Below are 68,807 nucleotides of genomic sequence, written 5' to 3' on the forward strand. Positions count from 1 at the left end.
AGGAGGAGGCAATGTGCCCAAGGCTACTCAGCCAGGAAGGGGCAGGGCCACAAACTGGCCCAGAGGTGGCAGGAACAAGAGCCCAGGATCACACAGAAGAGGGGGGGACAGGAACCAGGATCACACAGAAGGTTTCAGACTGAAGGCTGAGACTGGGGTTCTCCTCTGCCCCACCTCCCCCAACAAAGCCAAAAAGCCGGGATGGTGCCGGTTGGGGCTTGGGTCCCTGGATTCCACTAGCTGTGGGTGACGGACAGACTCTGCCCTGTCTCTGCCCCCATGCCTCCCCCCTCACCTAAGAAGCCTTTTCTCAAGTAACCTTCTGCAGTGGGGAGGGGAGGGCGGGGCAGGGGCAGGAATGACCCTGAGGCCAGAGCACACAATGGCCCAGTGGCTGGCTGGAGCCCCGCCAGGGAGAGGAAGGAAATCTGCCCCATTTTTCTCCCCTGGGCTGGAATGTTGATTCAGGATGGAGAGAGGGGAGGGTGAGCAGAGAGAAGAGGAGGGAGGAGGAAGGAGAAAGAGAAGCAATAGGGAAGGGAGGAGAGATGAAGAAAGAGAGGGATGAAAAGGAAGAGGAGAAGGGGCGGGGCAGAGGGGTCCTGGCACCAGGGTGCCGAGGCCAGACTTTGGGAACCAATCAGGGAGGCTGCTCAGCTCCAGCCCAGCCTGACACACAACGCAGAGCCCAGAGAGGACATCCCAGCACCCTAAGGTTGCACAGGACCAGGGCACCCAAAAGGGTTCACCTTTGCTGCTAACCACAGGCAGGAGCTCCCTGAGTTCCCACAGTGACCTTCAGAAGCAGGTGTCAACCCTTCCATTCCTCAGAGGAGGAAACAGAGGCCCCCAGACATAAGGTCACATTTCTGGAATCATCTCCCGTTTGGATCACAGTCCATACCCTTCTCCTCTTATCTCACTCCAATCTGGCCACACTGGCCTCCTGGCTATTGTTTGAACAAACCACACAACTCCTGCCCCAGGGCCTTTGCACTGGCCTTGCCTTCTGCCGGTAATGTTCTTGGCCTAGATACCCAAATCACTCTATTCAGGTCTCTGCTCAAACGTCACCTCCTCACAGGGGCCCCCTAAACACCCAGTGTTGTCTAGCTTTGTCCTTCACAGACTTTATGACACACACCCCCAACTTTATATTCGATACCCCTTTCTTCACTTGTACACTGTCTTCCCCACTGGACTGCGAGCTCCACAAGGCAGGGATTTTATTGCTTTTTGTTCACCGCAGTGTGTTTATCACCTAAACTAGTGTCAAGAGAGCCTGTAGGCATTATTCAGCCTCCCACAAGGTGGGACCTGAAAGCTCAGAGGAGCCGGGCAGAAAGTAGGCAGGGAAAAGCATTTCAGACAGAGGGCACAGAATGTGCAAAGCCCAGGAGGCAGGGAACCAGGTTCAAGGCCAATATGGCTAGAGTGGTCATGGGCCACCATGAGGACTTTGGCTGTCCCCTTGAGTGGAAGCCACAGGGTGGGAGGGGTGGGCAGTGCTGGACAGGCTCTGTCTCAGGTTCTAACACGATCCCTCTGGCCATACGTCTGAAGAGACATAAGAGCAGGGAGCCAGGGGCACCTGGGTGGCTCAGTGGGTTAAAGCCTCTGCCTTCTGCTCAGGTCATGATCTCAGGGTCCTGGGATCAAGCCCCGCATTGGGCTCTCTACTCAGTGGGGAGCCTGCTTCCCTTCGCTTCTCTCTGCCTTCCTCTCTGCCTACTTGTGATCTCTCTCTGTCAAATAAATAAATAAAATTAAAAAAAAAAAAAAAAAGAGCAGGGAGCCCAGTGAGAAGGCCACAGCAGTGGAGACAGGAGGTGATGGCAGCTGGGCAGGGGAAGCGGGGAGGCCATGGAGATGGGGATAGAATTGATTTTTAAAGGTGGAACCAACAACATTTGTGGATAGACAGGATGCCATAGAGGGAAGAAAGGAGTCAAGGGGTCTCAAAGCTTTGGGCCTGAGCCGGCACAGGATGGAGCCTGGAAGGAAGGCTTGGGGTGTTTGAGAGGCCAGGGAACCGGGAAACGGCCCTGACCCCAAGGCGCCCAGGCTCCAGGAGGGAAATTGGCACTGGCTGTGGACTGTGGTTTTCACCCACCTCGAGGGGCCCCTTATCCTCTCCCCCAACTTCCCCTCTGGCCGCCGGGTGGAGCTGGCCTTGTTTGTTTCCCTCTCCGTCATCCGTTTTATGATGGGGAAGGCTGGTTTTCCCCTAACCCAGCAGACACCTCTTCCCTCTGTGGCCCCGGCCCTCCCGCCTCGGGAAGCCCCGTGCCGGCCTCCTGAAATGTCCCTGCAGGATAGGACCCCTGCCACCCGTTCATCCAGCCAGATGGGACCCGAAAGGGGAAGTGGGTCACCCCTAGTCACCCGGCATGTGGTAACTCCAGACTTTGGGGTTGCACCTCCTCAGTGCCCAAGCACAGCCCTGGGAGGCGGCGGGGAGGAACCAGCAATTCTTTCCACATTTCACATGGGAAAACTGGGGCTCCCAGGGGGGGCCTGAGCTCACCCAAGACACTCTGCGAGCAGGGGAGTCAGAATTGAAACCCAGCTCCCGACAGCAGAACAGCTGTGTTCTGAGCTCTGAGGAGAAGGCAAGGGTAAACAGAACCCAGCCCTGTACTGCCAAGATGCAGCTGGGGTACAGACGATGACAAAGAAGCACTGGTCAGTGCTGAGGTGGGGGAGACCCAGGAGATTAGGTGGGGGAACACCTGACCCAGCCAGGGGTCATGGAGGGCTTCCAGGAGGAGGTGACCTAGAGAGTTCAGCAGAAGTTAACAATGTTCCAAGGAGACGGAATAGCACAGGCAAAGGCCCAGCACTGAGAAGGAATCTTGGGGGCTTCTCAGTGACCATGTCCCTTAACTCTCCTCTGCCCATGCAGGCAAACTGTGCAGCCTGGCCTGCGTTCATTCATTAAAACAAACATTCCCTGGGAGGAGTAGTTAGTGTCATGCCCCATGGGAACACAGCAGTGACTCCAACGGCCCCTCCAGACTGCAATCCTGACCTGGGGTATCAGGGAGGGGCTCCTGCAGGAGGAGGCATCTACTTCACGACCTGAAGAGGTAACAGGAGCGAGGCTGGGAAAGAGGCAGGGAAGGGTGTTGCAGGCAGAGGGAACAGCCTGTGCAAAGGCCTGACGGCAAGTTCCGAGTAGAACAGCGGCTGGTGGTTCAGCTGAAGCACAGGGTGGTTTGGGAGAGGCTAGAGAGGCCAACCCCGTGGCCTGTGGGGAGGGGGCGGGGAGGGGCTTCCTTCCAAGCCTCTGGGGAGCCCTGGAAACCCTGTGAGCAGAGGGACGGGCAGAAAAGTAGACTGGTAAGTCAGAAAGATCTCCCCATCGTCCACGCGGAAGGTGAACAGAGAAAAGCCACAGAATCACAGGTGGGGTTTTGCCGCAAGGAGGCAAAGGAGGAGATTTGCACCGGGGTCTGAGGGAGGGGATCCAGGACTTGGGGGCACAGTCGTCCCGCAACTGGGGATAGGAAGCCTGGCCCGTAGCCACCACTAGGTGGCGCCAGCAAACCACTACGCCAGGTCTGAGCCCGCAGACGGCCCTCCCGCCCGGAGTCCGGCACCACCGCCCCGGGTCAGAGGAGCAAATTTCACACACCCCCGGCCTCTCCGTGCGGGGGTCATGGCTCCCTCCTGAGCCGGAACTTGCAAACAGTGAGATTGCAAGCACCCCGAGGCTGCTCGGACCCCGGGGCTCCAGAGTTGAGGTAGCTGAGCCGCAAACGCGTTCGATCATCCCCCGGGAAGCCGAGACCCGAGCACCTTGCCTCCCCTTCCGAACGGGAGGATTTTGACCTCTTCCCATAAGACTGTGTTGACGGGTCTCCTCCTGATTAGAAACTCGTCATCTCACACATCAGAATGGGGCCTCCTTACTTCCCCTCAACGGACTAGAACTGGGATTTATCTTCTCTATACGATTTGGGAAATTCTGCCTCCCTCATCGGACTTGCTGAGGGCTCCTTATGCCCCCAGCCAGTTGGGTCTCCTTGTTTCCCCAATCCCGACAGAGGAAACTTTTGTCTCCTGGTTAGACCGAAGGGGAAGATTCCTCCGCCCTTGCAAAGCTTTGGGGGTCCTTCCTCTGTCCATGGAAGGAACCGTGTGGGATTTAGGGAGAGGTTTGAAATTGAGGCACAAAGTGCAAAGCAGCTCGGACCCACGGAGCTGCAGATGCTCTCGTTCTCCCTTTCCCCCCTTCCCCACACCTGCCCTCTGCCCTCCCTGCGCCCTGGGTAACTCCCCTGGCACTGGGACTAGGGGAATTTTGCGCTGGCCTCTGTGCTTACCTCGCCTTTATTGGTGGCGCCCAGTGGCCCCGGGGTTAAAGTCCCCGGGAGCTAGGCTTGGGGCTCAGAGCAGGGAGGAAGGGAGGGGCAGTGGCCTAACTGGCAGTGGGGACTCCCCAGAAAGACAAGCCTTCGCACCTGGGAAGGGTAGGGGATGGGCTGAGAGGGTAGGGGTAGGGCGAGGCAGCACCTAAGTTCCTGCAGGAGTGGGTGGGGTTTGAATCTCCCCACCCAGGTTGCTGACTGTGTGGGCTTGGACCAGGACCTTTGCAGCTCTCCCAGCCTCAGTTTCCCCCGCTGTTTAAAGGGTGTGATACTTCTCTGGGTGGTTGTGAAGACTCTGAGTTTATGGGAAGGAAATCCTAGAAACAGTGGCCGATTGTGGCCTCTCTGTCCCCCCCCCCCCTTCTCTACATGATTTCCTCCTAAACCTCTGGAATTGACCTTCTTTACCCCCAACCCAAGCCACCTGCATAGCTGGTTTCCCTACACAGCCAGAGAGGTCTTCCCAAAATTCAACCCCATTCCAGTTCAAGACCTGCTGTGGCTCCCCAGTGCCCTCAGAATACTGATGCTGTACCAAGGCCACAGGCCAAGTAGGCACTGTGTGACCTGACCACTGTTCCCCTCCACCCTCCTTGCTGTCTTTCTAAGCTCCCTCCTCTTTCCAACATTTCCGCACTCACTTCAGGTCCCTGCTAAAACATCACGGCTCCAGGAATGCCTTCCCTCATCTCCACAAACCAGGCCTGCTTCCCGCCCCCTACCCCACCCTCCTTCTCTGTGCCCCTCCACACAGCTCCCACCACGGTAGCCAGAACATGTATTGGAATGCCACCTTCAAACTAGCCTCTGAGTCTTGCCACTTCTCTCCATCTCAGCTGCCCCACACACCCACCCCCCACCCTGTCCTGGCCCAGCCTACCCTCACCTATAGTCTGGACCGTTACAATCCCCTCACTGGGCTCCTGCCTCCGTCCTTGCCCCCCACAGGCAGTCAGAAGGACCCTGTTAAAGCCGAGGTCACACCACATCCCTCCCCTGCTCAGAACCCTCCATGGCTCCCATCTCCCTCTGAGCAAAAGCTCAAGTCCTCAAAGTGGCCCTCCCAATCTGCTCAACACCCCCCACTCCCCCACCCCACCCCCGCGCATCTCCCCAAGCTCACTTCCACTCCCCCACGGCTCACCCTGCTCCAGCCACACTGTTCTCAAACAGTCAGTGGGAACTGCCTCAAGGCCTCCACACTTGCTGTTCCCTTAGTCTGGACACTCTTCCCCCAGATGCCCAAGGCTCCTCTCACCTCCTTCGCATTTATGCCCAAACATCACTCCTTATAGGGGCCTCCTTTAAACACTCAATTTAGGGGTGCCTGGGTGGCTCAGTGTGTTAAAGCCTCTGCCTTCAGCTCAGGTCATGATCCCAGAGTCCTGGGATCAAGCTCCGCATGGGGCTCTCTGCTCAGCAGGGAGCCTGCTTCCTCCTCTCTCTGCCTGCCTCTCTGTCTACTTGTGATCTCCGTCTGTGAATAAATAAAATCTTAAAAAAATAAATAAAATAAACACTCAATTTAAAAATCACTTTTTTTAAGGGGGGGCAGGGTCAAACAGAAAGGGAGAGAGAATCTCAGGCAGACTCCCCGCTGAGCCCAGAACCCCTTGTTGGGCTCTGGGCTCGAACTCACGACCCTGAGGTCGTGACCTGAGCCAAAATCAAGAGTCACAGGTTTAACCTACTGAGTCGCCAGGGTGCCCCCAAAACACAAAACATGCTCTAAACCACTCCTCACCCCAGCCCCCCACCAGCTCTATCTTCCTGCACAGCAACTAGCTGACATTGGTCATACTCTATTGTCTTATAGACAGTCTGTTTGGGGGACTGGACTGGGACTCCCCAAGGGCTGGAAGGCAACTTGTTCACTACCAGAATGGGGCCTAAACTACTTGTTGGCACAGCCAGTGGATCATATGTGTTTATTTTGGAGAGGTAAGACGCTCATGAGTTTCAAAATCCAAAAAGTACAAAATGGAAGTGAGAAGTCACCCCTTCACCATGTTCTGGGGACCCGTCCCACCCCAGCCCTGCTCCCCCTCCAGGTCTGCACCTTTTCCAGTCTCCTGTGTTTCTTTCCAAAGATTGTGCACCAACAAGAACATAGAGGCTTACATATCGTCGTCCCCTGTGTATGCCAATGGCACATACTTGGAGCCTGCACCACATTTTTTTTTTCCTCCAGCTTCTGGAAGATCTCGCTGCTCAGCCCAGGAAGCACCTTTTTTTTCTTCCCAATTTATTTATTTTATCTTATTTTTTGGCTAGCAGCTGCATGGATGGCGACCACAGTGGACGCAGCTTTTGTCACAATTATTATTTATCGAAGCAGTGTGCCTGGGTGGTTAAGTGTCTGCCTCCTGCTGGGGTGATGATCCCAGGGTCCTAGGGGAGCCTGCTTCTCCCTCTGCTGCTCCCCCTGCTTGTGCTCTTACGCGCATTCTCTCTCAAATAAATAATAAATAAAGTCTTAGAGACTGGTGCAGCTCGGCGGTCAGGAGCTCAGATCCATCTCACAGACCCCGACTCTGGTTACAGCCCGCAGCCCGCAGCCCCGCCACCGGTGCCCTTGCACGCTGCTGGCAGGAGGTCCCACCAGAGGAGCCGCCTTGGAAAACGGTTTGCCAATTTCCCCGGAGGTTCAACATATACTTCCCGTGAGACCCAGCAATTTCATTCCCCGGGTATTTACACAAGAGAAATAAAAACCTATGGTCATACAAAAACCTGTCTGCACATGTCTCCAGCAGCTCTATTCATAATCACCAATAACTAGAAACAACCCAGGTGTCCTTCAACTGGCGGGTAAGTAAGCAAACTGCGGTCCGCCCACGCAGCGGAACACTGCGGGACCCGAGACTGGACAAGTTACCCACGCACACAACTACGTGCGTGATCTCGGGTTCAGGAAGCAGAGTGGAAGAAGCCAGGCTCTGAAGGCAACGTTATTCCCTGTTATCAGACATTCGGAAAAAGGCCAGAGGATAGGGACGGAGAGCAGATCGCTGGGTGGTTGCCAGAGGTGGGACAGGGAAAAGGTGCCACCATAGATGACCAGCATGCGGGGATTTGGGGTGGGGGGTGATGGAAATCATCTGTAAAGCGGTTCTGGTGGTGGCTATGCAAAGGCATGCAGAGAGCAAGGCTGACAGAACAATCCACCAGAAAGAGTGAATTTTACTGCACTCCAATTTTTAAATATTTTTTTATTTGTCAGAGCAAAAGCGAGAGCGAGAGAGAGCACAAGCAGGGGGAGCAGCCAGCAGAGGTAGAGGAAGAAGCAGGCTTCCTGCTGACCAAGGACCCCAAGGCATGACTCAATCCTGGGACCCTGAGATCATGACCTGAGCCAAAGACAGACGTTTAACCCACTGAGCCACCCAGGCATCCCCAATTTTTTAAAATAATTTTTTAAAGACCACATACCGTATGATCACATTCCTGTGACATTCTAGAAAAGCAAAACTATAGAGATAAAACAAACAAAACAAACAAAAAACCAGATCAGTGGCTGCCAGAGACTGGAGATCTGGGGGGTGGGTGACTGCAAAGGAGCACAGGGAAGGTTTTGGGGTGATGGAAATGTTCTATATCTGGCTTGGGATATGATGAGAGGGCTATCAACTTTTATCAGAACTCATCCAACGTACACATTTAAAATGGGTGCGTTTTATTGTCTGTAAATGATACTTCAATAAAGTTGGTTTTCTTTAAGTTGATTTTTTTTTAAATTTTATTTATTTGAGAGAGAGACAGTGAGAGAGAGCATGAGAGGGGAGAAGGTCAGAGGGAGCAGACTCCCCATGGAGCAGGGAGCCTGATGCAGGACTCAATCCCAGGACTCTGGGATCATGATCTGAGCTGAAGGCAGTCGCTTAACCAACTGAGCCACCCAGGCGCCCTTAAAGTTGATTTTTGAAAGCTTATCTCCCTTGCCCTTCCCTGGCTGTGTGAGCTTAGGCAAAGCCCCTAACCTCTCTGTGCCTCAAGTGAAGGAGTAGGGAGGTGGAAGTGGGGAAGGGATCGAATTCAGGGTGGGTGTTGAGGTCTCAGATCTCACCTATGGGTATACAGGTACACACGAGAAATATTTGTAAACGAAACAGAAGGTCTTTGTGAGCCTTTAGGGCAGAACTCAGACCTGAGCCGGTGACCAGGACCGGTTCCTGTGTCTCAGGAGGGCGGGTCCTGGACTGAGATCTGTCAGGTTTTGCCTGGGTCCCTTTGAACCACTGGGCACTCCTTGGTTGACCTAGAAAAGCCAGTGGAGCCATCCGTGTGTCCCAGAGGGACGGGATCAAGAGGTACAATTCAGAGCATTGTGAGAAAGCCTTTTTCAATAGGCAGATGGGACTGACACACGGGTTCCCTGAGGTCTCAGCTGCTTGGAGCCGTGTTTGTGGGTATACAAACCTAGTCTCACAAGGGATATGGGGAGACATAGGGGAGACTGCGTTGCCCCCCAGACAGTTAGGGCTCCAGTGGGAGAACCCAGGAAAGGCACCCCACCCAGCCTAGGGAGAGAAATCAGGGAGAGCTTCCTGGAGGAGAGGCTATTGGAGTTGAGGCCCCACTATGGAACCCCTACCATGTGCCCTGGTTCGGATCTCAGAGGAAGAGGCGTATTTTTGAGGCTGCCGTGGAAAGGGTGTGTGTGTGGGCAGGAGGGTGGTGGGGAGAGGCTGCTATCGAAAGCAGGGGTATAGGTAGGGACAGAGGGGGAGATCAGGCTAGGGGAGTGGGGGAAGGTGATGCCTGGTGCAGAGGGGCCCTCCGTGGCCAGAGCCTGAGGCCCAGGAGGGAGCAGCTTGGTCAGGAGCCATCCACAGGTGCAGGGAGGACCAGCTAGGGGAGGCAGTGGGAATGAGAAGTGGTGGGAACCGCCCCTATAGAGAATGAGAGCAAGTAAGGCCTCATCCTCAGGCCTCCCCCAGACCCTCCCCACCCTGAGTCAGGGGGCCTTTGACCCTGGAGCGTCCTTGTTTCTGAGATTTTAAGACAGCGCCCTGAGATTTGCCAAGAATGCATTTCTATCATTCCTTAGTTCCTACGCCTCTCTGATGTGACCCTTCTCCCTTCTGAATCTCCATCGGTCTTTGCTCTTCGAGGTCCACAACGGTAAGTTTCTCAGAGCCTTTGACCGTTTGAGTCTAGGATTCATTCATTCTCTTCTCAGCTGTTTACTGAGCCTCTCTTCTGTTGTAGGGACTGAGGATACAGAAAAGAACGAAATGGGTAAGATTCCTGCCTTAAGGGAAACCACACTTACTGAACTTGCCATGCGCCAGGCCCCATTCTAGCCAACCCTGTGGCTGAAGTAATCCTTCAGCCAACCGTGTGAGTGAGAGACCCTGATCACCCCCATGATGTGAATGAGGAAACCAGCCACAGCACTCTGGAATGCCTTGTTCCAGAAAGCCCGGGACTCCAGAATTCTTTACCCTTAAGATTTTAGGGTTCTAGATTTTTTTTTAAAGACCTCGTCTATTTATTTGAAAGAGAGAGAGAGATCACGAGCATGGGGGGAAGGGTAGAGGAAGAAGCAGGCTCCCCACGGAGTAGGGAGTTTGGTACGGGGCTCGATCCCAGGACCCCACGCCATGACCTGAGCCAAAGGCAGACACTTAACCGACTGAGCCACCCGGGTGCCCGGGGTTCTAGAATTTTTTGTCGTGAAGATTCTGTTGCGCTTGGATTCAAGTAGACAATGGACACAGGAAGAGGTACTCAACCTTGTTATTGAGCCAGGAATTACAAATTTGAACCACCCTGAGATTCTTATACACACGCGCGCGCACACACACACACACACACACACTCTCTCTCACAGGCATGCAGGGTGACTCATACTTTAAAAGTCTGGCCAGAGCTAGTGCTGGCAAGGAGAGAAGCCAAGTAGAACCCACAGTAGACATTGGAGATGGGAGTCAAAATTGGTGCAGTCAGGATGCCTGGGTGGTTTAGTTGGTTAAGCTTCTGCCTTTGGCTCAGGTCATGGTCCCAGGGTCCTGGGATCAAGTCCCCTGTGGGGGTTCCTTGCTTAGCAGGGAGTCTGCTTCTGTCTCTGCCCCTCCCCCTGCTTGTGCACTCTCTCTCTCTCTGACAAATAAATAAAATCTTTTTTTTTTTAAATGGTGCAATCACAGGGAAAAACTGTCTGGCCATATCTTGCACCCCTGGACCTAGACCCATCATCGGCCCCATCCTACGACAACCCCGCTCTTGGGGAATGCAGAAAAAGTGGTGCTCACGGGCACCAAGAGAGGCACACAGCTTTGTCAAAAGAGCCACTCACATGTCAAAATCATGCACGTGCCTGTCAACAGGAGACTGCATTGACAAACTGGTATATCGTGCAAAAAAATAGTACACAGCCATGCCCACAAAGGCACTCCCACGGACACGAGCGTATGCCCACAGCGCACAGAGATACAGCTGAGCACAAGAAGCCACCTGCACTATAAGATCCCCTTATTAAAAACGCAAGACTGTAGTGGTCACGGGAGTATTCATAGGCAGCAAACGTTATCAAAGAAAGCCATAAAACCATAAAAGAATTTATGGGTTGCTTTGAGGGGAGGGCAAGTGCTGTGATTTGGAAGAGGCATGAAGGGGCTTCTAAGGAAAGGGCAAAACCATTTCTGACCGCAGCGAACGGTTTGCTTTATAACGGGTCGTGAAATGGAACATTCTTATTTTATGCAAAGCCCCCCCTTATATTTCATCATTTGAAAATACATATTTTTTTTGAAAATACATATTTTTTTTTAATCCCGCAATTGCGCATCTCTCTGGTCCTCAGAGGACTTTGTTCTCCAGGCAGCAGGGACACAAAATTCCTGAGCCGGGAGGCAGGAGGGGGCAGTGAGAAGCCACAAGAGGAGAACTGGGATGTGAAACACACAATACGATTTGATTTTCCCAGAAGTGAGCAAATGTACTGTGACAATGTGTTACCGCAGGAGGCCAAAGTGACAAGTTCCGCGGTGGGTGATATCCAAAGTAGATGCCACAAACCAAGCGCCACCTCCCCTCCAACCCCGGCAGTTCATGGCTGTAGGGGCCCCCGTTTATCCCATCCCTCGCCAGCCAGCCCAGAGCTAGGTGCCCTGCGGGTACAGCTGCACCAGCGGCTGGTGCCAGCCCCACGCTTCTCAGACGAGCAAACAGCCTGCCCTGGGGTGCGGGGCTGGGAGGTAGGGTGTGAAGGTTTCTTCCAGCTGGCGACGCCATCCCACTAAGTGGGGTGCTGGAGACCCACACCCCTGGTCCTCACGCTCCCGGGAAGGTGTTGGAGGGTTGGGGGGGGTGCCCCACTGGGACAGACGATGGTTGGCGGGGACAGGGGAGGTGAGTCTTTCGTGTCCCTGGCTCAAATGAGGAAGAGGCTGGCGTGACCTTGGCTTTCCCAGGAGCCCAGGGAACTTTTGCATCTGTATTTTTAGGCCCTGGTGGCCACAGGGGCGGTTGTGGCCTCACACCAGGGAGATGCCAACTTCCAGGAAAAAGTCTGGCTTTTCAGGGAGGGTGCTGTCCCTTCCTCCGGGATGGGCTCCATGCTCTGCCCTGGGGAGTGGGATTGGAAAGGGGTGGGGGCTCCAAGTTCATTGGGGAAGGCTTGCCCCATCTCAGGGAGCGGCTAGGTTGGTGGGAGAGAGATACTTCCCCAATTCAAATCTCTGGAAGCAAGCACTAATCTGATGGAGGAGGCAGGCAACAGCTCCCTCCAGGGTAATTCGTATCTCATATTTAATACTGGGGACAAGATTAATCTCATTCTCACAGTGCTCCTGGTACAATGGCTGAGTCAAGCTATGCAGCTTAGTGAGATGGTCTGATGGAGGAAGCAGGAACCACAGTCTCAGGGAACTTCAGTCTGATGGTGGAGGCATGCCTACTATCTTCAGGAAGCTCTGGTCTAGTCTAATATTTAGCTGAATGTCCCCTGGAAGGGGACAAAAAAGCTCCCCTCAATTGAGAACCACCGTCCCAGACAGATGAGGGAAACGTGCCTCCTTATCTCCGGGGAACTCCCAGTCTCATGAGAGGCACCCCCAACCCCCCACCCAGGGAGAGTTCTGGGTCTGATAGGAGAGGCATCGCTCACTCTTCAAGATCCCTAATCCATACAGATGTCACACCCTCTTTGTCAGGGAGATCCTGGTCTCTTGGAGGAGAAAGAACGCACCTCAAACACACCACAAACTCCCACACGGATGGAGAGCATGTCCCCACCTCACGGACCTCCCAGTCTGAAGGTAGAGGTCCTCCTCCCACCCTTGGGGAGCTCAAGCTTGATGAAAGAGGCAGCCTTGTCTCTTGTACATTTTTCCTCCTCCCTTGCCCACTGAATGAGGGTTCCCTCTCCCCCGCTCTGTGGTGTATCCTAGAATTGGGGAGCTTCTGCAGGAGGACACCATGGTTTCCCAGCCCTGGGATTTCCCTGCATGGGTCAGCCCAAGATCAGGGGCCCCCCCTGGGGGTCAGACGTGCCTGCTCTACAGCTCACCCACCACCGCCCCTGGCTCGGCCCCTCAGGGGGATCACAGGAATGACACCAGCTGGCTCTTGAACTTCCTGTGTGCCAGCTTCCCCGGGGCTTTCCACACCTGACCCTGCCGGTGCCCTACCCCAGGAAGGACAAGGTCCATCTCCACCTTCCAGGCTCAGAGGGCATAGAATTGCCAGAGGCCACCTAGCCGGAAACCGGCTCCCAAAGGATGAGTGTGGTGTATGTGTGTCAGGTAAGTGTGCCAAAAGCTTTCCTGCTGACTCATGGGGAGCCAATCGGCCATCATGTGACTCTTCTCCTGACTCAGAGTGGGGGGTAAACTGAGGTTCAGGGAGATCAGCTCCTGCTGCGAAGCCACCCAGACAGAGACAATACTCGCCCTCAGACTGCCTGATCCCCAGAGTCCGTCCTCACCCATCCGGTCCTCCAGAAAGCGGAGGCTTAGAGGCAGGGGAGCATAGTTAGGGAGGCCATCCATGAGGAAGGGAAGGGGGGAGGCGGTATTGGGTAGAGGGGAAGGAATCATCAGGCCACCATGTCAGCCCAAGGGGGAGCCCCTGTGGCAAAGACTGCCCATTGGAGGAACCCCACAGTAGGCAGAAATGGCCAGAACCCCCTACCTCGCCCAGCTCCCTCAATGGCCAGAGGCTGCCCAGGAGATGGTGTCCCTGACTGGCAAGCCGCGGCTGAACTTGAAGGAGCCAACTGTGGGAGGCTGTCCGACAGCCATCTGCACGCCTAGCAGCCATGCCACAAGTCTTTTCTTAAAGGGGGATCCAAGTAGCTTGTCTCTGTGGCAGCCCCTCCCGTACCGGTATTAGTAATAGCAATCACGGAAAAACGATACCTTCTATTTACCAAGAACTTAGCTCCTTGCCAGCTTGAGCTGATGTTCCTGAACTCCTGTGACCCTCACAACTCCGTGAGGATTCATTGCTTTGCCCCCACTTTATAGATAAGGAAACTGAAGTTCAGAGAGGGTAAATCACTTGCCCAGGGTCACACAGCTGTTAAGTGGCAGAGCTGGGATTCGAACCCAGTTACACAGTAACCCCCCGCCGCCCACTGACAGATGGGGATGCTGAGGCCCCGCGTGGCACTGTCTACCATCTGTTTGCCATCACCTCCCCGGGACCCCTCTGACCTTCCCCAACCACCCCCCTCCCAACCCAGGGCAGATGCCAATAGCCACGGATCTCTCCCACTGCATCACCTTTGTCTGATCAAGGCGGTGCATGGGGCAGAGGGTGTCTGGTCCCAAAGCCTGGGGAGAGATGTTGCAATCCTCTGACTCAGCGTCGTGCGTGCAGACCCAGCAAGAGGGAGAAAGGGGAAGATTAAGTCTTGGCCGAGGCCCCAGATGAGCTGATCCTGCCTGGTGCCAGGGGTTCCAAAAGCGGCCAAGGCCCCAGGGTGGGGAGGAACCAGAAGGTATGGAGCATGCTGCAGGAAGCTGGCCCGCATTCCACCACTTGGGGTGGCGTAGGGGCAGCCTCTGGGAGCAGAGCTATGTCTGCAGACAGACCCAAAGCCGTGCGACCTGGGGCAGGGCCCACCAGCTCCTGCCTCACGTCTGTTTTCCTCTGCCTGTAATTTTGCTTGCTCTCCCCAGGCCTCTCTTAAATTGGAATCTGTACCTTCCTGCTGCAAGGCGACCTTGCCTCCATCAGCTCAACCTCCTTCACTCCTTCCCTCCCTGTGCCTGGAGGCAGGAGAGGAGCCTGCAGACAGAACATAACCCCGGCAAATCTCTGACCACAGCTTTGCCTTTTTGTGTCTGAGTTTCCCCTTCTACATCCTTCCCACCTAGGGAAGGGTCTGGAATTAGAGAGGAGAGGTCTCTAACCGGTCTCCAGGGGCCGGCTGCCCCTCCCAGGTCAGCAGGTGCAGCCATCAGGGTGCTGGGGACACAGAGACCTGGCAGAAAATCTCCATCCTCCCTCCACTCCAATGACCCTTGCCATATGACCCTAGGGCAGTGACTTCCCTCCTTGGTGTTTGCTTCTTTCTCTGTAAAATGGGGCTTTTTGTTGAATTTCCTCACGAGATGGCAAGAGGATTGAATGGGCCAGTTCATAGTGGGAGCTCAGCCCAGAGTGAATGGGCCGGTCTTGTCTCACCTCTGGATGGAGAGGGGTGATAAGGAAGGGCAAGAACAGACATCACGCATTCCTTCATTCCTTCTGCACACCTGGTCTCAGTCAGCTCAGCAGCAATCCTGTGAAGCAGGAGCTCTTATTACCCGAGCTATAAAGCGACCATGAAGGCACAGAGAGGGAAAGCCACCTATCCAAGGTCACACAGCGAACACACGGCAGAGCCGGGCCTCAAACGCGTGTCTCCAAGCCTAGCATGGGGAAATCCTAATTTCCTCAATGAAACGGGTCCTGCTGTTGAGACTCTGTGATTAACTGATAATAATAATAATGATCATTGTTCCTATGGCTATAATAAGACTAATAATAATAATTGCAGCCCATGGCATTCAGTCCTTCCTATGCATCAGGCCCTGAGGCGTGGAAGCATCAGTTTCCTGATCCAGTCTGTTCTGTGAATGAGGAAGCTGAGGTTCCATGAGGTTCATTAAGCAAATGCGTGGATGTCTCGCAGCTAATGAGGACAGAACACAGGACTTGCAGCCAGGCCTCAGCTGGGAGCAAAAACTGGGGCAGAAAAGGGCCCAGGAATTAAGCCCATGGGAACCTAGGGTCTGACAAGTACCATCCTCCCTTCCAGAAAGCCCCCAAGAGCTAGAATGCTGCCCCAGGCCCACAGCTGGGCCTTGAACAGGTACAGCCTTGGGCCTTCCTTCCCCAGAAGGATGTGGGGTGGTGGGGAGGAGAAAGGAAGAAGCAGTAGGAAGCTGGGAAAGATTGGGACAGATGCAAAGGGCGGCCTGCATGAGGGAAAGTGGTTAGACACGCTGTAGGACTTCCGAGCTCTCTCTGGGAAGCTCCTGGGACTCTTCCAGGGGCTGCCCCTGCCAGCAGGGGGCCTCCAGAGCTCAAGCCCAGAGAGGGGAGACCCTAGTTCTCCCCGCCTGGGGCACAGGGAGCCAGGGGGGAAAGGAGGGGGCAGTCATCCTGGTTCCGCATCCTCCATTCCCGACACTGGAGGGTTGTGGGAGCTGGGACTTTCCTGAGCCATAGAAGATTCTGGGAAATTAAACAGCTGCGGGGTGGGGCTGATTCCAGGCCTCCCTTCTGTTCCCTTGCCTCAGTCCCTGCTTGGTCCCAAGCTCGCCTCTCTTCCCTCTGCTCCCAGGGAGGCTCCTTCTTCAAAATGCTCCTCCTCCCTCAGACCATGCTTTCCATCCTCAGACCCTCAGGTCTTCACACTCAAGTCTCCTCTTCCCTCAGAACTCCCCCCCCCACACACACACACACATACCAGCACCAACTCTCTCCTCCTCCCTCAGAGCTGCTCTCCTCACTTGGTCCTTCTCACACTTTCTCAGACAGTGCTCCCTCCTTCAGACCTCCTTCTCCTCTCTCAGACCCTCCTCCCTCAGACATTCCTCCTCTCTCTCAGCCCTTCACTTCCTCCTTCAGACCTTTTCTCTCTCCCTTCTCCCCCTCCCTTAGACCATTTACTTCTCTCAGACCTTTCTTTTCCTTTAGAGCCTCCTCCCTTAGACTTTTGTCCCTCATCCATCCTCAGTCTAAGAACCCCCAGCACTCTCTCTCAGCTCTTCCAACCCCTCTCTGGGCCAAGTGCAGACACCACCCGCACCAGTCCTGCCTAGGCCCAAAGCCACTGTTCTACCTGCTACAGGGAGACAGGGAGTAGGAGGAAGTTGGGTGTCCTTCCAACCCTACCGCTTAGGGTCACCACCTTGACAAGCCCCACCCCTCTGAGGCTCAGCTTCCCCTTTTGTGCAGCAGGGCGGTGCTCGGTGCAGGACCTGTCTGCCATCTGAGAGTCCCCACAGGCGAGGTCTGAGTAGATGGGAACAGCAGCCCCGAAACTGTCCAACCTAATTCCTTCACTTGAAGCGACCCCAACATGGGGAGGCAAGGGATGACATTGGCCCCATTTGCCGGAAGACCAAACTGAGTCTGGAGACAAAGGACTCGTCTGAGTTCCCACAGGGAACAAGAGGTGGAGGTGGGATTTGGGTCCAGGCCTTGCCCCCAGATGTTTCCCCATTACAGGGGCTAAGGAGGAGTGGGGGGGTACACAGAAAGATGCAGAAAGGAGAGAAGGGGGAAGGGGTGAGGCCTCTCTCTGCCAACAGCTGCTCCTCACATCCCTGGTTAAAGATCCACCGGGGTGGAGCTGGAGTCCTGGGCAAAGTCCTTTCCTGGGGACCGGGGCCCCACGCCGACTTTCAGGGTCCCAGAGATACGCTGCTAGGGAGACAGACACGCAGAGATTGGGAGACAAAAAGAGCTAGGGGGCGGGGCCGGAGACGGGGAGAGAGAGGCCAGGGATGAATGGAGGGACTGAGTCGCAGAGACGGGGGAGACACAAAGACAACCAGGGGGACCTGCGTGCCTCCTGGACAGATCCGGGGTGCAGCCCCCATTCCTCTGATCCCCCCTCCCCACGTCCCCAAAGCCTCTCCCTTGGCCTCCCGTAACTCATTGACCCGGACGCAACCCCAGCGACCGCCCCGCCTCAAGGGAAATCCGGGAAAGCCCCGCGCCGCTAGGGTTCCGCCCCGGGGCGGAGAGAAGGGCGGTAGGGGCGGGGACCCGGAAAAGGCCCGCCTCTGCCCCTCCCCGCCCACCAGCTCCAGCCTGCCTCTGAGTCATGCCCCCAACCCGCCCGGCCTGTTCCCCACCCACCAACCCCACCCGGAGGGGAAGGGAAAGTGGGAGAGAAGGGGTAGCCAGACGGCCATCCCCACCCCTACCCCCACCCCGGCCCGGGCTGTGGTCGCCCTGACTCTGGTCTTGGGTCTCCGCTTCTCTTGCTATCTCTCTGTCTCTCTTTCCCTTCGTCTCTCACGATCTCTTCGCCCAGAAGCTCGGGCTGGGTGCAGGGATCCCTCAGAGGGAGGCACATTCAGTGTTTCTCTGTGCACTTCCCCACCGTACCCCACCCCCGGTGAAGTTCAGATCCACTGTGGGGGACACCTGGAGGAGGCAGAGATGGCGAGAGAGCAGGCAGAGAGATAGCGCCTGGGCGCCTGCCGAGAGAAGTCCCTGACCTGGGTGCGTCTTTTCTCCTCCCGCAAAGGAGGAAACCGCTCAGAAGGGAAGTGCCTGGTCAAGGTCACCCGGCGAGGAAGTGGGAGTCGGGACTCGAACCCGCGCCCTAGTGAGCCCAGGGCCTCCTGGAATCCCACCCTAGGGGAGAGGCTGAGGGCAGACAGCCACTCGAGAAAAGAAGGATAGTGAAAGACACAGACACAAGAGAGACAGAGGCAGGGAGACCAGAGAGAGACACAGAGATACAAGGAGAGAGAGACAGACCGAGACCCAGGAAGACACCCATCCAAACGGGAGTCAGAGACAGAGTCACAGAGAGGGAGACAAATAGCCAGAAACACCTAAACACTAAGGCAGCGACTCAGAGAGGCCCGCAGCCGCAGGGGTGGGGACCCCCACCGCCTGACCCCGCCTCCTGTCCCTCACACCCCCGCCCCCCGCCCGGGCCCAGCCGTCGGGGGCGCCGCGGGGTCGGAAGGGGGCGGGCGCGGGGCGCGGCGCAGGCGGGACGCTCGGCGAGCAGCACCGCGAGGCGACCGGAGCGGCGGCGGGTCCAGGAAACCCCTGGGGCGGACGGGTGGCCCCGGGGGGGCCGGGGGCGGGGAGGCGGGCGACCGGCACCGCCCCAGCCGACAAAAGTCCCTTCAGTTCAGCCGGCGGCAGGGGAAGTCCCGGCGCCCGGCGCAGCCACCCTCCCGTGCCGCCGAGCAGAGCCGCGCTCCGGCCGCCTGCTTGGCCGCCGTCTCCGGCGGCCCCATGCCCAGATGCCCCGCGGGGGCCATGGACGAGGGGCCCGTGGACCTGCGCACCCGGCCCAAGGCCGCCGGGCCCCCCGGCGCAGCGCTGCCGCTCCGCAAGCGCCCGCTGCGCGCACCCTCCCCGGAACCCGCCGCCCCCCGCGGTGCCACGGGCCCCGTGGTCCCCCCGGATCCCCTAGGCGGCAGCTCCGACTCCCCGGCGGTCCCCGCGGCCCCCCACGGACTGGCCCGACCAGAGGCGCTTTACTACCAGGGTGAGTGGCTCCCAAGGATCCTGGCCAGGTGGGGGTCAGACAGGGCATAGGGTCACCAAAGCCAGGGAACAGAGTTCAGGACGCAAATATAGGGGCTCCCAGGGAGCCCAGAAGCTGGGGGAAAGGAATCCCAAGGACACAGATATGGGATTCCTGAGGAGCTGGGAGGGGGCAGAGCCTGAGGTCCTAGGGACACAGTTATGGGAACATCCGGGAGCAGTGCCTTGGGACGCAGATATGGGGGTCCCAGGACGCTGGGTGCCAGGGGGCCCTGAGGGACAGAGCCCAAAGTCTGAGAGCCACAGATATGCAGACCCAGGGTACAGTGCCTAGCGGTACAGATATGAAAGTCTCCAGAAGTCTAAAGGGCAGAGCCTGTAGTCCCAAGAACACAGTTACAAGCTTTTTAGAACCCAGATATCTAGGATTATGAGGACTCAGTGCTTGGCAGTCGGGCCCAAGAAATTGGGGTTCTTGGCATTCAGATATATGGTGTCAAAGGGAGTTAGGGAAGCAACAACTGGGGTTCTAAGAGGACATACTAGGGATGTCAGCCAGCAGATCAGAATCTCAGGAATCAGGATATCAGGGAACAGTGGGGATCAGGAGAACAGAGTTGGAGTTTTAAGCACCCCAGTATCTGGGATCACAGGGATCCAAGGAAACAGACCCAGGCATTGGGGGTCCTGAGGATCCAGCAGGACAGAGATCTGGGGTTCTGGGCACCCAGTTATGTATGGTCATAACACAGGCTCAAGGTGTCATCTGAGGTCAGGAAGTCAGGTGGTCACAAAGTCAAGGCTTGGAGTTGAGGGTTCTAGGAACCAGGGACAGGACGAGGGAATTCTGGGACTGAAGGATTTAGGGCCAGGATGAAGAATTTGGGGGTGTTCAGGCAAAAGGCTACAGGGCACGAAGGCCTGGTACTAGAGATACGAGGACCTGCAAACTTGGGGGTGCACAGATGGGGGCCCTCAAGAGTCAGGAGATGACAGAAGGCCAAGCACCCTTCTCCCCATTCTGTCTCAAGGGAGGGGGATCCCCTTCCACAGCTGTGCCCACATCACCCACCCCTGAGTGACCCCAAAGCTGCAGAGAGCCCACGCCTAGTGCTTCCAGACTTTGGCCCAGTGTCTGCACCTTCCACCCCATCAGAATATAGCAGTTAGAAAGCCTCAGGGTGTGCATCAGGAAGCCTGCCACTGCCCCCTTCCCTTTCCCGTTCCCTGGATGAGAACCCTGGCCTCAGTTTTCCCCATCTGTGTGATGGGTGGAAATGACTTTGACTGCTGCCATGGTGTCTGGTGTCTGACTCCCCTCCTCTCTCCTTCTGACCCACCTTTCTCCCCAACTCTCTACACAGTCACCCCACACCCTACACCCAGTGCTTCAGCCATTCCTAACCTTCTTCAGTCACAAATTTACTCAGCAAACGGGCCCTGGGGTCCCCCTGATGGGTGATGATGGGGTTCAGTCCTGTCCTTAAGGGATTCTGCCTAGTAGGGCATGGGGAGTCAGACTAGTGAAGAGATAAGTGACAAAGACAGTGACCAGGGCTTAGGGGGAGATAGTGAAGTGAGGAAGCCACCTGAGCGCAGAAGGATGTGGAAGACCAGTCTGTCTTGGACATTTGGGGCCCAGTATGAAATGAAAAAGGGACCTAGAAAAAGGAGTAGGTGACACAGCAGGTGTGAAGGCCTGGATGTAGGGGTGGGTCGGGGGTCTGCGGGTTTGGCCTCACCCACGTCCTTTCTCTGTCCAGGACCTTTACTGCCCATATACCCCACCCCGACTATGGGCTCACTCTTTCCTCTCCTGAACCTGCCTACACCCCTGTACCCCATGGTATGCTCCATGGAACACCCCTTGTCGGCTGACATCGCCGTGGCCACCCGTGCAGATGAGGACGGAGACACGTGAGTAAAGCACCCCCATAAATGGGGGATCCAGCCCTCCCCCCACCTCACCCACCACAACACAGGGACACTCAGCTTGGGCTTTCGAGTTCCTCAGCTGAGTTAGAGTCCTGTCTCCACTGCTGGCTGTGACTTGGAGTAAGGTCCCCCCACTCCCCCGCTCTGCACCTCAGTATCCTCTTTTGGAAAATGGGGACTCTGAGAGCCCTTACCACCCAGGACTGTTTCTGAAGCAGGGGGCTTCAAAATGTTTATCAGAATCCAGACCAGAGCGGTGCCTGGCGGGCTCAGTTGGTAGAGCATACAAGTTCTTGATCTCGGGGCTGTGAGTTCAAGCTCCACGTTGGATATAGGGATCGCTTTTTAAAAATAAAATAATAAAATATACCCAGTGATACCCAAAAATTATTTTTAAAGAAATCCAGACATGCGAAAGATCTTTAAGCAATTGATTTGTTACGTGAATTACACATGTTAAGCTCTTAGCACTGAGCCTGCTAAGTTATAAGTGCTCATAAGTATTATTTAATACTATTGTCATCATTACTTTACGTTATACCCAGCACACGTCCACACACAGAAGCGTGAAATAAAAATTGCCCAGAACAAGAGTCACCTTCCTAGATGGAATCTACTCTGTATTTTCTCTTCTAGTCTGTTCCGCTGTTTCATGGTCATAGAGGTCAGTCAATTAAGTTGACGGTCTCTGTAAACTGATTTCACAAATGCCATAGATCGCCTGCAGTTTGGAGAACATGCCCTTGAGGCTGCTGAAAACCCCTGCAGGGGAAGGGTCTGCTGTGGCCTGGCACACAGTAAGCGCTCAACACCCTTGACCGTGCCCATTATTATTTTATCAACCCAGGTTTGAATTCCAGCTGGCCGCTTTTTCACCCCTCTCTGCCATTTTCCCCCCCCCCCCCCCCCCCCCCCCCCCCCCCGCCCCTTAAAAACAAGAACCATCAGTGTGTGAAAGTGTGTGAGGCAGACAAGGAATGGCTTCTATAAACTGCCTACCTGGGAATTGATAGGGATGGAAAGGACAAGCTCACTGCTGCAGAAAGGGGTGTGCAGGGGGTCCTCCATCACTGGCCAACTTTGTGACTTCACATCCTGGAGCCTCAGCACCCCTTTCTGGAAATCGGGGCTCATACGGGACCTATCAAAATTAGGATTCAGTGCAACGATGTACAGGAGCAGAGAACACAGAACGGCCAGGCACACAGTAGGTCCTCCACACAGGGGATGGGGGGTAGTGGTTGTTCTCACAGACCTCCCTAGGTGCTTCTGGGCCATTCTGTGGGTCCAAGCAGGAGAAAGTGTCTGAGCTATCTAAAAGGCTGAATAAAACTAGTTCCTCCCACTCTGGGTACCTCTGGGGTCATCAACGAAATAGATTTTGTATCTGCAAAAAAAATCATCCGGAGATGATTTGTTTGCAGCCTGTGAACACGGGGCGCAGAAGGCGACCTTGGCACACCAATCTCAAATCCTGCGCCCCCCCCCCCCCTTCCCCTCCCCCCCCCTTCCCTCCAAAGCAAACACTTCAGCCTCAGCTGCCTGTTGGGGGAAATCCCTTCCCGCAGAACTTGACCGCAGCCCAGCTGCTCTGCCTCCCCCACGTCAGCAGCCGTCACTCACTCGCAGCCTCCCCCTCTCGGCATTCAGTCTAACCTTAACCCCTTCCGCTGGGGCCAAGACTTTACCGGAATGGACAGCTGGCTAGCCTGGGAGTGGGGGAGGGGGACAGGCTAAGTCTGGGTCCCCAAAGCAGCAAAGCTTAGTTGGGAGCCTGGACTTCTAGGGACTCAAGAGAGCAAGAATCTCGGGGCATCTGGACCCTCAGCAGGTCCGGATACTGTATTCGGTACAGCACCGGAAAGCTGGAGATCTGGGTCTCCCTCCAAGAGAGAGGGGAGGTGTTCCGAGTCCCAGAGAGCAAGAGGTCCGGGTACTGTATTCCTTGACCCCTGGGGAAGTTAAGGAACGGGGTACAGAACAGCTTGGGGGTTTGTAACTCACAGGGACTGGGGAAGTTGGTATCCGCCAAGAGTTGGGGCACCGTATAACCGGACCCTAAGAGATCTCACGGGTGGATGCCAGGATATGGGGGATAAGGAGCCAGCTGGAGTCTGAGACCTGAAGGGTGGAGTTCCAGAGGATCCCCTAAGCTGGAAAACTTGGGGTTCTTCCCACCCGGGGAAGCTTGGGTCTCTTTGGTTGGCCTCCCTCCTCCACCCCACGCGAGGATGGAAGTGGGGGTGCCGGGGGTGGCCGGGGTAGATCCCCGGCGGGAGGCTTCCCTCCCCCGGGAGCAGGAAGCGGAGCCCCGCCCAGCAGACCTGTTACTGGAAGTCCGAGGGCTGGGCCGCCCCTCCCGTCCCCACTTCCTCCAGCCCCGCCCCACCCCCTGCAGCCCGCGCGTTTATGGGAACTCAGGCCTGGACGGTTTCTCTGAAATCATTCGCTCTCTCTGCCCTCACTTAACCCCGACCGCCCCAAGAGGGACCCAGGCCGAGCTTCCTGGGAGATGGAGGGAGGGAAGGAGCCGTTCTCCGGGCCCCTCCCCACCCCCACCCCCTCCTCCGGCCCAGGTCCGGCCCCTCCAACATTTTCCTTGTAAATTTGGCTTTCACGGATCAGGATCTCCAGGTTCCCCATTTCACCCGCAGAGCCTTCTGTGGGAGATGCCGTCTGGGGGAGAAAAGCGGAGGGCCACGTGACTTGGCTCTGGCGCTCCCACAGCTAGGGAGGGCTACAGGCCAGTCTGCACCCCGGCCTGCTTAACGCCCTCAATCAAAGCCTCCAGGGGAGCGGGGGAGGGGGGCGGGGGGGGTGAGGCTGCTGCAGGATCTCTCCCCCGCCACCAAAGCACTTAGGGAGCTGGTTTACCGTGAGAATTCTGGAAGCACGTTCCACGGTGGGGAGGACCGCTGTTCACCTGCTTTACTTAGCAAGACTCTGGTTAGGAAGCAGTAGTGGTGGATGAGAAAGTCGTTGCTCTAGTAAATGGAGATGTTGTGCAGGAGAACGTTGTGCAGCCCGTGTGTATGCAGTCACCCCTGTAAGCTCAGTGTTCACGTGGCCGTTCCCCGGCCCCCAGACACACACACACACACACACACACACACACACACACACACACAGAGTCATCATAGACTTCCCTGGCTCTTCCAGGTTGGCAGCTGTGGGCAGGAGCCCAGAGTGTATTGGGAAACTTCTCCAGAGCAAGGCTGTTGGGGGGGGGAAGCAGGATTAGGCAGAAATCGGACTGCTGGGGGTTGAAGCAGGGCCTTAGCTGACCCCCCCCCCCAGGGAATGCAGCAGCTGTAGTGGCATTTAGAGATGGGGCCAAAAAGCTAGGCCCTCTGTGCCAGCACTGACCAGCCGCTGGATGCCATGGGATGGCAGCTGTCCCCGGCTCATGACCCGGACAAGCAGTGCTTTTCAGTGGAGGGTAATTCCCAGAGAGAGCTGAGAGCCGACAAGCTTCCCAGAAGCTGGCGGAGTGAGTCCTTCAGTCCAGAAGGAGGGGGGAGGATCTGGGTCGTGCAGCCCTGGGTGTCCAGAGCAGTGACCCCGTCCCAGTATATCCCACCTCCCCTTTGGGCAAAAATCCCTCCAAATAAGTGAATGCTCAGGGGTTGGAGGCTGAGCGTGACTTGCAATCCCAACTGCTGGAGAGAACGTCGCACTCAGGTCACAGATGAGCAGCAGGGGCAGGGAGAGAAGGGGGGAGCGCGCTCACCAGCTTCAAGGATGGCCAGGGGTCACTGCGATGGGTTCGTTCATTCAGGGCATGCTTGTGGGGCACCTACTCAGCCCCAGCTGCGCTCCTAGGCACCGCGCAGAGACCCAAGCAGACAAAACGTCCGGCCCTGGGTGGCGCTGACATTCTAGAAGGGGAGATTCAGACAGGAAACAAGTAAAACTGTACAATGTCAGGTGATGATGTGGAGGAAAATTAAGCAGGGTGGGGGGAAGGGGCGTGAGCCGTGGCCACACCATTTCATTTCATTTCATTTGGGCAGAGGCCCAAATGAGGAGAGCAGGTTGTGCAGAGGATGGGGCGGGGGTGGGTGTGGGAGTGCCTCTTCCAGACAGAGGAACAGCCAGCGCAAAGGCTCTAGGAGGCAAGCAAGTGTGCTTGTGCTGTTTGAGGCACAGCAAGGAAGCCAAGAAGGGTGAAGGGAGCAGATGGAGAAGCCAAATGGATTGAAAAGGGGGAGGCAGGATCACAGAGGGCTTGTTTGGCCTTGATGCCGAGGGATCTGAGCAGGGGAGGGACTTGACCTGATTGAGGTTGCCGAAGGGTCTCTCTGGCTGCTAGGTGGGCGGCAAGACAGTGGGGCAGAGGTGGGAGGCAGCAGGGAGGCCAGTGAGGAGGGAGCAGTCCAGGAGGGAGGGCGATGGTGGCTGGACGGGGATAAGGGGGTGAGGCTCAGGAGTGGTTGGATTCTGTATCCACTCCAAAGTAGCCGGCGCGTGTTGGACTTAGCAAAGTGTGTGGCGGTGAGAGGTGACCAGCCCCTAACGCCTGTGATTTCCCCACCCCAGGCCACTCCACATCGCCGTGGTCCAGGGCAACCTGGCAGCCGTACACCGCCTGGTCAGCCTCTTCCAGCATGGGGGCCGGGAGCTGGATATCTACAACAACCTGCGGCAGGTGAGTCTGGGGGCCTGGATCTGATGGAAGAGAGGCTTGAGGGTCTGGATTCCCGAGTCCTAGGAGCTGGGGGCGGTCGGGTGCTGACTCTTAAATCTGATGGAGGACTGACTCCAGATTTCTGGTCCCCTGAGTAAAACTGGAGCTGTGGTGGGTGGGCGGTCAGGACGGGGAGACAGGGCAAGGCCCAGGTCCCTCACAGTCTCTGTGCCCCCCAGACGCCGCTACACCTGGCTGTGATCACCACATTGCCATCTGTGGTCCGGCTGCTAGTGATGGCTGGTGCCAGTCCCATGGCACTGGACCGCCATGGCCAGACGGCGGCCCACCTGGCGTGTGAGCACCGCAGCCCGACCTGCTTGCGGGCCCTGCTGGACAGTGCAGCCCCGGGCACTGTGGACCTGGAGGCCCGCAATTACGATGGTGAGCACGTACCCCGGCGCCGGGTGGGGTTGTCTGACAAGACTTGAGGTCCAGCCCCAGACCCAGGTTAACTGAGTCTTCCTGTACCGCAGGGCTCACCGCCCTGCACGTGGCCGTGAACATGGAGTGCCCCGAAGCCGTTCTGCTCTTGCTGGAGCGGGGTGCGGACATCGATGCGGTGGTGAGCGGGCCTGGGTCAAGGGGGTGGGGCCGAGAGGAGCTGGGGGGGCGGGGCGGGACCCCAAGGGGGCGGGACTTACGTGGAGACCATGCTAGTGGGTGGGGTGGGGCTTCCAGTGTCTGACCCGATTGGGATGCTGGACCAAGCAGCTGGGATATTGGCGGGCTGATTGGGCAGAGCTTAGAAAGGCTCAAAGACCTTCCCTCCCTTCTGCAGGACATTAAAAGCGGCCGTTCCCCGCTCATCCACGCAGTGGAAAACAACAGCCTTAGTATGGTGCAGCTGCTGCTGCAGGTGGGTACAGCCCCTGCCCCTGGCCTCTCGCCCACCCTTCCCTCCAGCACTGGCCCAGCAGTCGCCCCTGTCCCTGGCACCGACCCTGCTTTCCTGCTCTGGCTCCCGCTCTTGCTACACTTCCAGATCTGTCCCTTCCTTCCAGGCCTCGTTATGTCAACCCTGTGCTTCACCACCCACCCCCCCTTTTGTCCGGGACCTTCTCCCTTTTTTCCCCCGCCCCCAAAGTGAGCCGGCCCGGCGCAACGCCTGCCTTGCGCACCCCGCCTTCCTGCTTTGGCCCTTTCCGCGTGCTGTCCTTCCGCCCCGCCTAGACTCTGGACCTTTCCTTTCTCTGGCTCCGCCCCTACTTCGGCGGGCCGGGACGGCGGGCGGATCCGCAGGTGTCTAGCCCGGGTTGATCACCCTGCCTGCTCAGTCCCGCTCCGGGCCACCTTGGGTTCTGGCTTTCGTCCTTCTGCCACCCATCCCGGACCTAGTCCCGCCCAGATCTTTGCCTGCGTCCCCCAGCCTCGCTCCCCCGCCCTTCGCTCGGACCTCATCCCGGCCCCGCCCCTCCTCTGGCCCCGCCCTATCCACCGCCCCTCCCGCCCCGCGGTGGGGGTCCTGACCCGTCCTTCCCGCCCCGTAGCACGGCGCCAACGTGAACGCTCAGATGTACTCGGGCAGCTCGGCGCTGCACTCGGCGTCCGGTCGCGGGCTCCTCCCGCTGGTGCGCACGCTGGTCCGCAGCGGCGCCGACAGCGGCCTCAAGAACTGCCACAACGACACGCCGCTCATGGTGGCGCGCAGCCGCCGGGTGAGTGTGAGCGCTGGGGGGGGGGGGGGGGGACGTTGCCCGAGGCCGGCCCGCGTGAATGTGACATCTCGGTGGCGCGGGGGAGGGGGCGGCCTGTGGGTCCCAGCGAGCTCTGACAGCGGACGCGGAGACACGAGCCGACTCCGTGCACGAAGAGAACCGAGCGAGCAAGCGCAGTGTGGGCAGGAGGAACCTGGTGCTGACCCCATTTTCCATCCTTCTGCAGGTCGTCGACATCCTGAGGGGGAAGGCGACCCGGCCTGCTCCGGCATCACAGCCAGAGCCCTCGCCAGAGCGCAGTGCCACCACCTCCCCTGAGAGCAGCAGCCTCCTCAGCTCTAACGGTGAGAACCTAGCTCCCGGCCACCAACTGCCAGCCCCTCCCCCAGACCTCTCCAGGCCCCTGTGCCCTTCCCCCAGCCCCCAGAGCGCCCGCCCCGATGGGTCTGATCCTGTGTCTCATGACTCCCACCCCTCTCTTCTTCCCACAGGTCTCCTTTCTGCGTCACCCTCCTCATCACCTTCCCAGTCTCCCCCCAAGGATCCACCTGGATTCCCCATGGCTCCCCCCAGTTTCTTCCTTCCTCCCTCATCTCCGCCTGGCTTCCTGCCCTTCGCTGGGGTCCTCCGAGCCCCTGGCCGGCCGGTGCCCCCCTCCCCAGCTCCAGGAGGCAGCTGAGAGGGATGGGGGGGGCAGATCTCAGACTCATGCGGGGGGTACCTCCCTGCCCTGCGGGGCCAACCCTCCTAGAAACTGTGAAGACCTCACTCTGCCTCCCCCCCCCCCCCAGGACCAGGATTTGCACAGAGGCACAAGCATCTACCCGTAAGCCCCCTCTTCTGAGCAGATACTCTCCCGCCGTGTGGCCCTCCCGGGACTGTCACCCCTGTTATTCTCAGGCACCAGTCCCCTGTCTGGAATTCCACCCAGATTCCTTCTCCCCCAGAACTGGTTTGGAACCAGGGAATAGTCACTCCTCTCGCGCCCCCCACTCCACCAAGATGGATGAGTAGGGGAGATGGGCTGTAGCCAGGCACTGATAACAAATGTAAATTATTAGGCATTTTGGTTGGATTTCTTTTGTAATAAACTATTTTTGTATCATACCCTGGCTGGGCTCGGCCTCTTTCATGGGGAGGCCTGGAGGAAGTGTGTTTGTGCGTGCACAGCTGGGCTGGGCATCCTCTCCAGCTGCCTCCAGGAGTGACCTTGTGAGTCTCCCACTGAGGATGACACGTGTGGGTGACTCTGGGATGCCTAATGTGTTCCTTGTGTCATGGCACTGTGCCATCATTTGTGGGGACGACACAGTGTTGAGATCTTTCCAGGGGACCCTTTTGGATTCCATAGAGACCCTGGCCGTCTGCATGCGTGTGTGTATGTGTATGTTTCTGAGGTCTGTGGGTCCCTGTGGTGTCACAGCTGTTATGTGACCTTGTGCTCAGCAGTTGGGTGAGCGTTCCCAGGGTTGAAACCTGTGGTCATCCTGTGATGGTGTTATGTGACTGCCTCACTTGGCGGGACACATTTTGTATGTCAGAGCCCCCCTGACATACGAGGTTTGGGTTTTGACTCTGTGGGTGTGTCACTTCTAGGTCACTCAGGGTTTGCCTTCATCTCCTGTCACCCCTGTCCCCCCTGTCCCAAAGCACCCCATTTAGCAGCTTAAAACAACGGATAGATTCCCTTACAGTTCTAGAGGTCATAAGTCCAAAATCAGTTTCACTGGCCCAATGTCAAGGTGTCAGCAGGGCTGGTCCTTCCAGAAGCTCTAGGGGACGATCTGTCCCCTTTCCTTTTCCAGCCTCTAGAGGTGCTTGCCTGCCTTGTCTCATGGTCCCTGCTATCACTTGGACCTCTTGCTTCCATCTGCATTTCTTCAGTTTTTTTTTTTTTTTTAAGATTTTATTTATTTATTTGACAGACAGAGATCACAGGTAGGCAGAGAGGCAGACAGAGAGAGAGGAGGAAGCAGGCTCCCCACTGAGCAGAGCCCAATGTGGGGCTCTATCCCAGGACCGTGGGATCACGACCTGAGCCGAAGGCAGAGGCTTTAACCCACTGAGCCACCCAGGCACCCCTCTTCTTTGTTTTTTTAAAGATTTTACTTATTTGGCAGAGCACATGGGAGGAGGGGCAGAGAGAAGGAGAGAATCTCAAGCGGGACTCTCTGCTGAGCACAGAGCCAGACACGGGGCTCAGTCTCACGACCCTGGGATCATGACCTGAGCCAAATTCAAGAATCAGACGCTCAACCCCATGAAACACCCAGGTGCCCCTCTACTCCATTCCTACCCGGATTACCCTGCGATTATACTGGACCCACCCAAAGAATCCAAGTTTCTCTCCTCCTCTCAAGAGGCTTAATTTCATCATGTGCAAAGGCCCTTCTGCCATTTAGAGTCACTTCCACCGATTTCAGGGATTCGAACATCGGTATTGCCGGGAGCCTTTCTTCAGCCCACCCCAGGCTTCAATATGAGAAGCAACATTACTAGGAGGCGGGTATAGGGTAAGAGACTTGCTACGGGGATCTGAGCATTGGGGAAGGAAGATGAATGGATGGTGGGGGAGACCAAGGACAAGCTGGAACCCCCAAGGAAGGACTCGAACCCACGTTGGTCCCCACTGCCCCCAACCTTGATGAAAAGGGTGTCCTGTGGGAGAAGCTGGCAACGGTAGTCCCATTCTATTGGTGAGTGCTTCTGAGTGATGCTCTCTTTTTTTTTTTAATGGGGGCCTCACTGAACCTCTGGCTCTTCATCTATCTTGGCCACTATGACTTGTCTGCTGCCACCACTCCATGACACATTGTATCTTTGGGGCCAGTCGCCTTAATGTCTTTCTGGGAGACAATGTTGGTTACCCCCTGACTTACCTGGCTATATGTCTTGGGGTGTGTTTGTGATCACGTGCCGCTGTTTCTGAACCCACTTCTGGGCCACAGTGTCCCTGCCGGGGCCTGACCTTAGAGGATCCATTGGTTTCCTAAGGGCTGCTGCCACAAATGGCCACAACCCAGGGGGTATAAAACAAAGGAAAGTTATCCTCTTGTAGTTCTAGAAGCCAGGGGTCTGAAATCAAGTGGTCGGCAGGGCAGTGCTCTCTCCAAAGGCCCCATTCCCCTTCCAGCGGCTCCTGGCCCCGGCGCTGCAGGGCTGTGACTGCCTCCCTTGGTTCCCTGCCTCCGTCTTCTTGTGGCCTCTCCTCTGCATGTCTGTGTCTCCTCTTCCATCTCCTGGAAGGACACATGTCAGCGGATTTAGGGCACACCTAGATAATCCAAGATGATCTCATCTCAAGATCCTTCCCTTAATTGTACCTGCAAACACCTTCTTCCCCAAATAAGGTCACGTTCACAAGTTCCAGGAGTTAGGATAGGGCCATATTTTTATGGGGAAAGGGACCCACCACTCAACCCCCTACAGAGAGAATGTTGAGCCTCCCCCCCATGCAAACAGCTGTGTGTGAGAACTTCCCCTGTGATAATCCCCCTACCCGTGTAAGACCACGCAGGATGACCGTCTCTCCAGCAGGCCATGAGCTCTGGGAGGGCAGCGCTGGGCCTCCTTCCCTGTGCCCCCACCCCCAACCACAGCAGCCAGCACATCGCCTGGCACAGAGCAGACCCTTGAGAAGTGATGGCCGAGTGAATGGGATACCCCCACCCTCACCCATACCCCCCGCGTCATGGCATCCATGATTCTCCGTGGCTGCATCTGGTCCTATGTCACCGTATGTGACCGTTTGAGGGTATGAAAAGAAACGTAGGGGTACCTGGGTGGCTCAGTCAGTTAAGGGTTATGATCCCGGGGTCCTGGGATTGTGCCCTACATCAGGCTCCCTGTTCAGGTGGGAGGCTGCTTCTCCCTCTCCCTCTGCCCCTCTCCCCTGCCCATGCTTGCTCTCTCTGTCAAATAAATAAATACAACCTTGAAAAAAAGAGGAGTGTAAATATTAGTAGTCATTTATTGCCCATGACAGCACCCATATTCCAGATGAGAAAACTGAGAGCCCAAGAGAGCAAACTTCCCGTCCAAGCCCAGGTCTGCGCCTCGAAAGCCCATGCTCATGATCACGGGGCCCTCTTGCCGGCAGGAAAGTCGTGCATCTTTTATTTTAACTGTGCACACCAGGCATGTGCTCATGCACACATTGCTACCGGAAAGGATAAAAAGCGCATGTGTCATTGAGAGTATAGGCCTGAGAGTCAGACCTGAGTTTGAGTCCTGCCCTTCCATTTCCTGGCTGTGTGACCCCCAGCGACATCACAGCCCTGAGCCCGTTTCCTCATCTGTGGAAAGGAGGCATAATAATGGGTCCACCCTGCCAGTTTGTCAAGAGAATTTTTTTTTTTTTTAAGATTTTAAAATCTGAGCAGAAGACAGATGCTTTACCCAGTGAGCAGCCCAGGTGCCCTGTTGTGAGAATTAAACACCAATGAATTTGTACAGTGCTTATAACAGCATGGTGCTGAGAAAGAACTTGATAAACAGGAATTGCTGTGGTTATCATCTGGGAATTGGTTTTGAAGGTGGCAAGCCAGTGGGAGGAAAGAGGATGGGACCTATTTGTCTTGATGGAAAAATGAGGTAATGGAGACCTAGCCTAGATATGTATATTACCTAGACTTTTTATTCAGCTGTTCTAACAAAAACTAAAAAACAGAGTGGCTTAAATAAGGTGGAAGTCTATTTTTCTCTCATGTAGGGGTCCAGTTAATGTACCCAGGGCTAAAATAGTAGCTTGCGAAAGTCAGAGATCCAGACTCCTACTTTGCTGCTTGGCTGCCTTCACCTGACATATGTACCCCATGGTCCAAGATGGCTGCTCCAGCACCCACCATCACATCCACAGTTCAACCACTGAGAAGAAAAAAGAAAGTCAGGTGTACACCCCTGCCCTTTAAACCACAATCAAGAAGTTACACATATCACATTCTTTTGCCTAGAATTTAGACATATGGCCACTCCTATCCTAAGGGAGACCAGGAAATGTCATTTTTATCTGGGCAGCATATACCCAACTAAAATTCTGAGGTTCTGTTTAAAAAGAAGAGGGGAGAAGTATAATTGAGGGACAAGCATTATCTGTCACACTGGGGCTCTGCTATCAAACGGCTATGTGACCCTGGGTGAAATGAGTTTACCATCCTGAGCCTCAGCTTCCTTGTTGGCAAATGGGATTAACACAGGCTGCTCAAGATGGATGAGTTGAGGATTTTTTTTTTTTTTAAGAGAGAAAGAGTGGAGGGAGAGGGAGAAGCAGATTCCCCACTGAGCAGGGAGTGCGACGTGGGGCTCAGTCTCAGGACCCTGAGAGCATAACCTGAGCTGAAATCAAGAGCTGGATACCCAACCAACTGAGCCACCCAGATGCCCGGAGCTGATGAGGATTTAATAAGGGTGTGGGTGCCCAGTGCTTAGCACAGGGCCTGGCCCATTATCAGCCTGGAGTGTGTGTGTTGGGAATCTCCTTGTCCTTTGAGTGCAAGCTGTGGGTCTTTGTGTGTGAGAAACTATCCCTGGGTTCAAGAGCTGAACCCAGCCCTGACCTTGGTAAGTCACTTCTCTAAAACAAAGGATCTGGCTTCTCCACACTTGGAAATCCCCTCTCAGCCTCCTGACCTTGGGACTGGGCGCGTGTCCTTATACACCCATCCCTCTTACACACCCATCCCCCTCATCCTCTGCAGAAGGACAGACTCTTAGAAATGGGGAGGGTGTCCATAAGCAGGGTCTCCAGCCCCCCAGATCTCACAGAATGAAGGACACATCCCTCCCTCAACCACTACCATGAAGACAGCTCTCCTCGTCTCTGACAGTCCTGACATTCTCAAGCCAAAGCCACATTTTCAAACGCATTTCTCGGGGGCCCCAGCCCCTGCTGCAAGTTTCACTTGTTATCACCACCATGGGTAAATCCAGACAGTCAGAGACTGTCTCTTCCAGGTGCGTGCGAGAAATCTGCCAAATCTTAAATGCCAGTGCCATTCCCAAAAAACAAATTTTAAGGGCATGCACAGGAAGCTGAACACATCTGCTGGCTAGGTATGTTTGCAGACCCTCATGGAAGCCAAACATCCATTTTACAGAAAGGGAAATTGAGTCCTGGAGAGGGTGAAAAAATGACTTAGTGAGCCTCAGGAGTCCAGGGTTCCAGGATCCACCATAGCCAAGGGATGGAACCCGTCACCAGTCATGGAATGACCAACAAACACCCTGTGCCTTCTGAGATGCAGTCCTGGTCTGTACCCCCCACCCCCACCGACGGACACAGCATCTCTTCTAGAACATTCCCGCCACCAGAAACGAAGTATTAGACAAACTCAAACCCAGGGGAACAAAAGATCTGGCCTGGCCTGTTCAAAAATGTGGACTTCATGGAACACAAAGAAAGCCCAAGGCATTGTACCAGATTGGAGGCATCAAGAAGACAGGAAACCGAATACAACTTATGACCTCGGTTTGGACACTGGACTGGAAAAAACGGTTTTGCTCTGAAGGAATAGTTTGGGGACAACTGGTGCAGCCAGTCTAGGCTGCACTGGTGAATCCGGGTGAAGGGCACACAAGAAGTCTTTGTCCTAGCGTTGCTACTTTCCTGTAAGTTTATCTTTATTATTTTTTTTAATTTCTTTATTTGACAGAGAGAAACACAGCGAGAGAGGGAACACAAGCAGGGGGAATGGTAGAGAGAGAAGCAGGCCTCCTGCTGAGCAGGGAGCCAGATTCGGGGCTCGATCCCAGGACCCTAGCTAGAATCATGACCTGAGCCGAAGGCAGACGCTTAACGACTGAGTCACCCAGGCGCCCCTACTTTCCTGTAAGCCTAAAATGATTTCCGTAGAGAAAAAATGAGAATTAAAAAGTCAGGGCTCGAAAGGGGGGTTTGAGGCTCTGTGTTTCTACCAGTATCTAAGCCTGTGCACGTATCTGTGGTCAGAGTTTGGGGAATTGGGAGGGTGAATTCGCTATGGCAGACGCTGCCTTGGGGCGGGACCGGGGCCTTAGGGCGTGGCTAAGGGGTGTGGCCAAACTCAGAGGCCTGGCTGGGAACAGGGGCAGGCCACCGCCTGAACCTTGGGGCGTGGCCAGAGCCCAGAGGCGTGGCCAGAATTGGGGGGCGTGGTCTGAGAAGCTTGTACCCGAAGGCGAGTCTGTACTTGGAGCGCCCTCTTGTGGCTATCGTGGGGGGGTCTAGCCTCCACTTTTTAAAGAACAGCTTTATTTTTTACAAAATTTTTAAAAAATAAAAATATAGGGGCTCCTGGGTGGCTCAGTTGTTAAGCGTCTGCCTTTGGCGCAGGTCATGATCCCAGCGTCCTGGGATCGAGCCCCACATCGGACTCCCTGTTCAGCAGGAAGCCTGCTTCTCCCTCTCTCACTTCCCCTGCTTGTGCTCCCTCTCTCTGTGTCTCTCTGTCAAATAAATAAATAAAATCTTTAAAAATTTTTACATAAATAAATAAAATAAAAATCTGAAAACAGCTTTATTGAGATACAATGTATACACCATACAATTCAACTATTTGAAGTGTGCAATTCAGTGGTTTTAGTAAATTCAAAGGGCTGTGCAATCATCATTAAAATGAATTTAAAACCATGTCTTCACCCTAAAAACAAACCCCATACCCATTTGGTAGCCACTCCCTACTTCTCCCCAACCCCCTTCAGCTCAGGCAATCCTTAACATACTTTCTGTCTGCATAGATTTGCCTATTCCAAACACTATATAAATCTGATCATACAGGGGAGTCTGGGTGTTTTAATTTTTTTAAGATTTTATCTATTTATTGACAGACAGAGATCACAAGTAGGCAGAGAGGCAGGCAGAGAGAGAGGAAGGGAAGCAGGCTCCCTGCTAAGCAGAGAGCCCAATGTCGGGCTGGATTCCAGGAACCTGAGATCATGACCTGAGCTGAAGGCAGAGGCTTTAACCCACTGAGCCATCCAGGAGCCCCTTAATTTTTTTTTTTTTTTTTTTAAGTAGCCTCCACATCCAGCATGGAGCCCAATGCTGCTTGAACTCGGGACTCTGGAATCAAGATGTGAGTGAGATCAAGAGTCTGATACTTAGCAGACTGAGCCACCCAGGCACTCCTAGCTTAATGTTTTCCAAATTCATCTACCTCGTGGCATTCATTCCTTTTAATGGTTGAACAATCTTCCATTGTCCGGGTACACTGCTTTTCATTTACTCACCAGCTGATGGACGTTTAGGTTATTTCCACAAATAATTGTGTGGATGCATGTTTTCAGTTCTCTGGAATATATCCGCATAGGAATGAAATTGCTGGGTCAAACACTAACTCTATTTTGCCATAGATAAACTCTCTTTATTTCCCCTACTTTGAGGAGCTGCCAAATCGTTTTCCAAAGCAGCTGCACCGTTCACATTCCCACCAGCAGTTCCAATTCCTCCGCAGCCTCCCCAGTGCTTATTATCTGTCTTTTCCATTACAGCTATCCTCGCAGGTGTGAAGTGGTAGCTCATTGTCATTCTGATTTTCATCTGACTGATAACAATGTTGCGGATCTTTTCCTATCATTCACTGCTTTTGGATCCACTACACGGCTAGAGGAACTCTTAGCCATGGTGCCCTATTTGATCCACATTTTTCCAATTAAGGTATTAATGACATCATCCTTCTTGGAGTCCCTCCCTTTCCCTTTGCCACGTCCTGCAAGTGATGTTCAGCATGACCTCCCGTGTTTTGTTTTGTTTTTTAAAGGTTTTATTTCTTTATTTGACAGAAGTCATAAGTAGGCAGAGAGACAGGCAGAGAGGAGGAAGCAGGCTCCCTGCTGAGCAAAGAGCCCGATGCAAGACTGGATCCCAGGACCCTGAGATCATGACCTGAGCCAAAGGCAGAGGCTTTAACCACTGAGCCACCCAGGTGCCCCCCTCCCATGTTCTCATACTATGATCACATCCAGATGCATCCCCATATAATCTATGGCATTGGCTCTGCAGTTTTTCAAACCTGATATAAATGACATTGCCCTGTAATCCTTCTGCACCTTTTTTTTTAAATTATTATCATTACTCATTATATTAGTTTCCTAGGGCTGCTGTAACTAAGGACCACAAACTGAGTGGCTTAAAGCAACAGAAATTTATTTTCTCCCCATTCTTGGAAGGACCCAAAACCCAGGTGTTGGCAAGGCTACACTCTCTCTGAAGGCTCGAGAGGAGGATCCTTCCTTGTCTCTTCCTAGCTTCTGGTGTTTGCCAGCAATTCTTGACATTCCTTGGCTCTGATCTCTGCCTCTGACACCATGTGGCTTTCTTCCATGTATGTACCTGTGTCCGTATCCAAATTTCCAATCATACTGGGTTTGTGACCCACTCTAATAGTATGAACTCATCTTAACTTAGTGACATCTTCAAGAACTCCACTTCTAGATAAGGTCACATTGTATTTTTTTTTTAAAGATTTATTTATTTATTTGACAGAGATCACAAGCAGGCAGAGAGGCAGGCAGAGAGAGGAAGGGAAGCAGGTTCCCCGCTGAGTAGAGAGCCCGATGCGGCTCGATCCCAGGACCCTGGGATCATGACCTGAGCCGAAGGCAGAGGCTTAACCCGCTGAGCCACCCAGGCGCCGCATCACATTGTATTTCTAAATAAGGTTCTAGAGGACTTGAATTTGGGGCTGGGGCACACTATTCAACCTAGTACACTCATCATGGTGTTTTCAGGACTCACACTATTGGCATGTGTGTCCAATTCATTCATTTGAACTGCTGCGTGGGAAGCCTTTGTGAGAGTATACCGCAATTTATTCATCCCTCCTGCTGGTGATGGCCTTACCTTGTTTCCAGTTTTCTCCGTTTCCGACACCATTTCCGACAAGACTGCAATTAACATTCTGGAACAAGTCTCTTGGAGTTTCTTAGGGCAGTAATTTTCAAACTGCCCAACAAGATCCATTAGTGGGTTGTGAAATCAATTTAGTGGGTTGGAAACATGATTTTCCCTTTAATGAAATGGAATCAAATAGAACAGAAGCTATTGTAACACGTGCACGTAGTCAGGGTACGGATTACCCCGTGAAACTGTTTCAGGTGTATATCATGACCTGATCTGAGCAAACGTGTTTAGGAGCTGGAGCTCAGGAGGCTGTAGCCAATAATGGCTGCGCTCTGTCCAAGGTCTGATGGATGCCACCAAATTACTTTCCAACTTATTTGTTCGTTTACACTCCCATCAGCTCGTCATCAACACTTAGCATAGTCAAAAATCTGACTTTTTACCAGGCCGGTGGGTTGTCATCTTATTTCTGGAAGAGGAAACAGGCTCAGAGAGGGCAGAAATGCCAAGAGCTGGAAGACAGACCCAGCCATCCAGACGGCAAAGACCCGATTTTCGCTGGGTTTGAGATGCAACATTGAGGACCCTGTAAGTGAAGAGTTCTCGAGCTCTAAATAGACACCTGGGTGGGTCTGCCTTCAGCTCCGGTTCAGATCCCAGCGTCCTGGGATCGAGTCCCGCATCGGGCTCCTTGCTCAGTGGGGCGCCTGCTTCTCCCTCTGCCTGCTGCTTCCCCTGCTTGTGCTGGCGCGCTCTCTCTTTAATACATAAATAAAATCTTTAAAAAAAAAAGATTTCTCGTGGTCTAAGACGGAATGAGGACTGAGTGGGGAAAGGAGTTTAGGATGAGAGCTCAGCTAAACCCCTTTCAGCTTCCTACACCTCAAAGGGACGCCTGGGACACAGGGACGGCCCGGCCCACAGCGCCCCCAGGTGGCTGCCTAGCGCACAGCCGGAGTTGGGCTGATGCTACGGATTGCGCAGGTTGGGGCTCCTCCAGCCCGGAGCCTACCAGACTCGCCTTGACCCCCGCATTCTTGAACCCCATCTTCCCGCCTCATCTCCTGAGGGACCCACCTCCTCTGGAAATCTGGGAGTCTCAACTCTGGCCTGATTTCCCTCAGGCCCCTCACGTGGGTACTCAGGAATTATGATGCCAAGCTCCTGCTCCCTCAGACACCCAACCCCTGCTACTAGGGGACCAAGGAGGCTGGTCATTCTATGCTTTCCTTGTCCGGGACAAAGGGATCGCACTATCTCCCCGACCCTTACTCCTAAAAAGTTCAGCTCTCTGATCTTTAATCCTACGCCCCAGCCAACGATCCAAACCTGGGTCCGAAAGCCCCAGGAGTGCTCCGTCCCAGCCCCACCTCCCCGCAGGGTTTGGATAGCTAAGCTCCCAGCCCTACCCCCAGCCCCCAAAGCCTCAGGTCTCCCCCAGCCACTCCTCCACTGCAACCCTTGGGACCCAGGCTCCAGTCGGTCTCAGAAGGGTCCCAGGCGTCCTACCTACAATTCCCACCCATTGAAGTCTCCTCCCATGTCCACCCACCTCAGCCACCCCATCCAGCTCTCTTTAGGGGATCAGACATTCGAACCCCATCTCTAGGAACTCAAGTGCCAGATTCCCCCAGACTCCGCCTCCTCCAGAGAAACGGGCACCTGTGTCCCCTCCCCGCTTCTCCGGGGCCCGCCCCCCCCACCTTTGGCTCCGGGTCCCGCCCCCACTCTGGGCGGGGCCGCACCTTTGTCGGCCGCCGGCCTACCTTCCCCGGAACCCGGGGGCCCATGGCTGCCGCGGCAGCCCCCTGGGGGTGGCGGTCGGGAGAGGCCCGCGCTCTCGGCCGGGCTGTGAGGCAGCTGCAGCGCCTGGAAGAGCAGTGCGGGGACCCCCGGCTTGCCTCCAGCCCCCCCTCGCTGCGAGACCTGCTGCCCCGCATCGTGCAGCTGCTGCGCCAGGTGGCCCACGCCCGGCGGCCGGCCGGCGGAGGCGGCCCCGAGGGTCCCGGTGGTGCGAGGGACTTTCTCATCGTCTACCTTCACAACCTGGAGGCCAAGAGCAGGCAGGTGGCGGCACTGCTGCCACCCCGGGGTGAGAGGACTGCCAACGACGAGCTCTTCCGGGAGGGCTCCAGACTCAGGTGAGAGCCGCCCTGGCCCCAGAGAAGACATGGGATCAGGAGTCCGGGCCCCCAGCCCCCTTCTCCGTCAGACCCAGGCGTCCAGGCCCCCAGCCTTCTCCTCCCTCAAACCCAGGAGTCCCCCAACCCCCTCCTCCCTCAGACCCAGAGGTCCAGACTCCTAGGCCCTCCTCCTTCAGACCAGGGATCCAAGCCCCCAACCCCCTCCTCCCTCAGACTCAGGGGTCCAAGTCCCAAGCCCCGCTCCCTGAAAACCTGTAAAACCAAACAACCCAGTTTTTTCTTTCTTTGGACACCTATGCCCTCAGTTCCCCATTTCCCCTCTTTCTTGGCCATCCAGCATCCCGCTTCACATTGCCCCACTCTCCCAGAGGCCTAGACACACATCCTGGGAATGTGGGGTCCCCAGGGAGCTTCTTGCATGAGGAGGGATGGACTGACATTTCCATCACTGCCCCTGCCTAGGGGGACACACAGGGCCCCCCGGTCTTGGTTCCTGAGGAACACCTAGCTCAGGACCCAGGGCTTATCTGTAGCTCCCCCTGCCTCTTCTGAACTCTGGGGAAGGGGCTGCTGACTGACAGGAGCAGGTGAGGTCTGGGCTCTAGAGCCCAGCTCAAAACAAGGTCCGGACCAGCGGCTCTCAACCCCGTCAGGCAAATACATTTGTCTCCTCAAATTCATCCTGAAATGAAATGCATAGGTTAGGGGCACCTAGGTGGCTCAGCTGGTTAAGTGTCTGCCTTCAGCTCAGGTCATGATCCCCGGGTCCTGGGATCGAGCCCTGCATCGGGCTCCCTGCTTGGCAGGGAGACAGCTTCTCCCTCTCTCATGCCCCCTGCTTGTGTTCCCTCTTTCTCTCTCTCTGTAAAATAAATAAATAAAATCTTTTTTTTTAAAGTGCATAAGTTAAACTATGCATAATTTTTTAAAAAAATCACTATAATACCCAAGGGCTGCCTGGGTGGCTCAGTGGGTTAAAGCCTCTGCCTTCGGCTCAGGTCATGATCCCAGGGTCCTGGGATCGAGTCCCGCATCGGGATCTCTGTTCCGTGGGGAGCCTGCTTCCTCCTCTCTCTCGCTGCCTGCCTCTCTGCCTACTTGTGATCTCTCTCCATCAAATAAATAAATAAATCTTTAAAAAAAAAGTCACTATAATACCCAAACTGTATTATAAGGGATGATTAAAAAAAAAAAAAAAAAGAATGCCCTTCATAGTAACGTTATCTGTGTTTCAAATGAAAATGCCAGGACATGGGGCCCCTGGGTGGCTCAGTGGGTTAAGCCTCTGCCTTCAGCTCGGGTCATGATCCCAGGGTCCTGGGATCAAGCCCCCCATCGGGCTCTCTGCTTCCTGCTTCCCTCTCTCTCTCTGCCTGCCTCTCTGCCTACCTGTGATCTCTGTCAAATAAATAAATAAAATCTTTTAAAAAAAAATGCCAGGACACGATTATAATTATTCTGGGAAGCAGAATGGGCTAGTCAGACATTGGCACCTCTAGGGAGAATCCCTGTGTCACTGAACCAGTCTCCCTTCCCTATAGAGGATCGTCGAATTTCTGTAAAAATAAAGTAAAAATTTAAGATGTGCAGAAAATGCTTTTGTAAAATGGAATTGGGTTTTAGGTTTAGATCATTTAAAATAGACTCTCCACTTTCATGGATGCCTGATGGGACATTCGAAAGTGGAGTGAGATGTGGGCAAATTTTGCTACAGGGGACTGTTCCCAACAATTTAGCCTCCCTACCGTAATGGCTATGTCAAGTAAATTTCTCAAAGCTCCTTAGAAAGGTGGTATAACTCCACTGAGAATCACTGTTCTAGAAACTAGGAAGCATAGGGGCTTAGCGAGTGTCTGAGTTGAGTGTTCTAGTTACTAGGGTTCTAGCAACTCTCTGAAGAAGATTCTAGAACACCACTCCCCACTAAAAATCTAATGCAACCCACATACGTAATCTTTTATTTTCCAGTAGACATATTACAGAAAGATGTTTTTTTAAGATTTTATTTTTAAATAATCTCTACAACCGGGGCGCCTGGGTGGCTCAGTCGGTTAAAGCTTCTGCCTTCGGCTCAGGTCATGATCCCAGAGTCCTGGGATCGAGCCCCACATCCGGCTCTCTGATCTGTAGGGAGCCTGCTTTCTCCTCTCTCTCTCTCTCTCTCTCTCTCTCTGCCTGACTCTGCCTACTTGTGATCTCTGTCAAATAAATAAATAAAATCTTTCAAAAAAAAAAAAATCTCTACACCCAACATGGGGCTCAAACTCACACCCCCAAGATCAGGAGTCACCTGCTCTACCAATTGAACCAGCCGGAGGCCCCAAGAAAGATTTTTTTTAACAGGTGCATTGAGTTTTGATAACATTCCCTTTACTCAACTCACACTATCCAAAATATTATCTCAACTTGTAACCAGTATAAAGCAATAATTAATAAGATAGTTCACATTTTCTTTTTCCAAAATCTGGGGCACCTGGGTGGCTCAGTCAGTTAAGCATCTGTCTTCAGCTTAGGTCATGATCCCAAGGTCCTGAGATCGAGCCCTGCATTGGCTCCTTGCTCAGCGGGGAGCCTGCTTCTCCCTCTCCCTCTCCCTCTGCCCCTGCTCATGTGCTTTCTCTCTGTCTTTCTCTCATGCTCACTCTCTCTCTGAAATAAATAAATAAAATCTTTAATTTTTTTTATTAAAGAGGAGAGACCCCTCTTTTTAAAAAAGAAAAAAAGATTATTTATTTTATTTATTTGAAAGAAAGAGACTGAGATAGAGCACAGGCAGGGAGAAGAGGGAGAAGCAGGCTCCCCGCTGAGCAGGGAGCCCCACTCATGGGACTCAATCCTAGGACTCTGGGATCATGACCTGAGCTGAAGGAAGATGCTTAACCAACTGAGCCACCCAGGCACCCCTAAATAAAATCTTTAAAAAAAAAAAATAATAATAAAGCCAATAGTAAAAAATGAATGTGCACTGAGTGCCGGCCGCACGTCAGGTACTCTGGGCATTCTCTGCTGCCCCTCTGAGACAGGGGCTGCACTTATACCCATTTCACAGTTGGGGAAACTGACATAAGGGGGAATAAAGGAACCTCCCCCAAATGCTGCAGCTAAATGTCAGAGCTATCCTTTTCTGCACCCCCATCCTGACCCATACCCCAGGGGGGCCACTGGCAGGAGAAGGCACAGGGGTCCACCCCCCAGGGCTGCTAAAACCAAGAAGGATCCCAGCACAACCTGCTCTCAGACTGCTCCCAATGCCCTTGGCTCTCATGGGCTCCACTTCTGACAAGGCACCCCTGGGGGGCAGCAGGTGGAGGCTGGGGTCTGTTTGCTGGAGGATGACTGGGATCCTGGGCAGTGCGTCCCTTTCCTTCATGGGTAAGGAAACAGAGGTTCTCAGATGGGAGGTGTCGGCACTGCCATAGGCCATCTTGGAATCAACTTTTTGGTTAGAGTCTGGGGGCCTGGTGCCTGTGGGTCTTCCCCACAGTGGGTGCAGGTGTCGGTGGGAGGCCCAGAGTCCAGTCCAGGCCCTCAGAGCCCATCCCCACAGGCGACAGCTGGCCAAGCTGGCCCTCATCTTCAGTTACATGCACGCGGAACTGGGTGCACTCTTCCCCAAGGGAGAGTACTGTGGGCACACCTACCAGCCCACCAAGACGCAGGCCCATACCTTCTGGAGGGAGCACTGTGGAGCCCGGTGAGTTAGCACCTGTCCCCGGGGCCCCTTAGTTCCAGCGCCTCATCCTGTCCCTGCTCTAGGGGACCCAGGAGTCCTCGCCCCCAGCTGCCTCTTCCCTCAGACCCAGGAGTCCAGCCCCCAGCCACCTACTCCCTCAGACCCAGCAGTCTAGGCCCCCACCCGCCTCCTCCCTCAGACCCAGCAGTCCAGGCCCCCAGCCACCTCCTCCTCAGAGGCCTTCCCATCCAGGTTCCTCCGCTGCATACCCCACGCCCTCCATCCAGGTGTGTGCTGCCCTGGGCTGAGTTTGAGTCACTCTTGTGCACCTGCCACCCAGTGGAATCAGGCTCCACGGCCCTGGCCTTGCGCTCCACCATTAACCTCACCTGCAGTGGCCACGTGTCCATCTTCGAGTTTGACATCTTCACCAGGCTCTTCCAGGTCAGCAAAGGCCAAGGCTGGAAGCCCAGACTCTTGGGTCCTGGGGGAAGGAGAGGTTGGTGAGGGAAGAGGGGCTGGGATCCCAGACCTGTGGTTCCTGGGAAAGGGAGGATCTGGGGTCTTCTGTATCAGATTCCTGAGGCCCGCCCCAGGTGAAAGCAGGGTGACCGAGACTCCGGGAGGCATGAGAGGTGGGCAGCTTCCTCGGTCCCTCCCTGACCCACATGCCTCCCTGCTCCAGCCGTGGCCAACACTCCTCAGGAACTGGCAGCTCCTGGCAGTCAACCACCCGGGCTACATGGCCTTCCTCACATATGATGAGGTCCAAGAGCGTCTGCAGACCTGCAGAGACAAGCCAGGCAGGTAAAAGGGCTGGGCCTCAGGAGGAGGAGGCTGCTGGGGGCTCCAGGGTCTGGATCCTGGGCTGGGGTGTTGGGGAGCCCAGCCAGCCTTTGGGGAGTAAGAACTGAAGGGTTGAAGAACCTGGGACCCCAGACTGCCAAGCACTGAGAGGTAAGATGCTGAGTGCCTCATCTCCTGGGACCTCCCAGGAGCCTAATGATCTTGGGCAGTGCTCAACATGCACCACATTTCGACGTGCATTCTTCTGACACTCTCACAATACAACTTCTCACAATCCAGCAGCTAAAGGAACAATACTGGGGCTTGGGGGCTGAAGACCCTGCCCCAGGATAATATCCATTTCTGATGAGTCAGAGCTCACATTGTACCGTCTGTCAAAAAAAATTTTTAAGGGGCGCCTGGGTGGCTCAGTGGGTTAAAGCCTCTGCCTTCGGCTCAGGTCATGATCCCAGGGTCCTGGGATCTGGCCCCATGTTGGACTCTCTGCTCGGCGGGAAGCCTGCTTCCCCCTCTCTCTCTCTCTGCCTGCCTCTCTGCCTACTTGTGATCTCTGTCAAGTAAATAAATAAAATCTTAAAAAAATTTTTTTTATATGATCCCCCCACACACACACACACACTTGCTGGAGTAGGAGACTGAGATCCAAACACCTGAGTCCTTAGAAGATTTCAAGCCAGGAAACTTGAACCGTTGGGTCCTCCCAGAGGGCTAAGGATTGAGGGACTGGGCTACCTGGAACACCTGGATGTTGAGGGAATAGGAGGTCACATTCACGAGTCTTGCAAGGCTGACTCCAGTAATGCCAAGTATGTTAGCACTCTCCCGGTTAAACTTCATGCTGGTTTAAAGGGAAAGGAAAAGGGATGGATAAATTCTCGTGATTGAAAAGACCAGGTGTGGGGTTTCAGGCACAGCTGGATCTAGGTGCTCAAATGCTGTTGTCAGGAATCAGTATCTTCCCTGTGTCTACTTCTCTCTGTGTTTGCTTCATTCTCAGACATGGTCTCTCCTTATGGTGGCAAAAGGTTTCTAGAAGCCCCAGCTGTACACTCTACCAACTTAGAAACCTCTGTAGGAATAGGGTAACTTGCTCCTGATACTTCTAGCAAAAAAAAATCTCAGTGGTTACTATGGTCAGGGGTCCTAAAAAAGGCACTGATTGGCCAAGATAAAAACAACCTTGTCTGAGCCCCAGTGAAGGAGGAGGAAGAGACAAGCAGGTAAAGCAGCAGGTAATTCCCTATAGTGGAGGACAAGAATTTTAATGCTCGTTGATGAAAAAGTGGGAAGCTAGATTATAAAGGACAAAGACTTAGACACCTGGATCTCCAACAGAATGGGCAGCTGGGAAGTCCCCAGTGGGACAGCAGTGACCACTCCCTCACCCGATCCTACCAACCTCTTCCTCCAGTTACATCTTCCGGCCCAGCTGCACTCGCCTGGGTCAATGGGCCATTGGATACGTGAGTTCAGATGGCAGCATCCTGCAGACCATCCCTCTCAACAAACCCCTGTTCCAAGCACTCCTGGATGGACAAAAAGAAGGCTTGTGAGTCGCCATCCTGGCAGGGGGAGGGTGTCAGCAGAATGTGCTCGGAAAAGTAGCTTGTGTTGAGTACCGCCAAGATCCCTCAGGGCCCAGGTCGCAGGGCAGACATTGTACGTCTGCAATACTACGTTATTCCAGTAGGCGGCAGACGAGGGTCTTGAGAAAGGGGAGCTATTTTTCTTTTCTTTTCTTTTCTTTTCTTTTCTTTTCTTTTCTTTTCTTTTCTTTTCTTTTCTCTTTTCTTTTCTTTTCTAAGATTTTATTTGTTTTAGAAGCAGAGAGAGAGAGAGAGCAAGCTAGAGTGCTACAGGCACATGCAAGCAGGAGGAGGGGCAGAGGAAGAGAGAGAGAGTTTCAAGCAGGCGCTACACTAAACCTGGAGCCCGACCCAGGCCTTGATCTCAAAATCCTGAGGTCATGACCTGAGCTGAAATCAAGAGTCTGAAACCTAACCAGCTGAGCCACCCAGGCGCCCCCAGGGCACCTTTTCTGGTTCACAGAAAGCTGCCATGGGCACTAGCAAGTGGCTGCAAGGAGTGTGTGGGAGCCGACCCCACTGGCTCTGTTCCTGGGAATTCTGCTGAAAATCTTTGGCTTCTAGATACCCATATCCTGTTCTAGAATCTAGACCATTAAAGGAGAAAGAACTGGGCAGGTGTTTTCAACCTCCAGCCTTGGCTGCCCCCCAGCTCCTTTTTCAGAAGCTGCCCTCGGTCAGAGGGGAGTGGAAAAAGGTAGTAGGCTTCCTGAGTCTCTCCCTGAACCTTTAGCCAGAGCTTTCTTACCAGGCGTACCTAAATGATACGATATGAGACAGATGGATATGCGGTTCGTTCTCTTGTTGTTGTTAATGGTAGTTCTGTAAAGTCCCCACGAACACTGATTTATAGAACACTGAGCCATGGCTTATGGGGCAAATACAGGTGTAGTTTCCCGCAAGATTCTGGTCTCATATATTATTTTTAATTTTAAGTAGGCTGCACTCCCAGTGTGGGGCTTGAAATCATGACCCCGAGATCTAGAGCCCCAAGCTCTACGGACTGCACCAGCCAGGCGTCCCATCTGGTCACATTTTTATCAACCAGTTGCTACCTTATTGGTAACCAGTAGCAACCTTTATGTGTTTTTCTGCCTAAAGACACCTTATTTAATGTGTAGTCCGTGTTTTGACAGTGAAGTCAAGTCTAAATAAATCTCATCCGACACGTGTATATTCCCTTATTATAAGGCACAGCCCAGCCTTGTGCTTAGGGACGCTGGACAGCACTCAAGCACTGTCTCGGGGACATTTAAAACAGCGAAATCACCAACAAAATGCATAATAATGCAAAAAAAAAAAAAACATGGCACTAAATGCACTGATAAGGATGCTCGTTTATAGCGTGAGGAACTGAAATGAAAAGGCCGAGTGTCCCCTTCTCCAGCCTCAGCCGGAAACGCATCAGGTGACTCAGGGTTTTGCCATGATGTGCAGTTGGTGAGTGACCATAAGAGTACCATGACTATGGATTTGGGGGTGACAGATGTTAGCAGGGAGACACATCTGCAGAAACGGAATCCAAGAATAATGAGGCTCTGTTGGTTATACTAGTATATCCCGACTTGACAAGCAAGAAAAACTGAGGCACAGAGAGACAGAGCCACTTGCCGGGGTCCCACAGCTACTGAGCTCATGGGCTGGGATTTGAGGCCGAGCTCAGATATGGACCTTCACCCACCACAGTGTCTTGAGTTCCAGGTCAGACTTCATTGGAGAAAAGAGATTCTAGAAATGAAATGAATATGAACATCATCAATCTGGCTTAACCCGTTCCTCTGCCCCATGCTGCCCAGCACACAGACCCCACTACCCATTATAAAGATGGACAGATCAAGGAGAGAGGCGAAGAGACTCCAAGCACTTTCTACCATACAGTGAGGTGGCTTGTGGGGCCTAAAGCTGATCATAGCAGTTCTCTCTTTGGATGTGTTTAGGTGTGGAGGAAGCGTTTTATGGCCGCCACCAATCTTTGCCCCGCCCCCCCTCCCCGGGCATGATTATGTCCATTTTACAGAAAGGAAAACTGAGTGCAGGGAGGTAGAGCTGCCTAGCGCAGGACACAGCGTGTTTGTGGGAGAGCTCTACCTGTTCTGCTCTACCTGGCTGGCCAGGCAGACCCATCAGGCTCAGGGGACCCGTGGCGCCGCTGTAGGGTACAGTTGTGACCCAGAGGGTGCACAGCCCAGTTCTCAGACCTTGCCCACGGCCCTCCAGGCCCTGCTGTGTGGCCTTGAGCTGTTACCTTTCCTGCAGTGAACTTCCATAACTATATGTGAAGTGAGGAGTGTAGACAGTGTAGAAGGGTCCTTCTGATTTGCTCATCCAAGACTAGGATCTGGTTGCTCTAGCAATGCATGACCTAAGACGCTCCTATATTTGGAGCTGAACACTCAAGGACGGGGGCTCTCTGGGAGGGTGAAGACTGGGGTTTCCTGGTTTCTCAGTTTCCTGGTTCCTGTTGACCTGATTTGTGTTTCCAGACCTTGGGACACTTAGGTCTAATGTGCCTTTTTGGGGGGGCTCTGAGGGGATACGGCCCTGCCCTGGGATCCGAGGAGATACCACTTGCCCTGGAAAGTCCCAATGGGAGGAGAGGGAAGGGAAGAGATCCCTAGACCAATGATGGGTTTGGGAGAGATGCTCTTCCAGGGGCCATGAGCCTGTGGCAGAGTCCGGGGAGCCCTTGCTTCTTTGGGTGGGGAATGTTAGATGTCCCTCAGTACCCCCTCTTCCCTTCGCCCAGCTACCTCTACCCAGACGGGAAGAACCACAACCCAGACCTGACTGAGCTCTACCAGACGAAACCCCATCCCTACATCCGTGTGTCAGAGGTGAGGTCACGCCCTCTGCCTCCCACTGCCCCACCCCTGCTTCCTGCCCCACCCCTTACCCCCACACTGTGCCTTGATTCCTGAATTCTCTCCCACAGAGTCAGGCCTAGAATCCCAGAGGCCTTGGGTATGTGTGCTGGTGCGGTGGCCATGTGAGCTGGGTTAAATCACTTGGCCCCTCTCTCTGCCTCTGTTCCTTCTCTGGAAACTACGGCTCCTCCTGCCTCCTCCCCAGGGGTTTTTGCGGGAATTAAACCAGGAAATGATACTGCTGAGGTTATTGGAATGGCTGATGCACTTGAGCTTCCCCCGATGACAGCCCCTGTATAGCTTTTAGTCTTCACAGCCACCCCATGGGTGAGAGAGAAATGCCAAGTGAAACCTTTTGGTATAAGTATATCCCACACACTATCTGGGATATACTTAGACCTGAAAAAATTCCACTTCATTTATCCAGAAATCAGCTTTAACAGGGCATGCTATATTTTTAGTTGCTAAATCTGGCAACCCTGAGTGTAGACCACCCTGGAGACAGAGGCCCACAACAAGGTATAAGGAGGAGGCTCCTGGATACACAACCTTGAACTTTGGAGGGCTCAGAGCTGGCACAAAAGTTTGGGGCTTTCTTCCTGTGGCCTGATTTGGATCCCCATGGCTGACAGGCCCCTTGTCATCCTCCCCATCTTCTCGCCTGCTAGGAGCAGCTGCAGCTCTACTGGGCCATGGACTCCACGTTCGAGCTCTGTAAGATCTGTGCGGAGAGTGACAAGGATGTGAAAATCGAGCCCTGTGGGCACCTGCTCTGTAGCCGCTGTCTGGCCGCCTGGCAGGTGGGTCTGACCGCCCTGCTGTCCTGCCCATTCTCCCCCCACTTTACGGCACAAGTCCCTCCTAGAGGATCACCCACATAGGGCAATGCTTATGGATCAGATGGGGAAACTGAGGCCCAGGGAGAGCAGAGATGTGCTCAGGGTCCCTCAGGAGTGATGAGCAGGAGCCCAGCTCTCTCTGTGCCTCTGTCTCCATCTTGCTCTGTGTCTCTCACCTCCACTCCTCCTTCTCCAGCTGCGTTATTATCCATGGAAAGGGCTCCTTGTTCCCTATTCCTTGGCTGGGCGATCTGGGGCCAGTGGCTTCCCCTCTCTGAGCCTTAGGCTCCACCCCTGGAGAACGGGGCTAACAGTAGCCAACCTCCCAAGGGCTATAGTGAGGATCCAAGCCCACAAAACCCTCTGCAAAGGCCCCCTGGGAAGCCAGGGCTCTTGACCCCTAGGTAGTATAGGACCTGACATTAATTTTTTTTTTTTTTTAAGATTTTCTTTATTTGAGAGAGAGAGAGAGCATGAGAGGGGAGAAGGTCAAAGGGAGAAGCAGACTCCCCATACGCGGGACTCAATCCCAGGACTCCGGGATCATGACCTGAGCTGAAGGCAGTTGCTTAACCAACTGAGCCACCCAGGCGCCCTGGGTTTTTGATGGTAATGGAGGTGTTGGACAAGTATTTGATGGCTGAGGCATGCGTTCCAAAGACTTTCATCTTGGATACACATATTGCCAGCTGTAGGATGCAGCTGCTGGCAAAATCCGATAAGGAACCAGGCCACCCAGCTCATGAAGTCCCCCGTTTAGAAAGCCCAGGGGAACCAGTCAGATGGCTGACCCCGGAAGACCCTCTTCGTCCTTCCCACGTTCTAATGCCTCAAATTCACCAACAAAGAGTGAACCATGAATCCCTAGACACCCCACCTATCCCCTAATAAAGGCAGAGCCCCAGGTGCGTGCACCTTCCCTGTCTCTACACCCGGGACCTCGCCGTGGGGCCCCGGTCCTGCCACGTAACCCCCAGGACCTGTGAGTCATCATCTGGTTCTTCGGAGCTCACTGGTGGCTGTCACCGAGGTGTATCCTGGGATCATAAGAACCGCAGCACTGGCCCCAGTGGTAGCTGCGAGGCAGATGTCTCTGTGGGGCTCACCACAGTTCACAGGGGCCCCGGCAAGCACCTTGGGCATTTCTAGGCAACAGCATCGCTGTGGACAGCTAAGCCCCCCACCCTGCAACACCCTGGCTCCACGGGGCTCCCCACTTGTGCCCCCCTCCTGACCTCACACTCTGCTCCCAACCCCCTTCCCCCCCCCTACATTTCCCCCCAGCTCCTCTCCTCCTGACTCCTCTCCCTCTCTCTCCATCTCCCTCCATCTTTCCTCAGCACATCACTGTTGGGGAGGTAGGCCCTTGTGATCCCAAGGGACACGGTGGAGGACAGGGAGAACCTGACCCGGTCCCTTCCCACCCTACCCCTAGCACTCGGACAGCCAGACCTGCCCCTTCTGCCGCAGAGAGATCAAGGGCCAAGAGGCCGTGAGTATCCAATTCCAAGTGAGGCCAGCGGAAGCCAGGGCCACTGCTGAGCACCTGAGAGATAGCAGTGACCAGGAAGATGGGGAGGAGGAGCTGGGACAGGTGAGCAGGGCCAGGGACTCCTGGGTCTGAGGGAGAAGGTGCTGGGGGCTTGGACTCCTGGGTCTGAGGGGGGCAGCGCTGGGGGCCTCACTTCTAGGTCTGAGGGATAAGGGGGCTTGGGGTCTGGACTCCTGAGGGAGGAGGGGGCTGGGGGCCTTAGGCTCCTGGGTCTGAGGGAGGAGGCTGGGGGCCTAGACGCCTGAGTCTGAGGGAGGAGGGGACTGGACTCCTGGATCTGTCGGGGGAGGAGACTGAAGGCCTCCCTCCTGGGTCTGAGGAGGGGACTGGGGGTCTGGACTCCTGGATCTGAAGGGGGAGGCAGCTGGTGACAGGATTCTGGGGTCCTAGAAGCTGGACCTTTGCTTCCCCCAAGAATCCAGGGCTCTTTCTCCAGCTGTAACTCTCCTAAGGGTTAGGACTTTGCCTTCTCCATTCTATCTCCAAAGCCAGAAGAGTGCCTGAATGCTGGGACTCTGAGCAGAAGGACACATAGGGGGGCAGACAATGGCAGCTTTCAGTCCCCTCCTTACCCTCTGTCTCTCCTAGGTGGTTTCCTCAGCACCCCCACAGCCCCCTCAGCTGAGTGTGTCTCCTGCTAAAGGCCGGCTGAAAGTGGTGAGTCAGGCACTGGTCTGAGGTGGGCAGCTCAGGTCTTACTCAGCCCTGGGGTCTCTCAGGGGCCCCAGGCCCAGCACTCATCTTTGCGCCCACTGACAAGGTGCTGGACGATCCTCTACACCCTCTTGTTCTCGCCCTTAGTTATCCCTCACTGGCTTCCTGGCTCTCCGTCCAGCATCCCAGGCATGTCTTACCCCAGGGCCTTTGCACCAGCTGTTCCTTCTGCCTAGACCTCCTTTCCCCAGGCCTGCTTTCTCATCTCCTCCTCAGGGAGGCCTTCCCTGACTACCTTATTTTACTGATAATAAGAACCCCCCAAGCCCCTGTGCTGATGATTTCCATAGTTCTTTTCACCACCTGCCAGAGGACAGTCTTTAGGCCTCTGCCTTCTCTGGTATGTCTCCAGAGTCTAGAATAGTACCTGACACACACCGGGTATTCAGTGAGGAGACTTTGAATGGATTCCTTGAACTGGGTGTCCCCAGCAGCCCATGGAGTCAAAACTGTTCCCCTCTTCACTTTCCAGAGGAAGAAGGCTCAGAGAGGTGATCGCACGCGCCCAAACCTCACAGCCAGATACAAGAAAATCTGGTGTTTGGGGGGCACTTAGAGAACCCTCAAATCAGCTGCTTATTTTCTAAGCAAGCCCCAGCCTTCTTTCTCTCCCCCACCCCGTACTTCCTACCCCAGGATTTTCCGAGCCCCTGGCCTGCTGGGGAGGGGCCGTCTCTGTTAGTGTCTCAGGCCGAGCACACGCAAGATTCAATCAATACAGGGCTGTCTTCAAACAAACAGCTCAGGAAGTCCGGGAACACGATTCGACCGCAGCAAACAAGTGAGCCAGCAGGAAGGGGGGGTGGCGGTGACACCAGCCAGGGAAGCTAAAAACAGATCCAGACCTGCAGCCAAAAGCAAATGGAAACATTAGGAGGCACTCAGCAGGCTCCCTGAGGACAATGAGGGGGACACAGCCCAAATGGCGGGCCGAGGGGGGCCACAGGGATGCACCGTTGCCTCGGCTGGGCCCTCCACTGGCATGCCCTTTCCTCTGCTCCCCAAACCTGCCCAATTCAAATCCCAGTCAACTCCTACTTCTTCGTTCTTCAAAACACGCAGCAAGAGAGAGGTGGTCCTGGGGGGCGGGGGCGGGGGGGCACCGCTGCCCAGCAAAGTGACCGCCAGAATGAGAACGGTTAACGTGTGCAGAACTTGCTCTATGCCTGGCACTGCCCTTGACCTATTGATTTAATTGTCCTGACAACCCAGCGAGGTAGGTACTGTTACGATCCCTCTTACGCAGAGCCCGATGTGGAGGTCACCAGCTCAAGATGAGAGAGTTGGGACTGGCCCCCAGGCCCCTGGCTCTGGGCTGCAGACTCTGTCCTCCACCCCAGTGGGCCTCTATGCTCCTGTCTGTGAAATGGGCGCCATGCCAGCCCTGGCCGTGTGGGGGCGGGGGTTGGGCTGCTGTGGGCATGGGGCAAAAGGGGCTGTGTCCATGTCCTGGGGGTCTGCGTAGGCCACTCCCACACTGTTGTTCTCCACCTGAGAAACCCCTCTCTAGGCAGCAAGCCCGTCATTCTGTGGGACCCCGGCACCTTGCTGGCCCCTGGGGACCTCTCCCATCCTCACTGTCTCCGTGGAGAATAGCAATAAGCCTGGCATGGGTCCCCCAGGGTCTGAGGAAATGAGCAAGACTGGGTGTTTGGAACCTGGATTCACATCCCTCCCTGTCCTCTAAGAAGCCCCTGCCCGCTGCTCCCCAGGGCTCCCGGAAAAAGCCAACATGCTCTCTGCAGCCCACAAGGCCTGAGGGATCCGACCCCTGCCCACCTCTCTGACCTCTTACCATCCCCCCAACTCCTCTTCAGCAGCAGTGGACTCCTGCTGTTCTTCTAAAGGCCTGCAAGCCCACCACCCATCGCAGGACCTCTGACCACATCTTTCTCACTCTCAGCCTTCTGTGTAATTCCCCGCCCTCTTCCCCGAGGTCTTCCATGGCCTCTCTTACATCTAGTCACCCCCCACTCTCCCCATGCCGTTTCAGTTCCTTGAAGGACATCTAACACTCTCTGGATGTTTCCTTGTCCGTGCACTGATTACTCATGGTATCGTGCACTGATTACTCACTCTCTGGATATTTTCCTTATCTGTGAGCTCATTATTCATGGTAAGCCTCGTGCTCAGTAGATCATCAGTTTCATGAGGACAGAGATTTGTGTGCCTGGTTCATAGCTCTCTCTTCAGAACCTAGAATAGTGCCAGACACCCTGTAGATTCTGAGAATATTTTTGAGATGGATGGATGGATGGATGGATGGATGATGGAAAGATGGTTGGATGGATAGAAAGATGGGTGGGTGGACGGGTGGATGGATGGATGGAGGAATGCGTAGATGGGTGGACAAACAAAACTTCCTACTTAAGCCAGAAGTGCTAGGGAAAAAAACAACATGGACCAGGGACAATTCTGTTGTACTGTCCCTCCCCGCTCCTCCCCCCAGCCACCAAAGTGTTATCACTGTCTGGACCTGTGAAATGAAAGACAGTTGTAGCTCAGCTGTGACATTTCTTAATCTCCTCTTTCCAGGCACCTCTGGCCCTCCCCACATTTCAGGGCCCTCTTTCCTTTCCAAGAATTAAGACTGTGACGTTAGCTCCATGGAAAATCGCCTCCAACCCTCAGGCCAGGGAGGAAGCTCCAGGGTAAGTGGAGAGGCAGCTGGGGTCCAAGACACCTGGGTGTGCGGGAAGACAGGATAGGGGGAGCAGAAGGGAAACACTGGTCCTAGGAAATCGACAGCCCTTCTTCAAACTCTCTCCACTGCAGAAACTCCTAAGGGAAAAGTCATCCCTCCGGCTGCGCCTGGGGGGCCCATGATTCCCTGCCCAGGCATGGGGGCCGGTGAGTCTGCTCCACCCCAGCCCCAGCCAGGTTCCCTCCCTGGGTCTGGCCCTGCCTTTCCCCCAACCGGGCTGTGATACATCTAACCCACCTCTCCTTCTGCCTCGCAGGGCCCCAAATGTACTGCTAAAGGGAGTCCTGGGGCTAGAAGGGGTTTGTGAATAATAAACTGCCAAACCTGGTTGTCCTCAGATGTGTGGAGAAAGTTCAGCAGTCACCAGGGGGCAGCTTGACCTTGGGAATGGGGGTCCCTGAGGCCTGATCTCTGCCCCCCATTAACCCAGGGGTCTAGAGGGGTGAGTGGGGGACCCAGCTCTTCTGGATCCAGGAGTCTAGGCTCCCAGCCTCCTCCCTCAGTCCCAAGAGTCCAGAATCCCAAGTTTTCAGAGAATCAGGCAGCCATCCCTCTTTCCCCACTAATGCAAACGAATTTTCTGGAACCAGATCTAGATATCCAAGTACGAAGTCCCTAGTCAAAAAGACCCCACATTTCTTTAAGAGTAGTGTACCTGATCTTGCCCCAGTGTTCTTATTCCTCTTTTCTCTCCATTCCACTCTGGGAGAAGGATTCCAGTGATTTCCAGTCCAAATCAAACTAAGGAAGTGTCTCCCCACCTCATCACTAATCTTGGAGGGACCCAAGCTTCCCTTCACTTCAGCTTAAACCAGTCCGCACCCCCAGAGCCCAGCCCCGTGCCCAGCCCCAGGTGCATATAGCAGTAATCACTGCCCCCTGGTGGCTCCCAGTCCGGTGGGAGACAGGCTGTGATGACACCAGAGTGGGCAGGGTTGGAGGGGTGGGTGGGGGAGAAATGGGGAGGGAGGGTGCCACAGGAGCCCAGAGTGGACAGCTGGGCCAGCCTGGGAGGTCAGGGAGGACCTCTAGGAGAAGGCATCTGAGCTGAGACTGAAAAGAAGAGGAAAAGATTTCCTAGTGTCAAGGGAGCATGGAAGCCCCCACCGTAGATTTGTCCCAAGCAGCAGAAGCCACCGCTGGGGCAGAAAGAGAATTCACTGAGAGGACGTGCGATCTCTCACAGATTCCCGGGAGCGATTAGAGATCCAGGAGGGGAAAGTAAGCCGAGAAAGGGAAGGGATCCACTGGCAGCGGGCTCCTGCTGTAGCCCTGCCCCCATCACACCATGGAACTGGTCCGATGAGAATACAGTGTTGGCCCGATGAGCCCTGGACAGCAACCGGCCACCTTGTTGCCTCTGCCGCCCCAGCATCAGGCTGAGGCTGCTCTTCTCACCCACGGTTGCCAGCACTTAGTGGTGACGCCAGCGTCGTGGAGACTGTGGGCCGGGATCTGGGGATGGGCTCAGGTGGGTGGGACTGGCTCAGGGTACAGTCAGGTGGTGTTCTGGGCCAGGGCCTCTGGGGGGCTGGACAGAGGGCTCTCTGCGGTCAGACCTCTCCATGTGGCCACCACGCTAGCTAGCTTGGGGTTCCCCGCAGCATGGCTGACTAAGGCAGCCTGACTGCTTGTAGGGTGGCTGACGGCTTAGTGGAGAGTCTCCTGGTAACCCAGGCAGAAGCTGCATGGCCTTTTCTTTTTTTTCAAGATTTTATTGGTTTATTTGCCAGAGATTGAGAGCACAAGCAGGGGGAGCAGCAGGCAGACGGAGAAGCAGACTCCCTGCTGAGCAAGGAGCCCAGTGTGGGACTCGATCTCAGGACCCTGGGATCATGACTGAGCTGAAGGCAGTTGCTGAACCGCCTGAGCCCCCCAGGCGCCCCCGCGTGGCCTTTTCTACCTAATCTTGGGAGTCCTATAACATCACTTCTGCCACGTTCTCTCTATGAAGACTCAGAGCCATGGCATGGCATAGATACAAAAGAGGAAGGGACATAGGGTCCCCCTTTCCTGGGGCGTGTCGAGATCAGATTGTTAGAAGAGCATATGGAGGGGCGCCTGGGTGGCTCAGTCGTTAAGCGTCTGCCTTTGGCTCAGGTCATGATCCCAGGGTCCTGGGATGGAACCCCTCATTAAATGAATAAATAAAATCTTAAAAAAAAAAAAGGAGCATATGGAACGAGAAATATCGTTGCAGGCATCTTTGGAAAATAACGTGTCCCAGCTCCACAAGGGCGTAGACCAACCAGTCCCTGAATCTTAGGCATTATTAGTTCCTGATTCCAAGTACAGCAGGAGTTAGGGGCGCCTGGCTGGCTCCGTCGGAAGAACATGTGACTCTTGACCTAGCAACCGTGAGTTCGAGCCCCACACTGGGTGTGGATGTTACTTAAAAATAAATAAAGAGAAAACTAAAAAAAAAAAGTTCTTATCTAAACTTTTGCTGTGTACAGTAAACTGTTGTCCAACTCAATGCAATCGCACTGCCCTCCCCCCTCCAAAAGACAACAGGGGCTTTCAATAGTTACAGTTTCCCGATGCAAATCTGGAATGACCGCAGAATCACCATTTCCCACCAAATGTGTCATGATCCCGTATTCCACAAGCTGTGAACTCATTGTAAAGTCAACCATCATACACTGTAAAGTAACGAGATAAAGGTACAGTAGTCCCCCTTATCCGCACAGGGAAGGTTCCGAGACCCCTCTCAGATGCCTAAAACCTCAGACAGTAACCAATCCTAGGTATACTGTATTTTTTGACTACGGGCTTAATACTTGGATATCTGTATATACCTATGTTAAAGTTTAATTTACAAGTTAGGTAGAGTAAGAGATTAACAATAATAAAATAGAACAGTTATAACAACATCCTGTAATTAGAGTTACATGAATGTGGTCTCTTTCTCAACATATCTTCTTGTACTCAACTCACCCTTCTTTTTTTTTAATTTTATTTATTGGGACGCCTGGGTGGCTTGGTCGTTGGTGTCTGACTTCGGCTCTGGTCATGATCCCAGGGTCCTGAGATCGAGCCGCGCTAGGGGCTCCCTGCTCCGTGGGGGAAGCCTGCTTCTCCCACTCCCTCTGCTTGTGTTCCCTCTCTCACTGTGTCTCTCTCTGTCAAATAAATAAATAAAATCTTCAAAAAAATATTTTATTTATTTGTCAGAGAGAGAGAGAGAGCGAGCACAAGCAGGGAGAGGCAGGCAGAGGGAGAAGCAGGCTCCCCACTGAGCAAGGAACTCAATGTGGGATTTGAACCCAGGACCCTGGGATCATGACCAGAACTGAAGGCAAGACACTTAACCAACTGAGCCACCCAGCCATCCCTAGACTCACCCTTCTTGTGATGATGGAGAATAAATGCCTACGTGTTAAGGTGAAATGAGGGGCATGACACCAGCATTGGGCTACTCTTGCCCTTCTGAAATATACATCAGGAGGAAGATCATCTGCTTCCGGACAACTGTTGACTGAAGGTAACAAACCATGGAAAAGGAAACCTCCAATAGGCAGGGCAGCCACAGAGGAAATTAAGTCTTGTTAATTAAAATGTGTAAGTGTATACACATGAGACAGGAAGAATGGGATTGGGAAATTCATTTATTGCACAGATCTTGACTCTGCTGCTTATATCAAGGATGATACTAGGCGCTGGATATACAGTGGTATATTCAGCAGAAGACAAACAATGAAAAATAAATGTGTGACACTGGTAAGTGTTGTAGAGGAGAAACGTAGTAGGGAAAGGAAAATAGAAATGGCTGGGAAAGCAGGAATCGTTATTTTAGATAAGATGGGCAAGGGAAACTGATGAGGTGATGTTGGAAAAGAGAGTTGAAGCAAGTAAAGGAGGAAGCTGTGTGGGGAAGAATGTCTAAGCAGAGGGAAGAGGAAGTGCAAAGGTCCTGAGGCCAGAACCCAGAGCATGCCTGACTTTGCAGAACAGCAAGGAAGCAAAGAGACCGATGTGGCAAGAACAGAGCTGGCAAAGGAGAAGAGAAAGTTGGAGTCAGGGAGGTAATGAGGACCAGATCGAGGACCTTATGAGCCATGGAGTAGATTTTAGCTTTTCCTGAGAGGTGCCCTGGAAGGACTCTGAGCAGAAGAGTGATGTGGGTTGATTCACACTTTAACGGGATCCCTCTGGCTGTTTTGTGGGAATAAATTGTAGGGACAAGGGCAGATGACGTTACAGTACTAGTTTCTGCAAGTCTTCGAGGGACGGTGGCTAGTATTTATGCCTTCCTTCATGCACACTCCATACAGTCCTTCCCCTTCGCCCAGAACCTTGGCTGTTTGGATTGAGGAAGGTGGAAGTGGGAGTGTCTGCGGAGAGGGTGCCTACCAGAGTCCAGCCCAAGCAAGTAGGTGTACAAGCAGGAGCCAGAGGAACTGGGGAGTGGGTGTCTGGGGTTGCAGTGTGTGAACTTGTCCCCGGGAACACTTGGAATTGTATTTGTCCATGAGTGAGTCTGTACCATGTGTCCCATGATGATCCAGGAAGCCTGCATGCTCCTGACTCCTGAGCCCTGCAACTTTTCCCTGAGCACCTGCTCCATGTCAGGCCTTATGCAGGGGACACAGCCGTGATCGACAGAGAGAGCTCCAGCCCTGCCCCCATGGACCCGCGGTCCAGTGGGGGGGAGAGATTAATCCACATACAGTATGACCCAGAATGTGCAGGACTGGGTTAGGGGAGCCTAGAGGAGGCTTTTGACCTAGCCAGGGGAGCAGGGAGGCATCCTGGAGGAGGTGATGGTGTAGCTAATACTAAAGGGTTCTCTTTCCCAGTATAACAATTGCTTTCCTGTATCACTGATGAATCAAGTAGCCTTGACCAGTGTGACCAGTAACTCCCAGGCTGACATGTAATCTAAGCCTTCCTTCTGAGCCCGATGGTCAAAGCCGTCTTACCAGTGACCCCCATTCTGGCCAGTGTCCAGGACTAGCTACTCCCTATAACCAGTGACATCTCTCCCCTCCCCCGCTCCCAGAGGATTTTGTCCCAGTCAGACCCAGCTTGTGAGAAGCCTTGAGCAGTCGGAACTGTGACCCCCTCCCCACTATCTGACCTGTGACCCTTCCTTCTGACCCTTCCTTCCGACCACTGGCTCTGCTCCTCCCCACCCCCCTCAGGTGCCCTAGCCTGTTCTCCCTCCCCCACTCACCTGCTCCCTCCAGCCTGATTCTCCTCCCCTTCCCCCAAAGGTTGGGAGGGAGTGAAGGGGAGAGGAAGGGAGGAAGGGGGGTGGCATTCCTGGGATTCTCCGGATGAGGGGATGAAGGAGGGGATGAAGGAGGGCTCGAGGAAGAAGGAGAGCCAAGGAAAGAGCACCCCACCGCACTCCCCGCCCCCCACCCTCATCACTGAGCCCTGGGCTGAACTGAGGTTTGAAGACCATTAAATTTAAGAGATTGAATTGATGGGTTCCAGGCTACTGGTCAGACAGGAAAGCAGCCCTGAGCACTGGCTACAGGGGAGGGCCTCACAAGGCATACAGGGAGAAGATGTTCTAGGCCAGTGATCAAGCTGGGCGCCACTGGTTGTACTGGGAGAGGACAGGGCAAGCCGCTGGTCACGCCGGGAACCACCGGTTCCACTGGAAGAGGCCAGTGCATCCCCTAATGGCCCCCCGGTCAGAATGAGAGGGAGAGGGTCCACGGTGCGGTGAGATCCCAGCTCAGGACACTGGTTAGACTGGTCTGTCAGGCCACCGCCGGGGGCACTGGTCAGCCTGAGCCAGGCAGACCAGGACTTGGGGGCAGAGGGAGCCCCGCTCCGGGGCCGAGCGCTGGGAGGTCCACTCCGGGCAGTGGGAGGTCCTGGCAGAGCGCCCGGGTTTGGGGGGGCGGGGACGAAGGGGGGCCGGGAGGGCGGGGAGGGGCGGGGCTTCTAGGGGCGGGGCCTGGTCGCTCCCAGCCCCCGGGGCCGCGGAGCTGCAGCCCGGCCAGTAGCCGCCGTCGCCGCCGCCGCCGCCGCCGCCGCCGCCGCCGCCGCCGCCGCCTCCACCGCGAACATGGAGCCCCGGGACGGCCCGGCCCGGGCGTGCAGGGCCCCGCGGCTGCTGGTGCTCGCGCTCCTGCTGGGGGCGCACCCAGGTATGGCTCGGGCAAGAAGCAGGGCGCCACTGGGGGCGGCCCCTGGGGACCCCGGGAAGGGAAGGGGGAAGGAGATTTCATCGACCCCAGGAAGCCAAACCTGGGACCTCCGCCCCCCGAGGAAAAGGGATACAGGAGCATGGGGGATACCCCTCCCAATGTGAGACCTGGGGACAGCCAGGTAGAGGGGCTGGGCATCCCAGAGCAGTGGATTACACAGCACCCGGGAACTCAGCCCGCTCTGCCCTCCGGACTGAGGAGTGAGGGCCCTCCGCGCCTGGAATCTGGGTCCCGAGACTCCTGCTCCCTCAGACCCAGGGGTCCAGGCCTCCAGTGGCCAGAGTGGCTTCACCCAGGACACAGGAGACCCAAACCCCAGGGCTATCCCCAGAAAGGTTCTTAAGTTTTGCGAGGGCCAGGGACCCTACTGCTAGAGTCCAGTGAGTCACGTGCTCTTGAGGGTTCCCCCAGCCTAGATTCAGAGCCCAGACCCTAAGGAAGCCACCTCCCTCATGGAGGAGCTGGAACACTGGCCCTAGGCAGTGTTGGTGGAACAAAGTGTTTCTGAGTGACAGTGCCCCTTTCCTGGGGCCCCAGATAAATCCACACACCTGCGTGGTGGTGGGAGGGGAGGAGGCCCAGAGGGGCTGGCACCGGAGGGACAGAGAGATCAGGGAGATCAGGGCACAGAGATCTCTCCATCTGTCCTCCTGTCTGTTACTCAGACTAGCCCCAGGCACCAGCCTGGCCCCACACCCCCTCCCCTGGGACAGGCCTGGGCCAGAGGTGGGTGCCTGGGAATCCAGGCCCCTGGCACAAACATGGTGAATAGCGGGTCCCCAGGGGCAGGGCTGGTCAAGCTGGGCGGGGAAGGGAAGGGAGGTTCTAAGAAGTGAGAGCTGATGCCAGGATGCCAGCCCAGAGGGTGAGAGAGCATGGTTTCCCCAATGGGAACAGCTCTATCTGCCAGGATCCTGGGGCGGGACTCCAGCCTACCACCGCCCCCCCCAACCCTGGCTCCCTTCCACCTCAGGATCTAGGCTCCTGGGCCTCGCCCCTCTCCTATTCGGAGGGGACGCACCTTACCCCTTCCCTGCTCCATCAAAGAGGCAGAGGGGCCAAGGGGCGGGTAGGGGGCTCTGGCGCCAGGTGGAGCAGGTCTGGGCCAGCCTGTCCCTCCCACATTCCTGAAACCTGCCCAGCCCTGTCCCCCCTTACCGCCCCCACACACCCATACCTCAGCTGCAGGCACAGCCCCAGCCCCCTGACTCATGACAAGAGACCCAGGGGCTGAGGGAGATGGAGACGGAGCGCCAGGCCGACAGAGGGGCAGAGACTGTGGCCTAGAGATGGAGACCCAGAGTGAGAGACACACAGGCAGAGATGGAGAGACAGCAACCCCGGGCACCGCGCCAGACCCTGCGCAGGGTGCTGGAGGCCAAGGGATGAGCCAGTGCTGGCCCTGCCCTTGAGGGGCAGCTGGTCTAGTGGGAGGAACAAGGACAGGTGCAGTCCCCCCAACACCACCCAGGAGGATTGGACAGAGGGTCCTACATGACTCAGGGGAGGAGCTCTTAGTTCTGTGAATAGAGAGATGGAGAGAAATGCCGATGGATTTGCAAGCTCAGAGATGCAGACGTGAGAGATGGAGGGAGGTGGGAGCTAGGGCTGAGGGATAGGGGCTGAGGGTCTGAACTGTGTCCGAGGGACAAGGGAGCTGGAGGCCTGGATTCCTGGGCTTGAAGGAAGAGGGGCTGGGGGTCTGGACTCCTGGGTCTGAGGGAGGAGGGGCTGGGGGCTGGGAGTCCTGACTCCAGGGTCTGAAGGAGGAGGGGCTCAGAGGCAGAGAGAGCTCAGTGGCTCTTCTGCAGGTGCCCAGGCTGAGGAGCCTTTGCCTGGGTCCTCCCTGGTGGAGGTGATGAAGGGGGAGCCCGTCGCCCTGAACTGCACCGCCTTGGCGGCCCACGACCATTTTGTGCTGGAGTGGTTCCTGGTGAGTGCTGCCTGCTGGGGGCCAGAGGGCAGCCAAGGGGGCTGGGAGTCAGGGCATTGCAGGGCTGCACACATTCGTTCCCTCATCTGAGCCCACAGGACCGAAGAGCTCCATCCAGCTGCCTTCCCATTTTACAGGTGGGGGAGTTGAGGCCCAGCAAACGGAAGGTTTCTCCAAGGTCTCCTGGCTTCTGGGCACAGCTGAGACTAGAAGGAAGATCTCCCCCTTGGGAGCACAGGCTCCTGAGAGAGAACATTGAGAAACAGATGAAGATACAGCAAGAGATGGGGTGGGGTGGGGGGGACTAAAGGAAGAGAAAGAAAAGAAGAGGAGATAACGGGCCGAGGAACAGGCAGAGAGAGGAGGAGAGACAGGAGCAGAGCAGGATGGGGAATGAGGGACCAAGAGAGAGGAGACCACCGCACGGGGCCCAGGAATAAGAGCCAGACCAGAGGGAGGTGACAAGAAGAGAGACATGACCTGCAGGACAGAGGGGGAGGGGCAGGCCAGGCAGCTCCGCGCTGAGGCCCTCCCCGCCCACAGGCAGACCGCTCTGGGGTCCGCCACCGCCTGGCCTCAGCCCAGCGGCAGGGCTCCGAGCTCCAGGGCCGGGTGCACGACTCCCGGGGCCGCAGCCCCCCATACCAGCTGGACTCCCGGGGCCACCTGGTGCTGACCGAGGCCCAGGTGGGAGACGAGCAGAGCTACGTGTGCGTGGTGAGGGCGGGCTCCGCGAGCACCGAGGCCACCACGGAGCTCCGCATGTTCGGTGAGTGTCTGCTGGCACCCCGGAAGGGGAGGGCATGGGAGAGCCCCGGAAAGGGGCTCCTGATGGTAACATCTCCCCCACAGCGAAACCCGAGGCCACGGAGGTCTTCCCCAACAAAGGGATCCTGTCTGTGGTGGAAGACTTTGCCCAGGAGGTACCTCGGGTGGGGACCCTGATTCCAGGGTCCTGGGAGAGGAGAGCGCTGGGAGGTTTGCACTCCCATGTCCTGGGAGAGGACTGGGCTGGGGGGACCCAGACTCCTATACCTGAGTGAGGAGAAGTCCCGAAAAAAGAGAGGCTACAGAGGCCTGGGTCAGAGCCCAGGGCCATGCCTGTGTCTGCCCTAGATCGCCACCTGCAACAGCCGCAACGGGAACCCCGCCCCCCAGATCACGTGGTATCAGAACGGGCAGCCGCTCCAGGTGCCCATGGAGGTGAATGCAGGTGAGCAGACGCCCGAGCCCAGGTAGGTGTGGGATGGAGCCGGCTGGCGGCCGGCGCTGACCGCCTCCCCCCTCTTTCCCAGAGGGCTACATGACCAGCCGCACGGTCCGGGAGGCTTCGGGCCTGCAGTCTCTCACCAGCACTCTCTACCTGCGGCTCCAGAAGGCCCACCGGGACGCCAGTTTCCACTGCTCCGTGAGCTACGACCTGCCCATGGGTCGACGCGGCCGCCTGGACAGCCCTGCCTTCCACCTGACCCTGCACTGTGAGTCCCTGCGGGCCCTGACCTCCCTCGACCTTGGACCCTCCTAGCTGACCAGCAGCCCACCCTGACTTACCTCCCCCTCCAGCACCCTGAACCCCGTGGCGTCTCAGGACTAAACTGCTCCACCGAATTGGGTCTTGGAATCTCACCCTGACCTGTCGCCCGCAGGGACCTCTGACCCTTGACCTGTTCTCTCAGCTCAACCTCTGACCTCTGGTCCCTGATGTCAGACTAAGTGCGAACCTGAGCTGTAAAGGATATGACCTCTGCCCTCTGACCAACCACAACCTGCCCCTTGGCTGTGGCACTGACCTCTTTCCCTTAACCCAGACCTGCCTCTTACCCTTGACCTGACCTACCCTTAACCCTGATCATGAGTCCGTCCTGACCCGACCGTCCCTCTTGCGCTTTCCCTTAGATCCCACGGAGAACGTGGATTTCTGGGTGGGCAGCCCGTCCACCACCGAGGGCTGGGTACGCGAGGGTGACTCTGTCCAGCTGTTTTGCCGGGGGGACGGCAACCCCAGCATGGAATACGTATTTTTCCGCCTTCAGGTGACTCACTCCATCGTTACTTTGGAAGTCCCGGCCCCTGACCTCTGACCTATTGGCCTCCACCAACTTCTGACCTTTCACCTGGGTGGCCCCTGGCTTAGCAGGGCACCTGGCTGGTGACCCAGTAGCTAGTAGGACCTCTGACCCCTATTTGAGAGCGTCCTAACTTGCTACCTGACCTGGGGGACCCCTGGCCTAGCAGGGTCTCTGCCCCGTTACTTGAGGGGGCCCTGACCCTAGTAGGACACTAACTCGGGGACCCCTGACCTAAAAGGTCCCTGACTCTGACCCGGGTGGCCCCAACCTAGCCGGACCCCACCGGACCGGGGCGGCTCCTGAGCCGGCTTCCTCATCCCTGGTCACCCAGGACAAGCAGGAGAACGTGCTGAAAACAAATCTTGAGGGGAACTTGACCCTGGAGGGGGTTCAGCGGGGCCAGAGCGGGACCTACGGCTGCAGGGTCGAGGACTACGACGCTGCGGAGGACGCAGTGCTCTCCAAAACCGCGGAGCTGCGCGTGGCCTGTGAGCGTCCTGGGAGATTTGGCAGGGGGGCCCTAGCACCAGCGGCCTCCTCGCCCTCATCCCGCAGCCCTGCCGCCAACCCTTTCTCTCCGTTTCCGTGGTCCTTCCTGGTCCGCGATGGCCCCCTCTGCCCCCAGGGGCCTACCCCAGCCCCTCCGGTCTCCCGCAGGAGGCAGCCAGAGAGCTCATTCCGAAGCACAAATCTGACTGCCCCCCTGCTCTGAACCTGCCATGACTCCCCAGTGCCCCTGGGAGAAAGCCCATGTGATCCATCCCGGCCTTCTAGGCCAATCTGGGGGCTTCACCTCTGCCTGACGCTTCCCCCCACCCAGGCATTCTACTCATCCCAGCCAAGCTCCTTTCCTCATGTCTAGGTCCACTCCCCTGCTTTCTACTTTCCACGTCTAGCCAAGTCTCCAGGGTCCCAGTCTTCTAGAAAACCTTCTTAGTCTGCTTGCACCCGAGCCCTGGGCAAAGGGTCTGTCCCTCCTTGGCACTCCTTCTGCCTCCTTTTCTGGGGCTTGACCCTGTGGCAGGGGTCGGGGAGACAGCTGTGAACAACATAGTTCAGTCCCCACCTTCTTTTCCCAGCCCGGTCAGGGGGACAGGTGGTAGATGGGGAACAAGACACTTTGAGTAGCTATGGGACAGCTACAGGGACTAACCCAAATGGAGGGGATAAGAGATTGACTGGGTGAGTGGGGACTATTTTAGACGGAGGATGTTACAGGCTCTGTCCCGTCCTGGGAAGCAGGGAGACCAGTGAGGAGCTGGCTACAGTAGTCAAGGCTGTTGGTCCTAGAGGTCAGAGATGGAGAGAAGTGGGAGGGTCGGTTTCAGAGGCAAAGGAAGAAGGACGTTCCTTGGGATCCACATCTATGGAGGCTGAGGAAGGGAAGGAAGCAGGACTGCACAGAGGCAGAAGACGGGCCGCAAAAGTCTCATTCGGCCCTGAGGGGCATCTGAAAGCTGGTCTTAATAATTGTGCCCAGTTGGGGCAAGGGGGCTGGACCTTTCTACTCCCATGTCAAATAGCCATTGCACAGGAGCCGCCCGAGAAAGGGGGCATGACCTTGAGCAAGGGGCTCTGTGCAGCTGAGGCAGTTCCCAGAGAGGGCCGACAGCTGAGGGCTGACAGCTGACATCCTTCTCAACAGCTGGGGGAATAAATCCTTCAGTGTGGAGGGGAAAGCTGAGCGTCCACAACAGGGGGTCAGAGGAGCCTCTCAGTTAAGTAGGAAACCAAAGAATGGAATCAGAAACACGAAGAGCCCAAAGAGGAGCTTCCAGGCAGAGGGATCAGCAAGTGCAAAGGCCCTGGGACAGGACTCAACCATGGCATACTGGAGAAAAATGGAAAGAGAGTAGGGTAGCTGGAGCTCGGGACAAAGGTGGGGGTATGAGAAGCAAGGCTGAGGACATAGGCAGAGGTCAGACCAGCAGGCTCCTGTAGGCTTTGTCAAGGAATTTGGCCTCTATGCCAAGGGCATAGAGGGAGCCCCAGCAAGATTTTATGCAGAGAGCAGGGCTGACCAGTGTGTGTTTTCAAAAGATCCGTCTGGCAGCTCTGGGGATAGAGGGGCCCAGGATCCTGGCCAGCAGGGAGACCAGTGAGGAGCTGGCTACAGTAGTCAAGGCTGTTGGTCCTGGAGGTCAGAGATGGAGAGAAGTGGGAGGGTCAGTTTCAGAGGCAAAGGAAGCAAAACTGGATGGAAAGATGAGTGATGGGGTTTGGGTGGTAAATCAGAGAAGGATCACCTCCCACCTCCCCGGTCCACTCTGGAGGAAGGTGGTTGAATTGGCCATGAGGTTTGCTGTTAGATTTGGGCTCCAGACTTGGGCTGGACGGGAGCATGGTAAACTTGTGGAGGTGGGGAGAACAAGGAGGAATGCTGACAGGCTCTTCTTAGGGTCGTGCATTCATATCTGCACCCCCAACAGCCCTGGAGAGCCCCTAACTGCATGGGGGAGGGTCCGGGGAAGGTGACAGTCTGCCCCCCTCCTCCAGACCTGGACCCCCTCGAGCTCAGCACCGGGGAGGAGCTCTCCTTACACTTGGGTAACAGCACAACCGTGAACTGCTCCGTACAAGGTCTGCCCACCCCTGCCCTGCGCTGGACCAAGGTGAGAAGGGAAAGGAGCCCCCAGCCCTGGAACCCTCGGCCTGCACCCTCTCCCTTCCCTCGACCCCGTCCTCACACCCACCTGGCCTCCCTGTTCTCTCCCTGCCAGGACTTCGTCCCGCTGGGGAATGGCCCCACCCTCTCCCTGAGCTCCATCACCTTCGACTCGGCGGGCACCTACGTCTGTGAGGCCTCCATGCCCACGGTCCCCCTCCTCAGCCGTACCCAGAGCTTCAAGCTGCTGGTCCAAGGTTCGGGCTGGGGCAGGTCCGGATGGGGACTGTGGGAGTGGGGGCGCCAGAACCAAGGGCTGGGCCCTCTGCCTGCTAGTCCTTGCCCCTCTCTCCTTCTCTTTCTCTCCCCCTCCTTCCCCTTCTCCAGCGGATCTCCTGCTCTTCCCTCCCTCCCCGCTCCACCTCCAGGGCCACCTCAATTAAGTGCAGAAGAGTCTCAGCCCCAGACAGAGGGCGGCTGGAGGGAAGGAGATGAAGTCAGGCTGGTGTGCTCTGCCCGCGGTTACCCGGAGCCCAAACTCAGCTGGAGCCAATTGGGTGGCAGCGTAAGGGACCATCCTGTCCACCCTGAGCTCCCCGGGACCCAGGCCCCTCGGGGGACCCTGCCCCCCTCACTGATCCCAGCTTTGCACCCCTCCTGAGGGGTGGACATCTTCCCCTCTGCCCTCGCCCCAGCCCTTGATCCCAGGCGCCAGGGTTAACCCAAGCATCTACAGCCAGCAGAACCGGCCCTCACTGGGCAGGGCTGGGTGAGCAGCTCCCTGACCCTGAAGGTGACCAGTGCCCTGAGCAGAGAAGGCGTCTCCTGCGAGGCCTCCAACACCCACGGGAAGAAGCAGCATGTCTTCCACTTTGGCTCTGGTGAGAAGCTGCAGGGGTGGGAGGAGGCTGCCCCAGGGTCCGACAGAGCCCTGCCAGCTGACCCCTCCTTCTCCCCCATCCTGTCCCCACAGTGGCCCCCCAGACTTCCCAGGCCGGCGTGGCTGTCATGGCCGTGGCCGTCAGCGTGGGTCTCTTGCTTCTCGTTGTCGCTGCCTTCTACTGCATGAGGCGCAAGGGTCGCCCTGGCTGCTGTCGACGAGGGGAAAAGGGGGCCCTGTGAGTGGCCTGCAACCTTGGAGTTGACCTCTGTAACCCATCCCATCCCTCCACCCACCTCTGATGTCACCTCCCACTTCAAGCCCAAACCCAGCCCATGACCAGCCCCAACCACATGCCATCCTTAACCCCAGACCCAAATACATCCCAGCCCCAGCCCCATTGCCAAATGAAATGCAGTCCCGTCTCCAACCTCAGACCTAATCCACAGCCACACCCAGCCCAGAACCATCCCTGACCCCATCTCCAAGCCCTGCTGCAGCCCATCTGAGGCCCCGGTCTCCTTTGCAACCCCAGCCTCATCCCCATCCCCAAACCTGGTTTATAACCAACCCCAAATCTGTCCGCCTCAAACCTCTCCATTCCCGTCTGTGTCTCCAGCCTCAACACCAATCCCCAACACACCCCAGCCTCACCCTGAACCCCAGGTTCTCCCTCAGCTGCCTCCCCAGACCCAGGACCCCTCCATCCCCTGCTCATTCCCACTCCTTACTCCAGTTCCTTCTCCGTCCGTCTCTCTGGCCTTATCACATGGCCACCGTTCGCTCCAGTCCGTTGCTATCCCCAAACCCATCCCTGGAGCTGATCCCCAGCTAAGTCCCCACCTCCAACTCTGACAGCATCTTCCCTACCCATCCCCAACCCGGATCCTGTTACCTAACCCATCCCCATCCCACTCCTGCCCGTGTCCCCCAAGTCCATCCTCATCCCAAACCAACCCCGCCTCCAGGCAGGACCACCTCCAACATGCTACCTCCTCCCCCTGCCCCCAGGCCACCTGGAGACCCACAGCTGAGCCACTCAGGGTCAGAGCGGCCTGAGCAGAAGGGCCTTCTCATGGGAGGTGCCTCTGGGGGAGCCAGGCATGGCAGCGGGG

At 55.5% G+C, this 68,807-nt stretch overlaps 3 protein-coding genes across 4 annotated transcripts in view; all 3 read left to right on the forward strand.

The window, feature by feature from the left end:
- Nucleotides 1-18,656: 18,656 nt before the first annotated feature.
- BCL3 (BCL3 transcription coactivator) lies at nt 18,657-28,445 on the forward strand. Of its 2 annotated transcripts, none has more exons than XM_032839088.1 (9): nt 18,657-19,059; nt 20,822-20,975; nt 25,533-25,641; nt 25,860-26,064; nt 26,157-26,245; nt 26,462-26,539; nt 27,171-27,342; nt 27,569-27,682; nt 27,830-28,445. In XM_032839088.1, the coding sequence occupies exons 1-9, from the start codon at nt 18,804-18,806 to the stop codon at nt 28,015-28,017; spliced, it is 1,365 nt and encodes a 454-aa protein (XP_032694979.1). In that variant the 5' UTR covers nt 18,657-18,803; the 3' UTR covers nt 28,018-28,445. The 2 variants fall into 2 exon arrangements, with proteins under 2 accessions (XP_032694979.1, XP_032694978.1); XM_032839087.1 differs by having other exon boundaries at nt 18,664-19,059; nt 27,171-27,338; nt 27,565-27,682.
- A 10,461-nt stretch (nt 28,446-38,906) lies between these two features.
- On the forward strand, nt 38,907-53,930 carry CBLC (Cbl proto-oncogene C). The gene is given in 12 exon segments (XM_032839223.1): nt 38,907-39,296; nt 42,847-42,993; nt 43,260-43,416; nt 43,658-43,779; nt 45,191-45,328; nt 48,112-48,199; nt 48,898-49,029; nt 50,504-50,662; nt 51,209-51,277; nt 51,971-52,004; nt 52,007-52,115; nt 53,870-53,930. Coding segments are annotated over 12 exon segments (1,569 nt in total). The 5' UTR covers nt 38,907-38,943.
- Nucleotides 53,931-60,026: 6,096 nt separating this feature from the next.
- The window catches only part of BCAM (basal cell adhesion molecule (Lutheran blood group)), a 9,364-nt gene continuing 583 nt past the window's right edge, over nt 60,027-68,807 (forward strand). Inside the window, exons 1-14 of the mRNA XM_032839153.1 lie at nt 60,027-60,145; nt 62,017-62,138; nt 62,682-62,907; nt 62,991-63,061; nt 63,255-63,351; nt 63,434-63,616; nt 64,035-64,171; nt 64,539-64,695; nt 66,704-66,819; nt 66,928-67,069; nt 67,241-67,377; nt 67,549-67,693; nt 67,786-67,930; nt 68,704-68,807. The exon at nt 68,704-68,807 is cut by the window's right edge and continues 14 nt beyond it. Of these exons, the coding sequence (XP_032695044.1) occupies nt 60,064-60,145; nt 62,017-62,138; nt 62,682-62,907; nt 62,991-63,061; nt 63,255-63,351; nt 63,434-63,616; nt 64,035-64,171; nt 64,539-64,695; nt 66,704-66,819; nt 66,928-67,069; nt 67,241-67,377; nt 67,549-67,693; nt 67,786-67,930; nt 68,704-68,807 (1,864 nt within the window). The 5' untranslated portion in view covers nt 60,027-60,063. The remainder of the gene's footprint in view (nt 60,146-62,016; nt 62,139-62,681; nt 62,908-62,990; nt 63,062-63,254; nt 63,352-63,433; nt 63,617-64,034; nt 64,172-64,538; nt 64,696-66,703; nt 66,820-66,927; nt 67,070-67,240; nt 67,378-67,548; nt 67,694-67,785; nt 67,931-68,703) is intronic.

This window comes from Lontra canadensis, unplaced genomic scaffold (assembly GCF_010015895.1).
Source record: "Lontra canadensis isolate GAN:19392208 unplaced genomic scaffold, GSC_riverotter_1.0 scaffold107, whole genome shotgun sequence".
NCBI classification, from domain to species: domain Eukaryota; kingdom Metazoa; phylum Chordata; class Mammalia; order Carnivora; family Mustelidae; genus Lontra; species Lontra canadensis.

Bases quoted from the DNA above. Each gene is read 5' to 3' on its own strand.
- BCL3 (XM_032839088.1), top strand. From the start codon at position 18,804: ATGCCCAGATGCCCCGCGGGGGCCATGGACGAGGGGCCCGTGGACCTG. The intron at 19,060-20,821 runs GTGAGTGGCTCC...TTCTCTGTCCAG, and splicing joins AGAGGCGCTTTACTACCAGG to GACCTTTACTGCCCATATAC. The intron at 27,683-27,829 runs GTGAGAACCTAG...TTCTTCCCACAG, and splicing joins CAGCCTCCTCAGCTCTAACG to GTCTCCTTTCTGCGTCACCC.